The sequence below is a fragment of the Chionomys nivalis genome, chromosome 9 (assembly GCF_950005125.1).
Source record: "Chionomys nivalis chromosome 9, mChiNiv1.1, whole genome shotgun sequence".
Classification (NCBI taxonomy): Eukaryota; Metazoa; Chordata; class Mammalia; order Rodentia; family Cricetidae; genus Chionomys; species Chionomys nivalis.
The window spans coordinates 1,324,346-1,392,627 of NC_080094.1; the positions used below are offsets into that span (position 1 = coordinate 1,324,346).

General features: G+C 50.5%; 4 protein-coding genes across 9 annotated transcripts in view; 1 reads left to right on the top strand and 3 right to left on the bottom strand.

Moving 5' to 3' along the window:
• Window positions 1–2,497, top strand: part of Tcfl5 (transcription factor like 5) — a 24,323-nt gene extending 21,826 nt beyond the window's left edge. For both annotated transcript variants that reach the window (XM_057781792.1, XM_057781793.1), the window contains exon 6: window positions 2,375–2,497. In XM_057781792.1, the coding sequence (XP_057637775.1) occupies window positions 2,375–2,497 (123 nt within the window). The remainder of the gene's footprint in view (window positions 1–2,374) is intronic.
• A 789-nt stretch (window positions 2,498–3,286) lies between these two features.
• Window positions 3,287–28,453, bottom strand: Col9a3 (collagen type IX alpha 3 chain). Its single transcript, XM_057781625.1, has 32 exons — window positions 28,371–28,453; window positions 27,767–27,835; window positions 26,648–26,683; window positions 26,059–26,130; window positions 25,288–25,341; window positions 24,242–24,277; window positions 23,992–24,015; window positions 23,705–23,758; window positions 22,890–22,943; window positions 22,588–22,629; window positions 21,529–21,585; window positions 21,041–21,094; window positions 19,170–19,223; window positions 18,809–18,862; window positions 18,531–18,584; window positions 18,008–18,061; window positions 17,243–17,296; window positions 16,065–16,118; window positions 15,901–15,954; window positions 15,457–15,501; window positions 15,306–15,359; window positions 14,891–14,944; window positions 14,290–14,343; window positions 14,097–14,168; window positions 12,315–12,350; window positions 11,690–11,734; window positions 10,590–10,622; window positions 10,267–10,413; window positions 10,051–10,105; window positions 9,387–9,569; window positions 5,275–5,352; window positions 3,287–3,863 (listed from the first exon to the last, which is right to left on the bottom strand). The coding sequence occupies exons 1-32, from the start codon at window positions 28,434–28,436 to the stop codon at window positions 3,673–3,675; spliced, it is 2,043 nt and encodes a 680-aa protein (XP_057637608.1). The 5' UTR covers window positions 28,437–28,453; the 3' UTR covers window positions 3,287–3,672.
• A 2,639-nt stretch (window positions 28,454–31,092) lies between these two features.
• Window positions 31,093–37,752, bottom strand: Ogfr (opioid growth factor receptor). Of its 2 annotated transcripts, none has more exons than XM_057781973.1 (7): window positions 37,545–37,752; window positions 35,982–36,050; window positions 35,446–35,524; window positions 34,303–34,381; window positions 33,646–33,712; window positions 33,162–33,310; window positions 31,093–32,576 (listed from the first exon to the last, which is right to left on the bottom strand). In XM_057781973.1, the coding sequence occupies exons 1-7, from the start codon at window positions 37,683–37,685 to the stop codon at window positions 31,406–31,408; spliced, it is 1,755 nt and encodes a 584-aa protein (XP_057637956.1). In that variant the 5' UTR covers window positions 37,686–37,752; the 3' UTR covers window positions 31,093–31,405. The 2 variants fall into 2 exon arrangements, with proteins under 2 accessions (XP_057637956.1, XP_057637957.1); XM_057781974.1 differs by lacking the exon at window positions 37,545–37,752 and adding an exon at window positions 37,264–37,382.
• Window positions 37,753–41,802: 4,050 nt separating this feature from the next.
• Window positions 41,803–45,371, bottom strand: Mrgbp (MRG domain binding protein). Of its 4 annotated transcripts, none has more exons than XM_057780938.1 (5): window positions 45,160–45,371; window positions 44,622–44,743; window positions 43,544–43,625; window positions 43,160–43,234; window positions 41,803–42,647 (listed from the first exon to the last, which is right to left on the bottom strand). In XM_057780938.1, exons 1-5 carry the CDS (start codon window positions 45,305–45,307, stop codon window positions 42,502–42,504), a joined length of 573 nt encoding a protein of 190 aa, XP_057636921.1. In that variant the 5' UTR covers window positions 45,308–45,371; the 3' UTR covers window positions 41,803–42,501. The 4 variants fall into 4 exon arrangements, 2 of the variants coding, with proteins under 2 accessions (XP_057636921.1, XP_057636920.1); XM_057780937.1 differs by having other exon boundaries at window positions 41,803–42,792; XR_009057726.1 differs by having other exon boundaries at window positions 42,594–42,647; window positions 43,160–43,625.
• Between the last annotated feature and the right edge of the window lie 22,911 nt (window positions 45,372–68,282).

Consider the following 68,282-nt stretch of genomic DNA (forward strand, 5'->3'; position numbering starts at 1 on the left):
TATAGGTCCATTTGCTACAGCATAGCCTATGATCATGGGCCTCAGGGTTGGAACTTGTAGCTTGATGACTGCAAGTTTCTAAATGTCCTCATGAGAGCATGGTTGGCACAGATGGAACAGTAGGAAGCCAAGAGGTAGAGTCACACCTCTCAAATACTCTCAGATTCCAGGGAAGCTGCTGTTGTAGAGGTTCTTTCCCTGTTTAGAACATGCCGCCAGAAGTACCTGTCAGCCACCCAGCAAGTACCTATGACTTGTGTGTCACTGAGTGGCCAAAACTGTGCAATGCTCTGTTCTAAAAATAAAGTGTCTTGCACAAAATAACTGTATTCCTTGTTCTGCTCTATGCTTGCCTTGCCCATTGGCCATTCTGGGTCCCTCCTTGTTGAAGGCCGTGCTCCAGCTTCCTTTATTATTCTGTATGCATTAGTATTTTTTGGTCATGTTTGCTTTTTATTAATTGAATACCCATCCTTCCTCTGTCCTCAAATTAAAATTTTATATCTCTCAGTCTCTTCCTAATGAGTGCATTTAAAGCAAATTTTTCTTTGTATTAGGATTAGGAAATAAGTCCTCATAGCTCATGTAGCTAGCCCAGGCTGGCCTCAGACTCTGTATAGCTCAGGTTGACCTTGAACTTTTGGTCTTCCTGCCTTTCCTCCTCAAGTGCCCAGTGTATACTGGGGATTGAACCCAGGGCATGAGTACCCTCTCAACTCCACCCTCTCAGGTCTCCCAGAAGCATATAGTTGCCGTTCCCATACTGCTCAACCAGAGATGGGCCCATGTGGGCCCTCAAGACATCCCTTGGCTTTCTGCACTGGGTTCTAGGACATCACCCTCCTGGGACCAAGGATGTGACTCATTGGTAGAGTACTTTCAAGGTCCTTGGTTTGATTTCCAGTGCTGCAAAACAAAAACAGAACAGTGAGGTACCACTTCAGTATCAATCAGGAAAACAAAAAATGAAAATAGCCAGAGTTAGGAAAGATCTGGAGAAATTTTAACACTTGTTTGTGCCCTGATGGTGAAATGTGAAGTGGTGTAGCCCCTGGAGAACAGTACGGTAGTTCTCAGAACATTCCCAGAATTACCCTATGACCCAGCAGTTCCACAAAACTAGAATCAAACTGACATTTGGCTGAGCAGTCCCAGTGCTCATCAGTAGAGAGTGGACAAGCAGAATGTTTTGTGGACACACATAGCAATGTTCAGCATTCTGGCACCTGCAGTATGGACACTCCTTGACAAGCTGAGTAAGATAGGCCAGTCACCAATGTGAGGTCCCTGAATAGATCAAACTCAAAGATGGAAACTTACTGGTGTGTGTCAGAGCAGGCAGTGGGATCCCATGGTTAATGAGGACAGAGTTGCTCTTTGGAATGATAAAAGACATTTGGAAGAAGCTTCTGGTGACAGACACAGTATTTAATGTCATGGAATTGTAAACTTGCAAGTGATGAAAACACCAAATTTTACTATACATATTTACCAAAGCAGGGACTTACAAACCTGGATTTATGAATCTAGAACACTATATTTTTTAAATTTCTAAATATGAACAAAAACAATAGAACAGTGAAAGCCCTGAGCCTAGCTAGCCTCCTCCCACTTTAGTGAGAGCACTTCCAGCTATTTTCTTTCATTTGTAGACAGCCATTCCAATGTCTCTCTGCACTCACGGGTCTCTAAGCTTGTGTATTTGAATTGAAAACCAAATACTGGTCCCTTTCCTCTCAAGGTCACTTATCTTGTAGGAATTTCCACATTCTGAATCTCACAAATTCATAGAAATAGTTAACTACTTGTTTCCTACATCTTCTAGACTAGCCTTCCTTGAGTGGCTCTCCCTCACACAATGCTTGGCCATCAGACTTGGTAGCTATCTGATGACATTGGTGCCAACTCTGTGTTTAGGGGGCCAGCATTGTCTAGACTTTAGTCCTATGGCCTTTTACAGGGCAGGGAAAGCTGGGTGAATAAGCAGAGACTAGCCACCTTCAGGGAGTTGCTCTTGATCTCACTGTGTGCAGAGCAACCTCAGGGACTGTACCTAGTCCTTGACTAACCAAGGATCCTCACCAGTGTGTGTGAAGGGACAGCACTGACCTGGACATTTAACAAATGATGAAAATGGTATATTTTGTTTTTTAACCATAAAAATGCCATTTTGGGCACATAGATTTTTTTTTGGAAAATCTAAAAAAAAAAAATCACAGTATAACTGATATTGGGACATTTTTTTTCCTGTTTTCTCACATACCTCGTACTTTGAGAAACCACATGGCTCCTAATTTCAGCCTCTTGTGCTTTTGAAACTAGCAGCATTCACATCTTTGAACTCAGTGCATTAATGATCACTTCTTGACTTTAGGAATTTGAGAGCGTGTTTTGCGGTAAGACTGGCAGAAGGCTAAAGCTGACCAGACCCGAATCCCTGGTGACCTGCCCTGCACAGGGCAGTCTGCAGAGCAGCCCCGCCATGGAGATCAAGTGACTGGACTGACCCAGGACCTGGGAGAGAACTGCCGTTCTTTCGGCATCGTACACATGCCTGCCATCCCAGAGCTCAGCTCTGAGTCCTCGAGAGGGATGTGGCTCCAGTTGGTGGGACTCCAGTAAGGACTTTGAGAGCACATTTTGTGAAAGTATTATCTAAACAAAATACCCACTATGTCCGGATGAACATTTGAGGATGAAGACATCTTGATAATTAGTAATTTTTCAATTACCTTTCCAACACCATCATGTGTTCTTAACATGATAACATAAAAAAAAATTAACATCCTTGGTAATTTCTTGAGTCTCAAGACTAAAGAAACCATTGCCGTTCACTTATTTTGTTTACATTTTAAATATGCCCCTTTAGCAATTGGAAGAAGGTAAATTGTTCTTAACTAGACGAGGTTTGGAAACTTTATTTCATTTGTTCTGTCCCCCCCCCTTTCCAGTCTCATGGTACTCTGTATTGGAAGATGCAGTGCCATTTTAAAACTTTTTGCTAAGAATTTTCCAGGGACTTCTTTTAAAGCTCCTTTTGCCCATAAACATTTTCTCGGTAGATTGCTTCAATGCCCACATTTCCATATTGTGAGTCATTGCTTTTCGTGTAATAAACTGCATGTTTGGAACACAGGTTTCCAGTGAGTAGCTTTATTTATTGTACAGACGGTGCAGTGTAGTTCCTTCAATAAATACTGGGAGTCAGAGATGTTCCGTTTGCAATAGAAGGCAGGTGAAACAGACATCGGGTTCCTCACCTTCATTACTGTAGCCAGTGCTGATCTGAAGGTTAGCAGGTTGCTTTATTGGTACTCTGTCATAGGCTTTATATAAATGTTATGTAAACAAGTCTCTTGAGTGTGTTTATCTCATGGAATTGTACAAAAAACAAAACAAAACCTCTTAGGTACACCATCCCTTCCAGATGCTTGATTTAAAGTCCCCATCCCTAGGGCCTGTGCCTGAGGTATGCTGTCACAGATGAATGGGCTGCCATTAATCCTGCAGACGCGACAGCAACAGTGGTGCCAGTAGATGCTCTTGGGGGTCCAGGCAGCAGGCCGGGGAGGACTAGCTGGCTGTAGCTAGCCATACTGTCCATTTCTAGTAACCACATGACTGATACCTGCTGCCTGCTGGAGTGCATTATCAGTCAGTTCCTAAAGTTGTTTATGAGCTCCGAGGACCTGACTTTTCCCCACCCCCTCCTAACACAGCTCCTTGGCAGGCTGAGGTGTCACAGATCCCTGGGGTTCCCTGAGCACCAGCAGCTCCAGGAAGGCCAGGATCACCAGGAAGGCCAGGCTCGCCATGAGCACCATCTTGACCATCTTTGCTGATGCCAGGCACACCTTGAGGCCCTAGAAACCAGGAGAGTGTAGTTAGAGGCCATGAGAACTCCAAAGCAGCAGCCACTCACAATCTACTTGGAAGATTCTCTACTGGCTTACTTCTGAACCCTTCAAAAGGTCAGAGATGGGACACTTGGGCAAAGTCTAGAAGAACAGAGGCAAGGACTGGTGGCTGGGCAGGAGGTGGGCAGATACAGCCAAGGCCAGGCTAGCCACAGATAATCTCGTGTCCTGAAGACATGGTGCACTTGGTCTCAGAAGGGCTTTTAGTGTGTATGTCAAGAACATTTGGAGGGGCTGGAGAGATGGCTCAGAGGTTAAGAACATTGACTGTTCTTCCGGAGGTCCTGAGTTCAATTCCCAGCACTCACATGGTGGCTCACAACAGTCTATAACTATAGTGTCAGGAAATTTGATGCCTTTTTTCTGGTGTGAAGATATACATGCAGACAAAAACACCTCCATACATAAAATAAATCTTAAAAAGAAAAAAGAGCATATTTGGGGTTGGCAGGCAGCCTACGAGGAAGTTGGGGAGCTTTAACTAGAGGTGGTAGACCATAGCCATTTGACAACATGATATGGCCCAAATGTGAGGGCAGAGCTGGGAGTGGCAGCTGAGAGCTAATACTTAAGACCACATAGGAGGAACTGTAGCCTGGGGTTGCCAACAGGCTAGTCAGGACAGGGGTCCCACGAAGAGAAGGGAGGTTGTGCCTCAGGGAGGAGGGTAAGGAGCCTTCTGAGGTGGGGGCACCCTATAAGGGAGAGGGGTTGTGCCTCATAGAGGAGGCAGGGAGGGTCACCCAAGCGGAGGTCTGGTAGAGGAACCCAGAGTGGATACACAGTTGCAGATGAAATTCCTCAGGGGGGCCTGCAGATGGATGAATTCATCCTCCTACCTCAGCCACCTCCACGCTGAGACCACAAGTGTATGCACCCACACCTAGCCCCAGCATTCAGTTTTTTACATCAAGACACTGAAGCATGACAGTCAGGATGACTCAGCAGGTAGAAGTATTTGCCTATAAACTGGTAACTTGAAATTAATGTCCAGAACTCATGTAAAAGTAGAGGAGAATGGACTCTGGTATCTACGCGTGTGCTGTGGTACCTGTTTATGCATGCATATATGTGCATCTGTATGCACACAGGCACATCACTCACACAAAGTAAAAAGAAAAAATCAAGGTATATGTGGTCAATTAAGAGATGATTTTCTGGAATAGACATATATTTGGTAAGATAGAAGTTAACCAAACCTACTTAGATACAGAAAAATTATTGATCATTGATTATTCATTATTTCTATATACTAAAGAGATTATAAAAAGCAGTCACTAGCCAGGTCCTTAATGCTTTGCCTTTGAAAAACATTTCTAGTCCTCCCCCCCAGAACTGTGAAATGACAGCGGCCTACCTTGGGGCCCCTGGTCCCCAGCAGGCCCATCTAGCCCTGCGCCGGTTGAACCCTTGTCTCCTCTGTCACCCTGGCTTCCTGCAGTGAGGAAAAGACACAGGCAGTTAGAACAGCTTCCTATCCACAGTGATGGCCTTTTCCATCATGTTTCCACAGAGCTTGCTGCTTTTAAGTACTTCCTGAAGTGAGGTTGTTCACCAAGGTGCAGCTTAGGGCAAGTCTGACCAGAGAAGCACACCTGCATCCCCAGCACATCAGCTGACACCATCCTTCCCTCCAAATCATTAGTGGAATTAGTTTTGTTTGAGATATATATGCCTCTGAAATGTTTGTGTTATTTCGTGTTCATGTTTTCAATATCAGTTTTGGTCCACGGTTTATCAACAGACACTTTGTTTTTATTTTATTTTATTTTAATTGAAACAAGGTTTTAGTCTGTGATCCAGGTCTGAAACTCACTGTGCCTCCCATTCTGGCTTCCAGCTCACAGTGATCCTCCTGCCTCAGGGCTGGGATGACATCTGGTGTTCAAGTGTTAAAATATCACCTAAGTGTTCCTCAAATCTTTCATTGCTGTTTTGGTCTGGTCATGGTCACAGGGCTGGGGAAACAGTGCCATAGTAAACCACTTACCCAACATGCACAGGTCCCATTAGCACCTCAGGAACAACAAAAGGCAAAAAGCCTCCCAGGACACAGATACAGCACTGGCTTTCTTGCTTGATTCCAGGACCAGACACCCGTGCAGGTGAGATTATGGTGCAGGTTTAAAGCTATGGCTGCTTGCTGGACTATTTTATACTACAGCAGTTAGAGTGGTGCTGTGGTTGCAGTCGCTAGTGACCTGGAAGGGCTTTAATGCCTTGGGACACCCTGGTGTCCATATGATGAACCTCAACAGAGGACTCGGTAGTGTTTTCAGGGAGGGAAGAAGAGGTACAGCAGTGACCATGGGCTCATGGGTCTGATGCACACTCAGGATTAAAGGTGCCCAGTGCCTCACACAGAGTGGGCAGTGTGACATGTTCACGTTCAAATAGAAAACAGGTTTGTGTGGCCATCCCAGCAGGCTTCCTGGGACCTTTGTGTCTCAGTCATGGCCTTTAACGTCCAACTGTTTTACTCAGATCATCTATACAGGCACATAATGCTCTAAATTTTATTTTCGGTCTAGAAGGAATTCAGATCCCTGTTTGGAGGAAATCCTATGTGCTTTTAAAGATGGCAGTCACATGGCACCAGATGGCATAGACTGCCTGAGAAGGCCACACTCTGGAGGCATGACCAAGACAACAGTCATTTGAAAGTTGATTTGGAACAGACACTGCACTGAGACAAGATGAATTCTCCATGTTTGCTCTCCAGTGTTGAAATTCCTCAATCTCCAAGAATTTTAAAACAGGTAAAAATGATATGCAAATTATACCGAGTCCATCCACCTACCAAAGTTTTAAGCGTAACCTTGGAGATGACGAGGAACCCAGACTTATTTTCCATACAGATTATTAAACTTCTTTTGGGGCCCATCAAAGTCCCAGCAAAATTATTCAAAGATCTCGAAAGAACGGTACTCAACTTCATTTGGAAAAGCAAAAAACTCAGGATGGCCAAAACAATCCTGGGCAATAAAAGAACTTCTGGAGGCATCACAATCCCTGGCTTCAAACTCTACTACAGAGCTACAGTACTGAAAACAGCCTGGTATTGGCATAAAAACAGACAGGAGGACCAATGGAACCGAATAGAAGACCCGGATATCAATCCACACATCTTCGAACACCTGATATTTGATAAAGAAGCAAAAAATATCAAATGGAAAAAAGAAAGCATATTTAACAAGTAATGCTGGCATAACTGGATATCAACATGTAGAAAACTGAAAATAGACCCATATCTATCACCATGCACAAAACTCAAGTCCAAATAGATCAAAGACCTCAAAATAAAGCCAGCCACACTGAACCTTATAGAAGAGAAAGTGGGAAGTACACTTGAACACACTGGCACAGGGAACCACTTCCTAAATAGAACCCCAGCAGCACAGATACTGAGAGAAACAATAAATGGGACTTCCTGAAACTGAAAAGCTGCTGTAAAGCAAAGGACACGGTCAACAAGACAAAACGACAGCCAACAGAATGGGAAAAGATCTTCACTAACCCCACATCAGACAGAGGTCTGATCTCCAAAATATACAAAGAACTCAAGAAATTGGACAACAAAAGATCACTTAAACCAATAAAAAAATGGAGTACAGACCTAAACAGAGAACTTTCAACAGACAAATCTAAAATGGCTGAAAGAAACTTAAGGAAATGTTCGACATCCTTAGTCATCAGAGAAATGCAAATCAAAACAACTCTGAGATTCCATCTTACACCTGTAAGAATGGCCAAAATCAAAAGCATTGATGACAACTTATGCTGGAGAGGTTGTGGGATAAAGGGAACACTCCTGCATTGCTGGTGGGAATGCAAGCTGGTACAACCCCTTTGGATGTCAGTGTGGCGATTTCTCAGAAAATTAGGAAACAACCTTCCTCAAGACTCAATCATACCACTTTTGGGTATATATCTAAAGGATGCTCAATTGTGCCACAAGGACATGTGCTCAACTATATTCATAGCAGCATTGTTTGTCATAGCCAGAACCTGGAAACAACCTAAATGCCCCTTGACCAAAGAATGGATAAGGAAAATATGGTACATTTACACAATGGAGTACTACACAGCAGAAAAAATGACAGCTTGAATTTTGCAGGAAAATGGATGGAACTAGAAAACATTATTTTGAGTGAGGTAACCCAGACACAGAAAGACAATTATCACATGTACTCACTCATGGGTGATTTTTAAACATAAAGCAAAGAAAGCCAGCCTACAAACCACAATCCCAGAGAACTTAGACAACAGTGCAGACACTAAGAGAGACTCACATAGAAGTAGAAAGTATAAAAAGACAAGATCTCCTGAGTAAATTGGGAGCATGGGGACCTTGGGGGAACGATTGAAGGAGGAAGGGGAGAGGCAGGGAGGGAAGCAGAGAAAAATGTAGAGATCAGTAAATATCAATTAAAAAAAAAACTTCTTTTGGGAAGCAGGAGGCTATTGACCAATCAGTCAGAACCAGGTGGAATCGGGCTTCAAATTTGTCACCAGGGTGATGTGAGGCTTGAGAGGTCTTCATTTTAAAATACACAAATCCCAAAGGGTTTTGGGAAAGGCTGGTGTCCATCAGTTCAATGTGTCATCACAACCCCCAGTTTGCCTCTGGTGCCCCAGCTTTCTTCAAGCAAGATGTCTACAGTGTGTTCTAGTAGCTGTGACACCGGTGGACAAGCAGTGAGGACTGACCTGTCTCTTCCTTTCAAAGGGTCCCTGATTCATATCATCTTAAATACAGTGAATGAGTTTTTTTAACTTTTGCAACTGACATTGTTATGTCCTGCCAGTCAGTCTTCATTAAAGTCTGAACCCGCCGGGCGGTGGTGGCGCACGCCTTTAATCCCAGCACTCGGGAGGCAGAGGCAGGCGGATCTCTGTGAGTTCGAGACCAGCCTGGTCTACAGAGCTAGTTCCAGGACAGGCTCCAAAGCCACAGAGAAACCCTGTCTCGAAAAACCAAAAAAAAAAAAAAAAAAAAAAAAAAATAAAGTCTGAACCCGTGAGTGAAAATGGATTCCTATTATTTATTGCTCACATCCCCATCACATTTTGTCCTGGTGGTGTTTGAGAAAAATATCACATTTCAGATTACTGTGCTTCCCACAGAATAGTAAGAAATTAGCTGTGGCGGCCTCAAAAGCACAAAGGCCCAGCCCTCTCAGAGTCTCCATGAATGAGTCCTGGTGTCTTCATAGCATTTTTAGGTGAGCCATGTAGACTGGGGAACACTAGGCCAGCCTAAATGTGTGTTGCTCTAGGGTCTCACGACCGTGAGACCAATCAAGGGCAGAAATGGCAGTCTCTCATTCAGGTGACAGTGGACCTCTCCTCCCTGGACCCCAGGAGAAAGACATCACAACATGGGAAGGCAGGGCTGTGCTGTTCAGTGCTGTAGGAAGCTGGGTTTCCTCAAGTGGCTGAGGCAGGGCCATGTCTTGCTCTACTTACCTCTAGGTCCAGGATCTCCCAGCTCCCCAGTGGGACCCCGGTATCCAGGGGGACCCCGAGCACCAGGGTGGCCGATGGATCCTGGAGGGCCTGGGGGCCCTGGGGGACCAGCTGGACCAGGCCTGCCGATGGAGCCTGGTGCTAATGGCTTCCTCAGGTGTGCAGCCAACTGTGCGATTTGCTCTTTCGGAAAACAGAGTGCCAAGTAAGTACTTCAGAGAGGATTATCAAAATATCTTCATGAGAGCCCCTTTCTCTCGGAACACCTCATATGCTGGGATGAGAAGTTCAAAGCCAGTCAGGGAAGGGAGCGTACCTCCCAGCCAAAGGGCACAGTGGTTTGTTTCTTCCTTGTTTTTTGGTTCTTGCTTTTAAGACAGGGTTTCTCTGTATTCTCTGTGTGTCTTGGAACTCTCTTAGACCAGGCTGGCCTTGAGCTCAGAGATCTACCTGCCTCTGCCTCCCGAGTGCTGGGATTAAAGGTGTGCACCACCACCACCACCCAACTTCTTCCTTGTAACTGTTGCTCTCAATAGTTAGTTGGGGCTTTTCTGAGCACCCTACGTCGTGTTAAGCCCTGGGAAGTGGGTAGCCCTCCCTGAGGTGGGAGGACAGCAGCCAAGGGCAGAAGCTGTGAGGGGTGGAGGAATGGCAGGAGACTCACCACTGATCATCCCCCCACAGAGCTCCCTGATGTGCTGTTCGCTGGCTTCCTTGCCCTGAAATTCACCCAGGTTTATCAGCAGGTGGGGCAGTGCACCTGTAGCTCTGACATACCCAACACCTCATCCCCAAAATAACTGATAGTTCACAAAGAACATGATCTAAACCCAGCACAAGTCCAACACCCATAACACAAGAGAAAGGAAAAGCCACAAACCGGAACTCCGGGTTTTCCTGTGATGCCTGGGACACCCTGCAGGCCTTGGAGGCCCAGTGGACCTGGGGGACCAGGTACGCCCTGGACTCCACTGGTGCCATTGGGGCCCTGGATACCTTTGGGGCCCAGTTCCCCTCGGCTGCCAGACTGCAGGAAAACAAGAGGAAGGGGGTCAGAGTGAGCCCTCCTTGGGAAGGCCTGAACCTCAGGAGTGAGTGGCCACCAGATCTCAGATGTAGGCAGCACCTTACATGCAACTACCCACCCGGAGGTGGATGGGAGCCTGTGGCTCCTTGGATTCGTTATATCTGCCAGGTACTCACCTCTCCTTTTTGTCCAATGGGGCCACTGGGACCCTGTAAAGAGGAAGTAAGTGTATGCCTGAACTGTGGGGTATCTGGGAGTGGCTCTAAAAACTGACCTAATCATGGTCAGTGGAGGACAGCACTCAAACTAACACTCGCCCCCCCCATGAACACACCACACTACGTCCCCTTCACCCACCGACGCTACTTTAACACCTCTTTCCCCTGACATTTGATTTTAGTGGCTGCGTGGTATCTGCTCTTAGTCTGGCTTGCTTCCTCCATCTCTTTACTACAGTCTTAAAATGTTGAGCGGAACATCTCCTCCCTGGAACTCTGGGCCTTTCCCTAGCTGGGGCCTCAGAAACGACTGGCCTCCATGGTGTAAGCGGACTGACTGGGTCCATATATTGACTCTGCTCACAGCTGTGAGCTGACTGTCCACAGCTGAAGCAGGGAAAGGCAGAGGGTGAGGTCCCCACCTGGCTGCCAGGGGCTCTGCGTACCACTCCATCAGTTTAAGAGTGATCAGGTGGGGCTGACTCTAAGGCTCTGTCAAGAATTTGCCAAAATAAAGGACAATCAACTGTGACTGTTTGTAAAGGCGTAAGAGGTTCGCAGTGGCCAGTGACTGTGATCTGAAGGCAGGATCCCCGGAGCTAGGCTTTCTGTGTGTCACTTGGACCACAAGGAAAGACGTCACTTCAGAGCTGAAATCCCTGACCACCTTGAAGCCAGAAAGGCCTTTCCATTTGAGTTCCAAGGCAGTTCTATTCCTGGTGCCTCCAGGAGAGCTGTGAGTGACTTGGTCAAAGCTGGTCCAAGTTCCAGCTATCACAGTGGGGTTTTCTCACTTAGACCTTAGCAGTGGCTGATTCCGGCAAGGGTGACTTTCCTAGGCAGAATGTAACAAGGCCCCTGGAGAGTCCCGACCTCAGCAGGGAATCTCTCTGCCTGTGCCTGGACTCCTCTCCCCCACCACATATACTCTAATGGGATGGCGAGGCCTGGGCTATTCGGACCTTATCTACCCTCTTCAGATACCTCATCCACGGCACAGTTCCCACCCAAACTGATCAGGTGGCTCTCAGGTGGCAGTAGGGTTCAGACATACTCACCAGCTCTCCTTTGTCCCCTGGAAGGCCATCAGAACCTGCGATGCCCTGAGGACGACACACTAAAGTTACTGTTGGCTCCTCCCCACCTGAAGCCACTGATCCTAAGACTGAGGCTGGAGTCCAGGCCGGAATCCTGTAGTCGAAGGAGCTCCCAAAGCAACAGAGAGAGGCTTCCTGCTAGGTAGCACTTCCAGGGTGTTGTATGGAGAAGCCCTGGATCACCCAGAGAAGAGTAAGCAGTTGCCGCAAGGATGGATTGCAGCAGCCACCACAGCCCCCTCTCTGAGCTGTTTCAGGGAGGAAAAGGGCTTCAGAGAGAAGCCACACAGCTCTAGCCTGCTTTTGCAACACAAGTCTTAGAGCCCAGACTTCACTTCTCTTCACCCCTTTTAAGAAGTCAGTTTCCCTAATCAGAGGTAACTTTTTTTTCCCACCCAGGGTTCTATAGTGATCATCTAGACAACTACTTGTACCAGTAAAGCAGCTGACTTTGTCCTTTCTCATGCCCAGGGCTGTGCTAAGCAGGGATGGAAAGAGAAAGAACTCAAGGAGCATTTCAAGGGTTTGGAAAGTAAATCCACAGCCAGATGGCTTAGAGATGTCCTGACACAGGTCTTCTGCTCACCTGGTCTCCTTTAGGGCCTGTGGCACCTCCTGGACCCTGGGCAGAGAGAAGGTTCTAGATTAGAGGAATCCTGGGGATGCCTACAGGGTGTCACTGCCCTGCAGAGCAGAGGCAGCAATCTCACCTCGAGTAGGCATAAAAATTTCTCCTCAGGCAGGGGGCTGAGAACCAGACCCCAACCCCAGCTGCCAAGCCCAAGTCCTCAGGTAACAGCAGCACACAGACCCCCATGCCCCACAGGTCCTTCAAAGGGCCAGTTTTCTCAGGATAGCAGCTGCCTGTCACTCCCAGTAGACAGTGAATCCTTTAAATCAGCTATTAATGTCTGACTTGTACAGGTATTCTCTCACCATAGCTATTTGCTTAAATGGTGGAGTATGTGCTCAGTGGGCAAAAAGCATGAGGCTTCCTCAAGATCTAAAGGTAAAGAATAGAACAATGGCTCAGCTGTTAAGAGCACTGGCTGCTCTTGTAGGAAGCCTGGGTTTAGTCCCCAGAACCACATCGGGTAGCTCTGTGGCATGGAAGTTTCTGTCCTGCCTGGTCCCGCAGCTGTTCACTCCCAAAGAAGCACACAGAGGCTTATATTAATTATAAACTGGCCTACTAGCTCAGGCTTATTATTAACTGGCTCTTACAACTAAATTAACCCATAATTCTTGTCTGTGTGTAGCCACATGGCTTGGTACCTTTTCTCAGTGTAGCACTCTCATCTTGCTTCCTGAGTCTAGCTGGTGACTGTGTTTCTGCTTTTCCTCTTCCCAGAATTTTCTTAGTCTGGTTGCCCCACCTATACTTCCTGCCTGGTGACTGGCCAATCAGTGTCTTATTAAACTAATATGAGTGACAAATCTTTACAGTGTTCAAAGCACCATCCCACAGCACAGCTCCAGGGAATCAGACACCCACCTCTGATCTCTTCGGGCTCCTGCACTCACACAATACACATATGTGGGCAGACACCCATACACATAAAATAAAAATAAAACTTTTTTTAAAAAGAGAATTCAAACGTGAAAGGCAAGAGCTATCCAAGGAAGAGGAAGTCAGAAAGATGCACCCCCAGCCTCCCAGGACTAGGCAGGCATTAGCACTGCTATCACTTAGCATCAGCTTAGGGTCCTTGGAGTTGCTGGCAAGCTCCCTAAGCCCTGGAATTTCCTGTCTGGATGTTAACAAAGCACCTCTTGTGCCTGTTGTATGGTGGTGGTTTCTGTGACTCCCTGTGTCTGTATAGGTGCCGGGAACCTCCAATGCCTGAATATATACGTACTCAGACCAAGAAAGCAATCGTTCCTAAGGACTTGGTGTATGGCCCCAGCCCAGACTCCTAACCTCCTCCCAGGAGATCCCAGTCCTTACCTACTAACCAATGAGGACCTGAGTAAGCCACAACTCCCCTGGGCCCTGACCCTGTAGAACACTGAGGTTACTCACTGGTGCCTTTAGAACCAGCAGCACAGAGTCTTGGAGAGTTACATGTTTGAAACACTGGGGTCATTCAGGTCTCCGCTCTTACCCAACAGATAGGCTGGGACCTAGAGTCACAAGTCGCCACCTCTACCCTTGCCCCAATTATTAGTTCTTCTAAGTCTGCATGTGGAGCTTGCAATAGAGCAGTGAGTGTTCTAGATCCCCTCTTGCCCAAGAAGAACACCAAAAGAATGAGCAATAAAAGGACCAAGGGCACCTCTTCACAGAGTTGATGGTACTGTCCCTGCCACCCGTGTGGAAGGGGTAGAGACTGGTTAAAGCAGGGAGGCACAAGACAAAGACACTTACCCGATCACCCACATCTCCCCGTAGACCTTGAGGGCCTGGAAGGCCAGGGTCTCCTACGCTGCCCTTCTGGCCCTGTGGATTGGATAACAGCCCAGCTGGTCAGCACCTGTTAGAACCCAGTCAGGATCCCGCCTCTGCCCAGTCAACCAGGGCTCACTGCCCTGGCTCAAACCCTTACTCCAGCTTTACCCACCTGGAAGCCACGGATGCCAGGGGCCCCAGGAGGACCTTGTGGGCCAAGGGGTCCCTAAAAGATCAAGTATAAATGGATATTGTGAGGTCCGTGGAGGCCCCAGCAGCCTTTGCGGCCCTGAAAACCAAGCTATGCCTCCCTAGGGTGTTGTGTGGACAGCGAATGAGTCTTGAGCCATGTCACTGAGTTACGAGGTTTGAAGGCACAAGCACAGCCGCCTTCTGGGGCAATCAAGTGTGGGCAGCAGATCTCAGGGCTTACATACAGTCTCTACCCAAATTGTCAGGCTGGCTCAGTGTCAGGTACCAATGCCCAGTGCCTTCCACAGGGCCCAAGAGAAGGTCGAGTCCACAGGTTATAGTACAAGGCTTGGGAATTTCCATCTAAACTTGCCAGGGTCTCACCTGCACTGTGGCTTGGAGAATCTGAGGCTAAGTAGCCCAGCAACACACCATTATTCCAAACGGTGAGGGAAAAAGAAAGTAAGAGTGCCCCCTCTCCAACCGTTCTCAGCTTTCATGGACTTGGCCATTTAAATATCCAAAACACTACCCTACCCCTTCTTGCCCATAAACTACGTCTCTCTGTGCTCGTCACTCACCACTGAGCCCCTGTGACCAGCCTCACCACGCTCCCCCGGAACACCAACATCTCCCTGCCAGGAAAGAAAAGGTTAGGGCAGGATCCTTTGACATGTGTGAGAAGAGACAAGACCCCTGTGTCCACATGGAGAGAGGAGCAGAGTCCCCAGGTACATATAGAAAAATGGCAAAGTTCCTGTGTACACGTGGAAGGAAGGACAGGTCTCCAGCGTGCACAGACAAGGCAGAATCTCCATATACACAGGGCCCCTGTGTACACATGGTGGAAAGAGCAAGGTCCCCTGCACAAACATAGAGGGGGCAGTGTTTCACTGTGCACACACCGAAGGGGTAGAGTTCTTGTGTCAACATAGGAAGGGGAGGGGAGGGGTCATGGTCCTCCTATGTACACAGGGAAGGGCTATGGATACTCACGGGGATTCCTGGCTCTCCAGAGGGGCCAGCTTCACCCAGCTCCCCAGCTCTACCCTGTAGAAGTGAGGAGTCAGAGAATGCTATGTCCCCTCCATCCATCACCACCGGAGCACTGCCTGCTGTTCCTTCTCTGGGGAAAGGAGCCACTCACCGGTTCTCCCTTCTCGCCTTTGGACCCAGCTCGGCCAGGGAGCCCCTACAGGACAGAGATCAGGGTCAGGCTCAGGGTTGAAGTTAACAGTCTAGGTCAAGGCTGGAGTTTGGATTAGGGATAGGGATAGCTCTAGGGATAGGGTCAGAGCCAAGACTGCTGAGCCCAGGGAGGGCATGTGTGCAGAGGGTGTTTACAGTGTGCACACAGGCAGTGTGCACAGGCCAGACAAGGTGCCCCAAAAGGTAAAGTCTGATGCACTCCCAGGGGTCCACAAGGCTGGCCCCACAGTATCCAGGATGAATACAGGCTTGTTTGCACTTGTCCCCCACACAAGAGTACAGATAAGCTCAAGTGGCCCCTGTCCTCCTGAACCAGCGTTGTGCCAGACCCCCAACAGGAGCTAATCCCAGAGCAGCTAAGCTCCCTAGCTTGGGCACTCACCGGAAGCCCATTGGGACCCTTCTCTCCTGGGGCACCGTTGCGACCAGCCTCTCCCTGCAATGACAGTGATTGGGGTATGAGAGAAAACAATAATGATGCTGAGGCCTGGGGAAGCTGACCTCCTCTCCCACCTCCTCCCAGCAAGCATCCCACCAGGCACCAACCTTCTCGCCATCAAGCCCTGGCACGCCATCCTGGCCATCCTTGCCTGGCATGCCCTAAGGATGACAGTGTTAGGCCCTTCAGACAGAACCACCTTGTCCCACGGAGAAACCCCTTCCTTACCCTCTAAACTAAAAATGTCTCTTGAGCCCCCAAGAGTGGCTTTGTTTTCCTGGCTATCCTCAGAGACCTTGCAAGGGAGTGGGTAGATGGTGTGCCCAGGGCCCTCAACATACCCACCTGTGTTTACTGGCCCTGGTCTACCATCCTTCCTTCCTGGGTGTCAGGTAAGCCTGACCCTAGACTACTACCTTCTGTAGGGTTACGGCAGCTGCAGAGCTACAGGCTGGAGCAAGAGGAAGACGTGGGCTGTTGTGGGGAGGTGTTTCAGGCTGCCGGGAGCTGTGAGGTGCTGCTGTAGGTTTCTGGGAGCTGTTAGGTCTACTGGAAATGTTGGGGGGTCTTCTGGGGGAGGTTACAGGTTTCTAGGGCTGCTAGAGTAGTGATGTGGGAGTCCCCTCCCCTCTGTGTGCTGTGATTACCATTAGTGAATAGAGAAACTGCCTTGGCCTGTTGATAGGGCAGAACTTAGGTAGGCAGGGAAGACAACCAAATGCTGGGAGAAAGAAGGGCGGAGTCAGGGAGAAATCATGGATCCACTGCGGAGACAGGCGTGCTGAAACTGTGCTGGTAGGCCACGACCTCGTGGTGATGCACGGATTAATGGAGATGGGTTAAACTAAGATGTAAGGGTTAGTCAATAAGAAGCTAGAGCTAATGGGCCAAGCAATGATTTAATGAATACAGTTTCTGTGTGATTATTTTGGGGCTGAGCGGCCTGGACAAACAAGTAGCTCCCTTCTCCTGCAGAGTGGTTGGTGGGTGCTAGAGCTGTTGGGGACGGCTAGGTGCTGCTGTGGGTCTCTGGGAGCTTCTGCAGCTGCTGGGAATTGCCGGAGCACAGCAGTTTAAATGGCAAGGAGGTCCTGGCAGGTTAGTCTACATACAGTACAGGTACTCTTGAGTGGGGTCCCTGACCCATCATAGGTCATACACCTGTGAAGCCGGGCCCTGTGTATGGAAGGGACTGTGGAAAGAGAACCTGAGAGGAGTACCAACATTGGGGCAGGTTATGTGGCCATGACACCATCCTGATGCCATGAATACCTGAGATACTCACTGGTTCTCCACCGGGTCCAGCCACTCCAGGGATTCCTTTGGGACCAGGCCTGCCCTAAATTAGGAAACGTGATAGAAACAGCTGGAGTTGGGACCCTGAGGAACATCCCATCCTGCCTCACGATGTCCCCAGAGGCTCGGCCACACACGTCAGCTTTCAGGACGTCAGATAGACTACGCTGCTTCCACTGGCGAGTGCCATGGCTCATCCCAGTCACTGGAGAGAGGCTCCATTACCAGGGCTTCTGGAGACAAGTAGTACCCTTAGAATTTGGGGGTCTTGGGTAGGGAAGAAGAGGTTTGGCGGCTTCCAGAGGCCAATGTGTGCTGATAGCCACTTCTGTTCAGGCGAAGCCTGGGTCTCTCCATAGCTCCTGCCTCACTACAGAATCTCCATTTGTGGCTGGGCAGTCTGAGATTAGTGAAGTGGAGGGAGGAAGCTACCTGCCTAGCTCCTAGGCTGGACTGGAGCCAGTATCTGAGTTCAGTGGCCCATGCCCCAGCCTCTGTCCAGAGCTTCTCACTGCTGGCTGCTCTGGAGTCTCCCATATGGGCTTTGGGTGTTTGTAGGGGGCAGGGGAAGGGCTAGGACCCTTCAGGTCCACGTTTCTAGCATCACACCCCTTTTCAGAAGAGGGTCTAGCATGAGGAGCCCCCGTCCTCCTGGCAGGGGCTCTCTAAGTGTCTTCTACCCCCAACTCTAGTTAGGAACTAGATCGGGCTCTTTCGCAGACAGGTCCAGAGAACCAAGCTCCTTCTCACTTACCAGGTCACCTTTAGGGCCTCGGAACCCTTCTGGACCCCTTTCGCCTCTGTCACCCTAAAAAAATAACAAGGGGATAGGGCCAGTGTTAGCAACACAGAGAAGGCTAGGAAGCTGTCAATAACGACTGAGGCCCCTTCCAGGTTTTGCCTGGTTTAGGCCTCTAGACCTAGGCAGAGGCTGCCTGCTGCTGCAGAAGGTCCCATGGGACAGCGACACACCCCCATCCCCAGCTCACAGGCAGACAGTAAAGGAGGCAGATCTCCCACGAAGGTTGAATGCCCCATGTTCCAGCTGTGCTGGCACTCAGGCATGCCACATGCTACTTCTCACGTGTCCTGGACCTCACAGATACACCCACGCCTTGGTACATCCTGGATGCCCCATGTATCCTGGGACGGGGCTCGGGGAAACCCAGTGGGACAGAGGGTAGCATTTGTGTGAATTAGTAGTAGGATGGTGGGGTCGAGAGTCAAATGGTCTGGGCTGGTGTGAGGTCAACCTTCAAGCCCAGACAGATACATACCACTTTCCCAGGTGCTCCTGGGATCCCAGGGGGGCCCCGGAACCCAATGGGACCCTGTAGAGGAGAGAAGGCATTTGAAGTCCTTCCACAGAAACATACACCCAGAGGGAAGCTCCAGCCCAGCCTCAAGTTGCCAGCCAGGGAGAGCCTGAGATTCTGGCGGTTAGATTCTTTCATCTTGAGCCCTAGTAGAGTTGGGATAGGGACAATCCAGCCACTCAACTACCAGGACTGACCTCAGCTGAGCCACAGTCCTCCATGGAGCCAGCAGCACTTACCCGGTCCCCAGGTGGCCCAAGTGGCCCTGGAAGTCCTTGCAATCCTCGTGGGCCCTGGGAGAACAGAACCAGAGCTACAGGGGCCAGATGGCACACCTACCCCAACAGCCATCATAGGCCTGGCCTCTGAGTCCCCCAAGACCTCAGCGCTGGCCTCTGAGTCCCCCAAGGCCTTGGTGTCTCCCCTAGAAGTATCTGACTTCAACTGAAGCCCCTGGAGGGAGCAACACTAGCCTTGGTGTCAGCCTGGATGGGACCTCTCTCAAGAGCTGGTTTACGGTCCCTGGAGTCTAAACTAACTTCCCTTGGAGACCATCAAAGGGGCTTCCACCTCACCACCCTGCTCCCTTCCTAGCCTCACCTGCAGCCCCACAGTGCCTGGGATGCCAGGAGGCCCAGGGGGGCCGGGATTACCCTACAACAGAGAAAACCGTAGTCAGTTCACCCCAGTTCTTCTAGCATCTTTGATTGTCCACTGGTCCTCTCCCATGAGTGTGAGCCATGAGGTGCACCACTCCTCCTTCACAGCTGAGCCACGGAGATTGAGTGAAGTGTGTGTGGGGGGGTACTTGCTTACAGCTGGAAATAGGCCACATAAGTCATGGTGGCCTCAACACCCCCTGGGAAGGACCAGGGGTCTGTGTTCAAGCAAAGCCCCCAGACCTTCTTAGGTACCTCCTTCCTGGTCAAGTGGGGGAGTGCCCACTGCACACCCAGCAGCCTGCACATTGCACACCCAGCTGTCTGCACACTGCACACCCAGCTGTCTTCACACTGCACACCCAGCTGTCTGCACACTGCACACCCAGCTGTCTTCACACTGCACACCCAGCTGTCTGCCCACTGCACACCCAGCTGTCTGCCCACTGCACACCCAGCTGTCTGCCCACTGCACACCCAGCTGTCTGCACACTGCACACCCAGCAGCTTGCACACTGCACACCCAGCTGTCTTCACACTGCACACCCAGCTATCTGCACACTGCACACCCAGCAGCCTGCACACTGCACACCCAGAAGCCTGCCCACTGCACACCCAGCTGTCTGCACACTGCACACCCAGCAGTCTTCACACTGCACACCCAGCTGTCTGCACACTGCACACCCAGCAGCCTGCACACTGCACACCCAGAAGCCTGCACACTGCACACCCAGAAGCCTGCACACTGCACACCTAGCTGTCTGCACACTGCACACCCAGCTGTCTTCACACTGCACACCCAGCAGTCTTCACACTGCACACCCAGCAGTCTGCACACTGCACACCCAGCTGTCTGCACACTACACACCCAGCTGTCTGCACACTGCACACCCAGCTGTCTGCACACCCAGCTGTCTGCACACTGCACACCCAGCTGTCTGCACACTGCACACCCAGCTGTCTGCACACTGCACACTCAGCAGTCTGCACACTGCACACCCAGCTGTCTGCACACTGCACACTCAGCTGTCTGCACACTGCACACCCAGCTGTCTTCACACTGCACACCCAGCTGTCTGCACACGTCAGCCACTCTGGCCACCAGAAGGGCATCCCAGGCCTCTTCCCAGCATGCAGTAAAAATAGGCAGGGGCCTTCTAGGACAGTGGCTACTGCGTCAGCATGGCAGAAGCTCCTAGAAACACTTTAGGTCCAGAGCCAAGTGTTCTCAGGGACTCTCGCACACCAGGAGTTTCCATGTGAGGGCAGATAGGGAAGGATTTGTTTACGTGAAAGGACTCTGTTCCAGGCCACCCAGTTCTGACTAGTCAGGCCCCATCGAGGATATACCAACTTCCCAAAGGTTCCAGCCCCTTCCCCTACGATTTTCAGGACAAGTCACCAACTCAGCTCCCCTCTTCCTCCTTATGGCTGCCACTTCTAGGTCAGTAAACCTATGTGTGCAGCATCTTACCTTCTCACCGTCTTTGCCACTTCTAGGTCAGTAAACCTATGTGTGCAGCATCTTACCTTCTCACCGACTTTGCCAACTTCTAGGTCAGTAAACCTATGTATGCAGCATCTTACCTTCTCACCGTCTTTGCCACTTCTAGGTCAGTAAACCTATGTGTGCAGCATCTTACCTTCTCACCGTCTTTGCCACTTCTAGGTCAGTAAACCTATGTGTGCAGCATCTTACCTTCTCACCGTCTTTGCCACTTCTAGGTCAGTAAACCTATGTGTGCAGCATCTTACCTTCTCACCGTCTTTGCCAACTTCTAGGTCAGTAAACCTATGTGTGCAGCATCTTACCTTCTCACCGTCTTTGCCAGGTTCTCCTTGTTCCCCTTTGTAACCAGTAGGCCCCTGAAAACAAGCATGGAAGTCACTGTCCCTAGACCCATGGATGCCCCCGATCTGCCTATGCAGAACCAAGGACTATACAGCCAGTCAGGCGTGAGATTCAGAATCCAAGGCCAGAACCAGACAGGGAAACTGAGGCCCGGGAGGGTTTATGACTATGCTTCCCAAGGACCCCCAAGGAGTAGGGTTAGAATTAGCCCTTGTTCATCTCTCTCTTTCCCTCTTCTGACCCCTCAGACCAGGCCTAGCCTGGTCACACCAGCTTCCAGTGTGTCATTTGGGTAGAGAAGACAGGATGAGCTGATGAGTATATTCCCCCCACAACAAGGCTGAGTCTAGGCTCAGACTTCCTAAAACCCCAAACTCCACAGCATGAGGGGACCCAATGGCCTCTCTGTCAGTGGAGAAGTGGGCTCAGCCTACAGCTTCCCACTCACCTTGAACCCTGGCATTCCTGGGGGTCCAGGAGGGCCTGGAGGGCAGATGGCAGGACACTGTTGAAAAACAGAAGGGTTAGACCCAAGACAACTGGGGCCGGATACCAGTGGCAGGGGGTGGGATAGCTGAAAAGGACCATTTCACCAGTGAAGGGGACCATGGACGAGCCTCAACAGGGCCCCATTCAGTGCTGGGCATGAGGTGTGGTGAGTGCCTGTGGAGGGCTGGATGGCAGCCAGTCACCTTCCCTCACTCCCTACAGACAGACTCTCGGATTCAAAGCAGCTATTTACATCCTGGCTGTAGGCTCCACAAAGGGGCCTTCATGTGACCAGGCACCTGGAGGCTGTTAGGAGGGATGCTGTGTGAACCCAACCAGTAGCACCACCGCTCTGGTTTGACAGCAAATCCTGCGCCAGATACCAAGACACCGTTGGAGGTTTCTAGCTCACTTCACGCTGAACTGGCCAGGGCAAGCCTGGGTATACAGTGGTACTGACTCCCAGCCCATCTCAGAGGATCAACACTGCACTCATCTGGAAGAACCCTCCTTTCCCCTTCTAGGGGATGCTGAGTGAGGGCGAAGAACAGAGGGCAGGTGACCATCAGGGTCAAGCGAAACTGCATCCGGATGGGGATGAAACCAGACACAAACACCTCCTAGGAACTAGAAACGCCTTGCAGCCGACGAGACCTGTTAGCTCCCCAGCGCAGTGGCTACTTACCACATATAACTGAGAGGAGCTGAGAGGACGCAGAGCTGCCACCTGATGGAATTGTATTGCCTAGGTGTCACCTCCCGTGACTATTAGCTTTGTGGCGGACCACACAGGTGCAGATGGTAAGCAGAGAAGATGAGGCCAGGCTTGTGCCTGGAGCCATCTGCAGAGAGTCCCAGGGAACTCTCTCTGGGGCTTTACTGATAGGGAGGGAAGCAGGTCCTTTCTGGGTAGGAAAGCTGTCTTGGAACTCTGCCCTCTAGCAGTGGCCTCCAGCAAGACTCCTCCTCCAAAGCAGGACCATCCCTCACAACCCCCCATAATCACCCCAGAGCTTACTTGAAGATCAGTAGCACCTTCAGGGAGGACTCCAGGGTTTCCCTTGAACATATAAAGAAGCAGTCGGTGTCCATCCACCCCCACCCACTCTGTCTCCCCAGTGCAATGCACTGCTGACCCCGCTGCAGAGTAGGTGACAACAGAAACCATCTGTCCTTGGGGCAAGGTGACTTTGAATGCTGTACAGCCCACCTCTCACTTGCTTCTGGGGAGTGGCACAGACCCTGGGCAGGGATGAAGGTGGGGTCCAGCCTAGTTAGTCTAGGCTGCCTGACAGAGGCCCACCCCTCCTCAGTACTTACAGGAGGTCCAGGAGGTCCTGGGGGACCAGGCAGGCCTGGGAGTCCAGAGGGTCCCTGCAGAGGATTCATGGCTCAGAGCAGAGCCTGCCCCACTGAGGGTACCAGCTTCACCCAAAGTAGAGGATACTACAGCTCCCCCCCCCTTTTTTTTTTAAAGATTTATTGATTTATTTATCATGTATACAACATTCTGCCTGCATATATGCCTGCACGCCAGAAGAGGGCACCAGATCTCATTACAGATGGTTGTGAGCCACCATATGGTTGCTGGAAATTGAACTCAGGACCTCTGGAAGAGCAGCCAGTGCTCTTAACCGCCGAGCCATCTCTCCAGCCCTGTCCCCCCACCCCTATTTTTTTTTAAAGATTTTATTTATTTATTTATTTATTTATTATGTATACAGTGTTCTGCCTGCATGTATCACTGCAGGCCAGAAGAGGGCACCAGATCTCATTACAGATGATTGTGAGCCACCACATGGTTGCTGGGAATTGAACTCAGGACCTCTGGAAGAGCAGCCAGTGCCCTTAACCATTGAACCAACTCTCCAGCCCAAGCTCCCTTTATCCTCCATGGATGAAGCCTGTGTTGGTATCCGTCTGTCTGTTTGGGTGCCTCTTTGCCTGAGCTTCAGCCAGTGCCCACCAAGTACGGGGGGTGAGGGGTGGGGAAGGTAACAGAGAGGAGAGAGTGTACAGGAAAAATGGAGGGGACAGGGTGAAGGTAAGTAGGGGTAACAGGGAGCCTCTGGTTAAGTGTGGGCACTAAGGCTACATGCATTCATGCAGTGACCACATGGGGAACAGTCACTCACCGGGGGACCTCGCAGACCAGCTCCACCTGGGAGGCCACTCACTCCTGCCTCTCCCTGGAGGAGGTAAAGAAAAGAGAGATGGGCAGCCTGTGACCCTGACGGAGAGAATCCCACCAGGGCTGTATGCCCTTTGAAAGACCAGGACTCCAAGTGTGAAGTGGTCAGGTCGCGCCCTAAGAAGACCACTGTGCTGTGCGTGATCTGGGATATCCCAAGGTGGGCTTCAGCAAGAGCTGCTCTGGGAACTTACATTCTTGGGAGGGGCCAAGGGGGCAATGAATACTCACAGGAGGTCCAGGGAGGCCTTTGCCCTGCAAAGCCAAGAATGCACAGGTTGGCCCTGCCACCCCCAAGGCAATTTTGAGGTCTAGAGAGAGGGAGGTACCTGATTTGGGAGGACCACACCCACTAATGCAGAGGCCATAGCCTAGATAAAGCCCAGGGGAGGCTGCAAGAGACCCCCAAAGATGCCACCTCACAATGACTATATAAAGATGCCACCTCACAATGACTATATACAGAGGAGTTGGTACTTACCCCAAGTCCTGGTGGCCCCGGGGGTCCTAGACTTCCCTGAAGAGGAAAATAGGGGTCTGAATACACAGGGAAGAAACTCTGGCCTTTGTTTGCAAACCCATTTTTCCCTCTCTGGAGCCTAAGTCATAACTCTCACGAGGTGGGGAGCAGGGATGGAAACCTGTATAGAAAGAAAGGTTCTGCTGTCCTAGAACCCGGGTGAGTGTGGAGGAAAAGCACGGCCAAGAAAGTTGCTAGTGGGTGGGCAGAACCAACAGGAGGGTAAGACACAAAGGTAGGTGTGAGTCCCAGTTAGGTCCCCGGACTGTCTTCTGGGAAGCTGAACCAACATTAGCTTGCAAAAGCTGCTGAGATCACCAGCTGGGCAGACAGGGTCTAAAATGACTGGTTTGTCAAGAGTGGGGTACACTCTGGTTCTCACATTGCAGTCAAAGTGCCCCCCGCAGACAGCCTGGGCCCAGCCCACCCCCGCTGGCCACTAACCACTACTTTCATTCGGGTACCCACACATCTGAGTACCCCATGCTAGCTACGGGCGTGTGTCCCACCCACGCCTCAAGTTCTCTGAGGAGCTCCGTGCCCATGGCTCTCTCTCCAGAGGTGAAGAACTTGGGAACAGATCTGCCCTCAGAAGCACTGGGAAAAGAGAGCCAATTTGCTAGTAAATGGGGGATTCAGCGAAGGCGGTCAGACTCAGGGGATGTGTAGCGGCTCCTCTTGGGCTGATTCACCCAGGGTCCTGGCATCCAGAGACACTGAGAGGAGGGATATCTGGTGCTCATCCCCACCTGTGCCCCCAACACCACACCAGCTCTCCCTGCCAGGATCTGAATGCCATGATGACTCTACCCAGGGGCTGTGGAATTGCTGGAGAGGAGGAGCTAGGGGCTGTCCACTCGGCATCCTCCCCTGAAGTGGAGTTAATGGGATAGGGGCCAGCCAGTGCAGTCATGGACTTCATCCGCAGAACCTTCATCCTGATGGCCCTTGTGGACCACCTGGGAACCTTACCTCTGGGCTGCAGCCATTGGAACTCAAACACTTACCCGTTCTCCAGGGGCACCTTTGGGTCCTGGGGGTCCATCCCTCCCAGTCAGGCCCTGGAGAGGTAGGGAGGAGGTGGGCTCAAGAAACCACCAAATGAGAAGCACATGCCATGCCCAGGAAGAGTGAGCCACAGACACTTTTTTTTTTAAAGATATGATTTCTGTGTATCCCTGGCTGTCCCAGAACTCACTCTGTAGACCAGGTTGACCATGAACTCACAGAGATCCACCTGCCTTTGCCTCTGGAGTGCTGGATTCTTAACTATGAATCCAGAAGGCAGAGACCACTTTTAATGGTCCCCGGTGCACATGATGCACCCAGGGTGCGAGGAGGGCGTGGGGCCAGCACTGCTACCAAATCCCAAGATGACAGAACAAATAGGTCCAGCAGGCCAGCCCTCAGATCCTGCTTGGCTAGTCCCAGAGCCAGGGCCTTGAGTACACCACTATCCATCAAGACGTCAGGGGGGCTTGGAGGAACACCCGTGCGGTCAGCATGGAGCAGGAAGCCTGACAATGGGCGCTTGTTCTTGGATCAGTAAGACCTGATGCGACTTCCAGTCACTGGAAGCTGGGTCTGTCCAAGCCAGGAGCTGGCAGCGTCTGGGATGAAGGCCAGGGACCCCTATTGGGAACTACCGCAGCTTCTGTCAGGACAAGGTTTCCTGCTTGAATAAGCCCAGCTGCAGGACAGCAAGGAAAGCCTAACCCTTGTTTGGGCTGTGACAGGGGTGAGGTGAGGTAGGGATGCAGTAGGAGGGTAACACTCACATCCACACCAGGCAGTCCTGGCAGTCCTGCCTCTCCTGGCTTCCCCGGCTTCCCTGAGGTCCCTTTGGGTCCCTGGTAGGAGGAAAGGACAGAGTTATGCAGGAAGTACCTGGCTCTAAGCTCTAGCCTCCATCAAGGAAGTCAAGTCCTCTCCATGTCAGCTGCTACCCAGCCACGGTGATGGGCTCCTCGCTCTGCTGTTCCACTGGGCCCTGGAAGGTTGCCCCACTCCCATAGCATCTACTGAATATTCACCGAATGGATCCAGCCTCCCCAGCAAAAGACCAGCAGGTCACCATGTAGGAACGCCAGTGGGCTCAGAATCTTCAACCTACCCAGACACAGTGGGGCTGTACTATCTCCTTTCTCTGGTTTATCTGGACACTGGCACAAAGAAAGCTTCCAGCCAGACCCAGCACAGAGTCCCCTATGCTCCCTTCCCACACTGCCAGGCTCTGCCCTCAGGTCTCTCCTGGGGCAACACAGGCTTATAGCAATGAGGACAGGGCATCAATGCCCTTCTGTTTTCTGTGTTCATCTCTTCCTTGCAAACTGAAAAAGCCTCCCTTTTCCAACCAGGGACACTTACTGGAGGGCCAGGTAGACCTGGGGGGCCAGCTTCTCCCTGCAAAAATGAAAAAGACCACATGTAACCCCCGAGAATAGGAAACCCACCTAGAGCTGGGCCATTCTCCAATCCAGTACTGGAAGCTGGACCCCTGGAGACATTATGGGGAGGGGATCCCCAGACCCTCTCATTTATATCTGGAGGCCTCTCCTTTGCAGGCAGGCAAGGATGGGATGAGCTAGAAACAGGCTCAGCCACACAGCATTTGAGAGTCACTTGGGAGCACTCCATAGGGCTCCTCTGCACTGACCTAATGGCTTTGGAGATAAAGTAGCTGTGGCTAGCTAAGCATCTTGACCCCATCTGTCTGGGAGATGGCAGTTCCTCCCCCATTTTCCAGAAAGGTGTCCCAGGAGCCTCATCACCTGTGGATACCTACTAGGGTGGCTGAATCTTTCAAATGAGACTTTATGACTATTTTAAGTAGGAGCCTTAAAGCCTGGATGCTCAGCTACAACAGAGGGGGTTCAGAGGGTACGGTCCTAGGCAACCCAGGTCCAACATGGCGGGCCAGGAAGGGTGTGAGGGAGCCCATGGTCATTTTGGCTCAGCTAGATACTGGGACTCTTGGGGATACTGAGAAGAGCTCAGGGCACTCATGGTGAAGCTTCCTATACCCCTCTATGGCGTCCCCAGGAGAATAACATGAATGACCGACCAGAGGCTGCCCTTCCTGGAGAAGACCTTATGAGAAGCTTTTCATGCCAGATGATGGGAGGATGTGGGGTGGACGATTTCAGTTGTCTCCCAAACTGTTTGGGCCATAACTGGAACCATCTCGGAGCCTAAGCTGGCTCCCAGCCCCATCCAAGACTAGCTCTATTCTCAGTCCCAATAACAACCCCAGGTCCCCAGAGAATTCCCCTAGAATACAGGAGCACATACACCTTAGGGCCCATACTTTTAGCCAAGGACCACCCTGCTATCTGTACCCCAGGATCTACTCCAAAGACAAATGAGGTCTTTTTAGCCCCACTAGGGGCACCCTGTTATCACCCTAGCTCTCAGAGGAGGGGCTTGCATTTGTGGTCACAAGGCCATGAGTCTCAGGGTACCTTCCCCATTCCTCTTCCAACTCACATCGATGCCATCCTTGCCGGGCTTCCCAGGAGGCCCTTGTGGACCAGGGGGGCCTCGAGGTCCCACTTTCTGAAATTAAGATAAGTTATTAGGTAGCCCTTTCTACCATGTCAGCCTCCCCACTCCCCGCCCCCGTCTCATCTTCCCCAGCCCAAGTAATTCTAGGGCCTGTGACAGTGGCCCTTGACCCCCATTCCTGCCCGCTAGAAAATCCCAAAGTCTCCAAAGTCGCCTGGCGCGGAGGTACAGTTTATCCCCGCTAGCGCCAGGAGTGGCTGCGGGCCCGCAGAGAGTCTCCAGAAACAAAGGCAACATTGTCCTGAGCTTGGTGGTAGCGCCGGGAGCGATCTGACCCGGTTGGGCGAAGACAGTGGGAGTCCAGGTTCACGGTCGTCTTGTTCTGATGTCCATGAGGCTCAGCTGCATCACTAGAACTCGCCCGACAGAGCGAGGCGGCGAGGAGGCTGCCATAGATGTCCTTGAAGGTCCGTGGCAGCGGAATTCAGGGTTTGGCCCAGGAGGGTCGAGCTGGCCCAGGTTATGACGTTCGACGTACAGCCCTATCTATCCCCGACCCGGTCGGCACCCGTGGGCTCGCGCTCACCTGCGCGGAGGGGGCCGTCAGAAGCTGCCCCAACAGCAGCAGGGCTAGGACGGGAGCTCCGATCATGGCTGGCTGGCGGGCGCTCTGAGCGGCTGGCGCCAGGCAGCAGGGTGGGGAGAGGGGCTGGGGGCGGCGCGAGGCCGTGCGCCCCGCCCTGCCCCGCCCCGCCCTCGCACAAGCCCCCCATTCAACTGGGCCCACCTGGGCCGGCGGGGCGCCACATGGGCTGGAAAGAAAAAAAAACCCAGAAACATTTCCCGGCTCTCCTCTGAGTTAAAATTATCCAAGGACAGCGCGTTACACACACGCACCTTTCAGCGCTCAAGAAAGACTCTTTTCTCTTCCACTCCTCTGCCAGATCGTGGCCAGGAAGAAGCGCCACAGTAAAGGGCATCTTTTGAGAACTGCGAAGGGCACGCCCAAGCTGCCCAAATCCCAAGAGGATCACGGTGGGTAAATCTCCCTTGAGGATGCCTACCACGACAGACAGCCCAGCACTTCTGGCTAGCCATCCCTGCCCTCTCTCTTAAGCTTGGATCCAGGCTCTAGTTGGGGTAGGGGTGGACCGGTTCATTTCAGCCACCACTGGAAAGCCTCATAATTATGCTGCACCCCGTTCCCCAGGAGGGAGCAAGAAGGAAGAGGAAAGCGGCAGCCTTAAGATCAAGGCGATCAAGGCTGCGGTGCGGAGAGAAGGACCCAGTGTTAGGGCACGCCTGGAAGCAGGTCTCCACATTGGTGGTCTGTCCTTTAACCTAACTTCAGATTATTTTACTAAATTATGTATGAGTGTTTTGCCTGCATGTATGGTGTATGCATGTGTGTTATGTGCGTGTCTGGTGTCCAGAGGTAGGAAGATACAGATGTTTGTGAACCTCCATGTGGATGGGGGGGGAATGGAACCTGAGTCCTCTACAAAAGTAGCAAGTGCTCTTAACTGCTGGGCTAACTCTCCAGCCCCTTCCTTCATCTTTCAGACATCTAAATCACCTATGGGGTTTGCCAAAGCTGCAGGATTCCAGCCTACCTGTCCTTTTCTGGGAATCTGAATTTTCTGAGTAACACTGCCCTGGGTTTACAGGACATGGCAGAAGCTCCAGCTGCAGGCAGGGATCACATGACAGAAATGAACAAAGCAGATAAGGGAGAAAGAGAGAGAGAGAGATGGGGTGGGGGGGGGTGAGGGAGGAATGGCCCCAACAGAAGCTGTGGCTTTCACCTGCCAAGTGAGGTAGCAGGAGATTCTCCTTCCAGTATCAGGCACCCCACTGCCTTCTCAGCCCTGCAGCGGGAGTTTGTGAATGAACACAAACTGAGGAAGCCTTGACCCGGGGAGAGAGCAACTCAGGCAGCAGAAGCTGCAGTTGGGGACCGTGCACGCCCACCCACATGGTCTGGGACTAGGGTGTCATGGCTCCTGTAAAGGACCTCCTACCTGACCCAGGTTCCTCGGGGCACCAGTCCAGGTCTTCCTGCCCCCTCAGCTTCCAGCATGTGGCACAGCTGGCCTTTGGGTTGGGTCTGGGGAGCATTTCTGGCACTTGAAACAGGGTTTGTCTTCAGCACCCTCACACCCCCAGCCTCACATCCTAGACCTCTCAGGTCCAGGCCGCCCAGCGCTTGCCTTGGAGCTGCGCAGAGCTGAAGCTTTATCTACCTGTTTTGGAACACTATTGTCCTGAAAGTCAAGTGAGTCAAAACGGCCAGCCACTCCTAGAGCCTCTCCTCACTTTTTTTTTTTTTTAAAGATTTTATTTATTACATATACAATACAGTGTTCTGCCTCCATGTATGCCTGCATGCCAGAAAAGGGCACCGGATCTCATTTTAGATGGTTGTGAGCCACCATGTGGTTGCTGGGAATTGAACTCAGGACCTCTGGAAGAACAGTCAGTGTCCTTAACCTCTGAGCCATCTCTCCAGCCCCCCTCTCCTCACTTTCAAGTGTTGATATTCCCCATCTGACCTGAGTCTCAGCCATTTAGTCAAAGATGCCTGGACACTCCGAGAGGGACCCCAGCTGGAGTAACGAGATGCCTTATCTCCATCTCAGAACATCTATTTCCATTTCATGATGGAAGCCTCACCAATGAGCCAAACCACAGCTGAGGGTCCGGAGGCCCACAGCCTGGAGCTAACCTTGGGAGGGCACTGTCCACAGCATCATACAGTGACCTTGTCAAGAAATGGCACCTGACTCCTATGTCCAACTCAGGGAGAACTGTGATTCTCTCCCCCAGAACACCCAGGACTGGACTTGGTTGCCAACTCATTTGCACTGAGACATGTGTGGCCCTCTCCTCAAGGTCCACAAAACTCCTCACGTGACAGATAGGCACCGGGGAGCTAGAAGGGGGAAAAGCCCCAGCAGAGAGAAGCTGCAGTGGAATGCCAGTCTGATAGGCCACATCCAGCCCCTAAAGATCAGCGGAGAGGGGCATGACACCCGCACGGTCCCCAGCCCACCCAAGAGAGCGATGTACCAGGTGACAAGCCGCAGGAAAAGTGCTGCTGATCAAACGCTGTATTCAGGAAGGCTGTATGCAATTTTAGGATAGGTCTCTTTACGGCACCTGTGCCCAGAAAGAGCTGTGCAACCAGTATCTGCCAGGCTCTGTACGGGCAAAGCAGCATGTGTGTGGCACTGGCCAGGCTGCTCTCAACTTGGGGGAAGAGGACAGTCTAGAGGAAAAACTCACAGAACCCACAGGCAACCAAAAAACAAAGTCTAAAGAGTTTATTCAGAAAAGGCCTCACTTGGCACCAGATTAAGAAAAGAGAGGCCCCTCCCCCGAGACCCTTAGGATCTGTTCACAAACACTGGGCTCAGAGGGCAGTGGGGGAGGACACAGCGAGGTAAGGAGGGTTCTGAAGGCCATGGCCTTCCCTGAGGGCAGGGCCTCAGTCCCCCTGGTGGCTGCTTCAGTGGCCACCAGGGAGAGGCCAGCACTGTGGGGCACCAAGAAGAGCCAACAACAGGGCTCTGGGACTCAAGACAACCCCTGCAGTGGGTAGAGTAGGACTGAGATGCACCTCTAAGGCTTTGGGGGTTCAGCAGAGGTCCCCATCCCTGCCAGCTTCTCTGACTCACCCACTGAGACTTCTGTGGTGTCAGGGTGTTCCACCAAGTTCCCAAAGGTACCTTGCTCTATCCCCACCTGGCTTTCTGGGTCCTCTGACCCCACCTGGCTTTCTGGGTCCTCTGACCCCACCTGGCTTTCTGGGTCCTCTGACCCCACCTGGCTTTCTGGGTCCTCTGTCCCCACCTGGCTTTCTGGGTCCTCTGTCCCCACCTGGCTTTCTGGGTCCTCTGACCCCACCTGACTTTCTGGGTCCTCTGTCCCCACCTGGCTTTCTGGGTCCTCTGTCCCCACCTGGCTTTCTGGGTCCTCTGGCCCATTCTCATCTTTTTGGGCCTCAGGACACTCTGAAGGTGTAGGAGGCAGGGTAGGGCATAACGTATCGGTGCTATGGTTACTGGCTACTCCATCACCTTCAGTCCCTTCCTCCACCTTCCTACGTTTTCTTACCTCATCAGTCACCCTGGCCCCGCGGATAACAGGACAGGGCTGTTCAGCCTCCCTAGGTTCCTGGCTGCTAGGGCTGAGGGCACACCCCTCAAGGTTGTGGACAATTTTCTCTACCTGAGGATCTGCCTCCCGTGGGATCTGCTCCTGCCTGTTTCCCTCCAACTTTCTCTTCTTGCTCTCTTTGGGGCTCAGTGACTCAGCCTCACCCCTCTGGTCCCCATCCAAGGTTCCCACATCATCTTGGGGCTTTGTGCTCAGCAGTGAGGGATCCTCAGTTGTTTCCCTGTCCCCACCCAGGTTCCTTCCAGATCCATAGGTCCGACCCCGTGTGCCAGCCTCTTGGAAGGGGTTTCTGGAGCCCTCATCCTTATCTGTCTGCCCTAGTGCCGTGAGTGGCCGGGGCCTGAATCTCCGCAGCTTGTCATGGGGCCCCCAGACAAACTGACAGCGTGGCTTGAAGTGCTTCCAAGCAAAGTGCACCAGCTCGCGGCGCTGGCGCCGGCAGCGCACAGCGAACAGGAAGTAGTCCAGGGCACTCTGGCGCACGCTGGGTAATTTGTTCTCCACCAGTGTCTCCTCCAGGAAGAAGCGGACCAGCGGTGCCTGGTAGTGCGCTAGGCCCAGCTCACCCAGTGACTTGAGGATGCGCGTAATACGCAGGTTGTTGTGGCTGTGGCTGTCAAAGTGGGTAACAAAAGGTTTTTGTCTTTGTTTTGTTTTGTTTTTGAGACAGGGTTTCTCTGTATTTTTGGAGCTTATCCTGGAACTAACTCTTGTAGACCAGGCTGGCCTCGAACTCACAGAGATCCGCCTGCCTCTGCCTCCTGAGTGCTGGGATTAAACATGTGCACCACCACCTCTGGTGGTGACTGGAGGTTGGATGGAACTGGCCCTGGGATACAGATCTGGTCAAGGCATCCCCAGATGGCTTCATCTCAAATTTCAGGGTCTTCTCAGGCCCCCACCTGGGAAAATGGCCTGTGTACCCCGGACCTATGGACAGGATCTGCACATCCTGTCTGGGAAACACAGCTGAAAGCTAGAAGGGGCTGATGGCAGACCAGAGTGACTGGGATGTCTGCATGGATGGAGGGATGAAAACTCCCAAGCCAAGGGACTGGTTCCTTATAATCCCACAACCCCCGCCACATGGCGGACCTGTACACTGTGGCTGTATTAAGCTTCTCTGCTGGAAGCCCAGTCCCAGATACTAAAGGGGAGCAGCAGGGATGAGAGGATGCCAGCAGGGCCCCGTGCTCACCTGTTCAGGTTGTGAAAGCGTGACACGAAGTTCTGTGCACGGCAGACTGCACCCGTGTCCCGGTCCTTAAGTTGGATCCCATAAAAGCCCAGCATGAGCTCATAGGCCTGGACAAGACGCTCTTTGACCTCCATGGAGCTTTTGAATGCCTAGAAAACAACCCCCTGGGGGCTCAGTTGACCCTCACTGGTCACTAGGCCATGGGCCTTCCCTTAGGCTGACTCAGCCTCCAAAGACGAGGTGACATCAGGAAAGCTGTCACCTGGCACAAGGCATTCCTTGCTGTCCCTGTCCAGGGCCTCCCGACCCTTCTTTCTGCTACTCAGCCTCTAAGGGATGCCCCCTTTCTGTGATGTCCCCAACGGGCGGCATCATTCCTATCAGGCAGACTTCTATATGACAAAGGGGCACCTTTGTCAGTGACCTCTCTGCAGGCAGGGGTAGCTCTCCTAACGCTCCAGCTGGGCCCAGGAAGGGAACTTACGTCAATCTCCTTGAGTGTGAGGGGCTTGGCGTGCCAGTTCACTCCCGGTTCCCTCAGAGGAAACAGCCTGTGAAGACAGTGAGGATACAGGTACTTTAGTATCAGGCAGCAACTCCTTGTCCTGAATTCAGTGCCTCCCTCTCATCCCTGGGGGGCACTGGCTGGCATCTGTCTTATCCAAGTAACTGGGTAAGGATGGCAGTCAGCCGAGAGCAGTTAAGGTGGCCGCTTGGTGTGTAGTGTAAAGTCAAAATGGGCAAGACCAGTGTGTCTGTCACTTCTGGGGAGCAGCGTTTTCTTTCCTATGCCTTCCTCGTCCTCAATCCTGTAGAGTTACTGCCACAGTGTGCGCCATGCCAAGAGGACATTGGGAGCGGTCATGGGAGCGACCCTCAGGCAAGGGATGTGTACTTGGCAGGAAAGGCTGCTGTGTGGCACCTCACTCGAGCCTTGCTGAAACCAAGGCAGGTCGCTCCAGCTGCCCACAGGCCTGCACACCGCCCCAGAGCCCAACAACAGGGACACTGACTAGGGTCCCTGTCACATACATATAGGCTCCCGGAAGGAAGGAGTGCTTCAGACACACCTAAGCCTAGACACCACACGGCAGCTCCCATCCAGGAGACCAGGCGCCCCCTCTCCCTAGGTTCCACTCACCACTGGATGTAGGAGTGATTCTCTTCAAGGAGCTCATAGTTGTCTTTCCAGTTCTGAAGAATTTCCTCAATGAAAGAACCTGGAAGTCCCATGGGGAAAAGTCAGCTACAGAGGCCTCTGTGACACAGCTCAGGGGACAGAGTTATGTCAAAAATCACTGCCTACCCTCTATTGCTTTAGGGTTCACAGGACTCAGCAGAGCTACCCATAGCTCATCAAATACAAAATGTGCTAGTTTTAGGTAACTTGGCCCACTTCTGTATGTGAGGGGTACAATATTTCCTCTCTGGGGTGGGCATCTATGTGTGTGTGTGTGTATATGTGTATGTATGTGTATATGTGTGTATGTATGTGCATATATCTGTATATGTATGTGTGTATATATGTGCACATATATAGGTGTGCATGTATTTACGTGTGTATGTGTATATATGTATGTGTACGTGTGTATGTATGCATGTGTGTGTGTATATATTTACTATCAGCTAGGAAGCTAGGAAGAAATCCCCATAGAAACCGAGCCTGGAACAGGGTCTAGGGAAGGTGTCTTTGAAGGCCAGACAGCAAACACCTCAGCTATGTAGCTGCATGGCCTTTTCCATGCTACAGCGAAAGAGTAACTGTGTAAATGGATGGGTGTGAGCAGGCACCACAAAACTTTACTTATACCATTTAGTTTCAAATAACGCTTATGTCACAAAACAGATATGGCACCTCAGGTCTATAATTTCAGTACTTGGGAGGCTGAAATGGGAAAATCTTGAGTTTGAGACCAGCCTGGCATACACAGAAAGACCATTTTAAAACCTCGAAAGCTTACTCTCTGGCCCCTCAACCTAAGCTCCAATCCCCTTGGCAGCTTCAAGGGGGCACTGCAGAGACATTTGAAAGCCAAAATTGGCTGGGCGGTGGTAGCGACGGTCTTTAATCCCAACACTCAGGAGGCAAAGGCAGGCGGATCTCCGTGAGTTCGAGGCCAGTCTGGTCTACAAGAGCTAGTTCCAGGACAGGCTCCAAAGCTACAAAGAAATCCTGTTTTAAAAATGTAAAAAAAAAGCCAAAATTGGACTGAGGACAACAGACAGCCTAACAGAATGGACAACTGGCCAAGGGCAGAAGGGCTGGAGCTGAGTGAGGAGGTACCGTTTGGCTGGAAGCAGATCTCATTCTTGTAGAAACTCAGGTTGGACATGTCGCCATTACAGTCTTGATCTGCCAAATCCTGAAGAGCCAGAGAAAGGATGGGTGAGGATTCATTAGAAACGAGCTGTCTCTGGGGGCTCCCAACTTACGCAGACCCCAAAGGTCAGCTTGGGGTCTTCTCTGTGAGCAAGGGTAGGTTTAGAGGACAGTACTACCTTCAGCCCCCTACTCCCCTTCTGTACCTCAAAAATACCACAGGGGTTGCCAGTACTCATGGGTTCAGAGGAGAGATTGAGGTGATCCCCTGTACCAGCCAGGGAGCCCGTGTGAGCACTGAGTCACGTGTTCTGTCAGAACACGGTCCCTCATTTTAAAGCTACTCTCTGAGGCTCAGGTAAGACAACATGCTCTATCACCCATGACTGGGGGAAGGGCATGGATCTGTACAGACAATGAAGAACACACCCCAGAACCCAAAGCTGGAGTTTCAGCAGGCCAGGGGTTACTCTACTTGGGTAGGAGCCATGTGTACCTACCGGATAGTTGTGTCGGTACCTTTGCATGTCCTGCATAGCTCGCCAGTTTCGGTACCCTGTCATCTTGAGCTGAAGAGAGAATAAAAGGAATAAGTGACCTGGAAAGTGTCCAGGATGAAGGCAGCAGGGCTTGGGCCAACCACCATTGAGCTCTAGGCAAGAGGAATGGGTACTTCTGGTTTTTTCTTCTGGTCTCCACCCACCCGTGTCAGGGGTTCTGAGAAGGCTGATCCAGACAGTAGAGAAACACACCATGTCAACACAGAGGAACTGGAGTAGCCTCAACTACCACTCCTGCCTCTCTCAGGACTCCCCTTTTCTCCTTAGGGTGCTTTGGCCCAGGCTAGCCTGCATACTTCCAAGGTGTGCATGGCTGGTGCTTTTCTGTCCCCAGGCCCCAGCTGCATGTCCTTTCTGGTCTGCTGGCCAACCTTGTTTGGGTCTAAGTCCTGTGTGTCCCCCTTCCCTGAGTACTACAGTATTTTCCCCCACACTATGCTATGAGTGGTCACTGGGCTGTATCCCCAAGGGCAGCTACTTTGCCAGCCACAGTCTCAAGAGAAAACCCAGATGCCTCTGGACGGGTCTGATGGGTGGGGATGAATGAGGCCCCTTCCTTGCACACCCATGCTCCTCCCTGGCTTAATGTGATGAAAGACACTATGCCTCCAAGCTAGGGCTGGCTGTTTTGTTTTGTTCGGTTGGTTGGTTTTTGGAGACAGGATTTCTCTGTGTAACAGTCCTAGCTGTCCTGGAACTAGCTCTTGTAGACCAGGCTGGTCTTGAACTCACAGAGATCCACCTGCCTCTGCCTCCCAATTGTTGCTGGGATTAAAGGCGTGCGCCACCACCGCCTGGTGGGCCTGGCTTTTAGTGACTACCCCTTCAGATATGATCCAAGAGCTTTCAAGGGGAAACAATTCCTATCAGGGCCTTTGGACTTTATCCAGCCTCAGCTTCGTTCCATTGTAGTCAGGCAGAGGCCTGCGCTGGCCTGCCTGGAAGGCCGGCCTGAGAGCCTGCCTCTCCAGATTCTGGGCCACCTTCCCAAAATAGCAGACACCCAGAGATTGTAGCAGCGGAGAGAATGGTCATAGTCCTTACTCTCATTTTCTAGGCTTACCACTAAACCCGAAACCACAGTTATTTATAACCAGCACAGCGCATCTTACAGAATGACACTGCGACTTATTTGCTGGTTGCTACAAAAGTATACCCGGAGACGAGCTCTTGATGGCAACAAAAGTTACCAGAGCTAGAGGCAGACAAGACAGTCCCCTACCCCAGGTCTCCTAGGCCGGGGTCGCTTCCGAGCCCGTGGAGTCCGTCTGCAGTTGGGGGGGCCGAACGTGGGGCGGAGGAAGGACAATCAGAGGAAAGGCCACCCACGCAGGACGGGGACCTGGGGCGCTCTCTGACGTCACCCACGCACGACCCCCCCATCAGTCGCTGCCCTGACGTCACCGGCGCTCGGTCCGACACGGCCTGGGCCCGGCGCCCCCTCGAGACAGCGGCCAGGGCCAGGCGCTGCCGGCCTGGTGTCGCCCTGTCGCCCTCCTGCACCTGGAACACGCCTGGCCGTGTCTCCTCCGCGTCGCCGTCCTCGTCGCCCGTGTCCGCATCGCCCGTATCATCCGCCTGGCCGTCCTCGCCATCCTCCTCGCTCTCGTCCTCCCAGGTGGAATCGCAGTTCAGGTCGTCCATGCTCGAGAGGCACGACCCGCTTTCCGCGGAAAGGAAAGTGAAAGAGGAGGAAGCGCGGAGGCGGGGCGGCTCCAGGTCCCGCCCACCGCTCAGTTTCCGCCGTTACGCGAGGTACCCAGACACCCTGGGAGCTGGGCGCGAAGAGGAGGCAATCCCGGCGAAGGGCAACCCCTGGAGGCTGTGCACCGGGGATCCCTGCCCCCCACCGTCTCCCGGAGGATAGAGGGAGGCTTCTCCCCAGCCCTGCGGGAAGTGCCTCTCTGCCTGCTGTGAGGGCTGCTGGGTGCTGGTCTCTAATCTTGGTTGAGCTATCTAACTGCGGTATCCTCTGTCTGGATTCTGTGTCCATAATAATAGCTCACTCTGTACGTATTTGTGTGTAGCTGTTTGGATGCACATAGACACCAGACATCGGTGTTGAGAATAGCTCCTCAGTAGCGTTGTCCACCCTATTGTTTTGAGACAGGGGCTCTTTCACTTGGAGCTTACAGATTCCGTGAGGCTTGCTTGCTATCCAGCAAATTCCAGGGATCCTACTGTCTCTGCCTCCCCAGCACTGGAATTACAGGTATAAGCCACCAACTCCAGCTTCTAGGCTGTGCTCAATCGCAGGTAATCTTATGCTTGTAAGGCAAGGCATTTAAAACAATAACAACAACAAAACATTTGAGCCACGTCTGTACACCCCTCTGCTTTCTGAAAGAACAATAGTGAACGCCTGAAGCTATGGGAGTTCTGGAAACCCGCTAATGTCCACTGCAAATTTCCTGGGATCATGTGGATAGGTAGCCCTTGGGTGTTGGAATTCCACTGCCGACTGTGGCCACAAGTCTGACCTCGTTAAGTGACATACTGTTTGAGACGAGATAGGGAAAGTTAAGGAGACATGAATGGGATGCAGGAGAAAGGACCCTCATTCCAGTATGGTTGAAGTTTCTCACCAGTTGAGAGGAATTCTAGGACAGTTAATAAAATTTTTTGAAGACTACCTACATAGAGAAAATATTCCTTTTATATAACCATACCCCAAATAATATATTATATATATTTAAAGCCAGGTGTTGTGGCACACTGTTTATTATGTATAGTGTTCTGCCTGCATGTATGCCTGCAGGCCAGAAGAGGGCGCCAGATACCATTAAAGTTGGTTGTGAGCCACCACGTGGGGGCTGGGAATTGAACTCAGGACCCCTGGAAGAGCAGCCAGTGTTGAGCCATCTCTCCAGCCCACCCCCCAATATTAAAATAGTAATGATTGTACTTCAGGCTTATGTTATATAACCTTCAAGTGTGGCCTTACTCCTTGACCAGATGTGAATCTGTAATTCTCTGGGAATCTCACAGTAAAAATACATTGTCTCTAGTGACTGTCCAGTACACAATAGAGACTATGGAATGATCTGTTAAGTTCTCTAGCAACTCCTTGAGTTAAACTTCAGAAACCACCACAATTGGACTGATTGACAACTGTAGAGACACATATGCCATTTTCTCTTGAGAAGCTCGTCCACTTGGATGTGCTCTGCTTTTCCCAAACACCTCTATCAACCCATGTGCCTCACACCGACTCACCCTGTGAAGTCAAGAATCCTGGCTTTATCTGAGTGATCTCTGAAAGAACTCATGGACCAGCAGAACGATCAGTGGGTAAAGGCACTTGCCATCAAACCTGGGAACCTGAACTCATTCCAAGGGACCCACATGGTCAAAGACAAGAACTGACTGCTAAAAGTTGTCCTTGACCTCCTCATGTACTCCTACACAAATACAAACGCACATTAAGTAAATAAAAATGTAATAAAAAAAAAACCCACATTTCCAGTGCTGTAGGTGCAGCATGGAACTGTCTGACCTCCGCCCCACTGCTTCTGATACCAGCCCTGCTCAGGCTGGACCTGGTTAAACGCTTTGTTGGCTTTGATGGCTTTAATCTCAGCACTCGGAAGGCAGAGGCAGGCGGATCTCTGAGAATTCAAGGCCAGCCTGGTCTACAGAGCGAGTTCCAGGACAGGCTCCAAAGCTACACAGGGAATCCTGTCTCGAAAAACCAAACTGAAACAACAAAAACAAAACACGTTTTTAGATAGGGAAGCTAAAGGTGGGGTGTTAGTGGGTGCTGGGGACATCTCCTCAAGGTTTGGCCATCCCTTGGATGGACAACATCCACCCCTAACTGCCCCAGAAAGTTCAAAGATCGACATGCCATGGGCTGATAACAATATCTGCACAAGGCAGTGGCTGCCTGCACAAGGCAGGTGCCAGTGCAGCAGCTGCAGACCCATGCTGTCAGTGTTAAAGATACCGACACCGGTGTCTGTTGCAGACACGTTGAATTGCCTGTTAGCTGCTTTTGAGAGTCTGCCACATGCTGCTCTTTCCTTGAGTCTTTGGTCTGAAAATGCCCAGGGTGGCTCAGTGCTGCCTTACCTACAAGGAGAGTCAAAATATTTCCCCGAGTCATGAAGAAAAGGAGAGTTCTGTCCACATAGGAGGTAGTACTACTTGCCTTGAGCTTCACAGGTGTCTGGCTGGGGTGAACTCAGGTTAGAAGTCCTTTGGGAATAACAAGTTACAGCCCTGTTATTTTGCCTTTTCTGATTCCCCCACTACCATAAACACTTTGTAGCCTGCTGTTGCTACTCAGTATTCTTGTTTTCTGTGCAGAATCCACTCCTGGTTCCCTTCTCCACCACCTCTGAGCCAGACTGGGAGAGGTAGGACCACACCTACCTGAAGGATCCATCCTGAATTATCTCCCTATGCTTTACAGAATAGGTGTCCTTGTGGTCCCGTGCGTCCTTAACAAAGGATGCCATCTATGGTGCAGGTCATCAGTCTCAGCACCAGTGTGGCTTTTCAGTTATTAAGTCTGAACTTTTGTTCAGCCATTTCCTTTTGTTTTGCAGCTAGTAGCACTCTTGTATCTGTACATGGCACCCTTGCCTCCTTTGCACTCTGGTTTCCTTCTCAGCTCTTGTTGGTAGCTTATTCTTGGTTAGGGGTGCACAGATCCCAGCCTAGGCCAGGGGAGGGTAAGCAGAACTCCAGGTTATACTGCCAGGCTGTGACATACTTCATGCCAGCAGCATGACCTAGACCCCCCCTCGTGTGTGTGTGTCTGTTTTTTCAAAACAGGGTTTCTCTGTGTAACAGCTCTGGCTGTCCTGGAATTCACTTTGTAAACTAGGCTGGCCTCAAACTCACAAGAGATCTGCCTCCCTCTGCCTCCTGGGTGCTGGGATTAAAGGTGTGTGTCACCACTGCCCAGCTACCTAGATCTCTCTTAATGGACACAGGGACTCAGGAGGGCAGCAGGTTTGAGACAATATGGCCAGAATGGGACATTGAGTCATTGGGTGAAGTCTGCTGTCGGAACAAACTGCTCAGGACAAATGTCTTGACCTGACCCTCCTGCTGCTCTCGTGCCCCTAGATTGTTCTCAGGTGGTTTTAGAAGAATGAACCTGACGGGAGAGAAGACTGTCTTCTTGATCAAAACCCATTGCTCCTCAGGGGCACTGTCTGCTCCCCATTTGTCCGGCTAGTGGTGGATTCAATAGCAAGGCTTCTCCCACCAAATAAGACTCCAGTAGTGAACACTGGGCATAGAGTGGCCCCAAGCCAGTTCCCCAAACATGCTGTAACACTGCTTTCCCTGTCTCTTGCACTGGGACATATATGTCACCGTTCCAGGTCCGAGCAGTCTATAGTATCAGGGTGTCATCTCAGTAGGCTCCTCTTCCGCCCTATCCCAGGAGGCAGGAAACTGTTATGACCTTGTCCAGGCCCTACAGAAGAGAGGACAAGACAGGAGCCTAGATGAACTCATCTGTATCCACTCAAGATGCTTTCAGCGCCAGGGAGGGACTAGTGGTTTATTCCTGGTGACCCACCTGTCCTGACTAGGAGTGGCAGTGGGCTGGTACAGGCAGCAGCCTTGGGTCTAACGCCAGACAGCAGCTGGGCAGGTAGTGGTGAGGGCTGGGGCTAGTCTGTGATGCCGGGAAGCTGTCTAAGTGCATTCTACCGCTATGAATCTTGTGAGGAGTCCTTTCCTCTGTAGAAAACATCTATTTTAGCAGCAAATCACACAACTGCCAAGATGATTTTTTTTTAATGATTTAATGTTTTGCAAATGAAAGTGTACTTCAACCATCAGGCCAGTGGCTCTTCAGTCTGATGGCTATGCCTTTATTCCATGTCCTTAATTGGTCTTTTCCAAGTTACTAAAATTACAAAAATAACCGCTAAAAATTCTGTATCTGGCATATAAAAATGGGGCCAGAGGTATCTCAGTAGTTACCTTAAAACATCTCAGAAAAAACACATCACAAGTTTAACTTCTGCAGTATTTTTCTTCATACAAAACACTAGTAAAATAGGCTTCTTAAAAATTAAATAGTGAAATACCAACCAAATTATATACATTGTTACAGTACAAGTGAATGAGGCAAAATATCCAGTTCTGTTTCCCAGATGGGGGAGGCCTTCTGTGCACAGTGTGCTGGGTGAACTCCAAAGACACCTTTTTCTGATGCTGGTGCACACTGGAGCCGCACAGGACAAGCAGATGCAGAGTGGGCATCCAGGGAAGATGGGTGGCTCCCTCGTCTAAGGGCAGTGAGGGTGGCCGCTTATTGCTTGCTGACTCTCGGTCCTCTGGTCCGATGCATCTGCTCCTCTCCACACATTGTGGGCACAGAGGGAACCAACCAGGAGAAAGCAAGAGGCTGGCTCAGAGGCTTCACCATCCAAGCAGAGTGGACGCTGGACCCATCAGGTGCTCTGAAGGTCTGCTGACACAGGAGAAGCCCCCACTAGCATCTCTGCGGGATGGTCACATTCACCCAGGGCCCTGAGAACAGGCAGTGAGGGCTTGCAGCATTGGAGAATCGCTGTGGCCGCCTGGGGCTGAGGTGTCTATGTTCGGCGCCTCTTGGCAGCACTGGGGCTGGAAGGATTGCTGTTGGCAGTCAGGACCTTGTCAGTGACCCGGCTGCGTTTCCGCTTGTCTGCCCCTTCTTTGCACCCCAAGTCTGAGGAGTTCCTCTCCTTGTCTTTGCTGGATTTTTCTAATGCTCTCCCCAAGCTCCCTGAAGATGAAAAAACTGAGAAACAAAATCATTTGGCTGAAAACAATATACAAAAACTCCTTCCGTTTTCCTGTTCAGCTAGGGGATCAGATGCTCATCAGGCTCTTTGCCCCTAATGTCCCCTAGGGAGGAGGCCTGCACAGCGGGGCTGCAAGAGAAACCTAGTCTTTCTAGGGGTCTCCTGAGCACACCCTGATGCTACCAGGTTTGGCCTTAGTCTGAACACTTGGTCCCTCCTGCCTAAGGGGATCCGCACTGAGTTCATCTTTAAGTGGATCCTCCGTCCCTCAGATCCCACGGCTTCCTGATCTCACTCTGCCTGAGGCAGGTTTCAGGAGTGAGGAGATAGGGGTCTGTGCTCCAAAGGGCATTCCACACTTACCATCATCAGCCCCACTGTGGGGGTCCACATCCTCCTTCATCTCCTCCTTCATTTCCTCTTCAATGACCACTTTTCCTGTGGAGGAGACAGCTGCCGTTCACTGGAAACCCACGGTGGTGGCCAGCGCTGGGGGACGGTCTGGCCATGACTGCTTCCGATTCTCGCTGCCCACACAGGCCTCGGCGTCCATCACGAGATGGCATCCATCAGGAGACTGCCTTTGAGCACCGCTCTCCCCAGCCCTGGGCTCCCAAAACCTCCCAGGTGCCACTGGAGGCGGGGTCTGAGCAGGATCCTTCCACCTCCCTGGAGGCCCCAGACCTCCCCACCTTTGGCCTGGTCCGGCTTTTTTTATTCCCAGCCCTGATGGTGGCCGCGTCTCACCTTCTCGGACCTCCTGAATGATCTCATCGGGAAGGACAAAGTTCCTCTCTGGGTTTGGGAATGGAAGAATCTCAGACTCGTGCTGCCGGCACAAAGCATTTTGTATTTTCAAGAAACAGAAAACAGGATGTCAGCGCACTAAGACGCACGGGAGGAGCAGGCTGGAGGCTGGTTGCTGAGGGGCTCCTTCCTTCGGTTTGCAGAGTCTACCTCAGCTGGGCTTTTCGAATGATTAGGGAGGCCCGGGCTAGCATCAGCCCAGTGAAACCAGGACAGGATCAGGTTCATGCAGCCAAGAGGACCCTGAAGACACGGCAGCCCTGCTGATACGCACACCAGGACCTGACCTGGCTCACTATGGTAGCATCGCACCAGGACAGTGTTCTCCAGGGGCACTGTGACCACAGGCGCCTCCAGCTCCACCCATCCTGGTACCTAGTTAACCGCCTGTCAGACACTATAGACAAATCTAACCAGCGCGGTTACCAGTTACCCTGCATACCTGTCACACATTGCCAGCTCTCTGGTTACCTAGGTTCCCACAGTCACAGCTACCGATAAGCTCTATGGGGAGGACTGTGTCTGGCCCCCAGAGAGGAAGCACCTAGGTTCCCACCAGACACAGCTACCTCTACGCTCTATGAGGAGGACTGTGTCTGGCCCCCACAGAGGTAGCACCTAGGTTCCCACAGACACAGCTACCTCTAAGCTCTATGAAGAGGGCTGTGTCTGGCCCCCACAGAGATATCAAATTCACCTCCGTGGGACTCAGGAACGGTCACCCTCCACCTAAAGCACTTAGTATTTTTTCACTATGGCTGATGCTTCTCTCTGCACCTACCTATCTCCCTGGACCACCCCAAATCTAAAGCAGGTTCCTAGTTAGTGCTTTTCACAGCAGGGCCTGAGCTTTCCTGAAGGAGGGACCTCGGCTACTGAGGTCGCATCTGCTCTGCATAGCAAGCCCCCAAGTGAGCAGTGGGCTCTGTCCTGTACCGCAGCTGATCCTAGGAAGACAGGAATGCGAGGTTTGTCTTCACCTTCAGCCCCCAAATGGGTGGGCCACGGTCCAACTCACCAGTGCCTGCATGTCGTACATAGTGCTCAGATGGTCCCAGATGACCTTGGATGGCACCTGGCGCCCAATGTTCTGGCTGAACTTGTCTCGAATACAAATCATGTGGAAGTGCCGATTCACCCCTGCCAGGCAGGACAGTGGGTTAAGGGACGGGGCGGCACCTCTGTGCAGAGAGCATGGATGCCGGAGGGGCAATAGGAGATGGCAGGTGGTGGTGGGGGGGGAGTTGCAGGAGTCAGGTGTCAAAGGGGATAGAGGTGTCACAAGGCAAGTGGGTGTTCCAGGGACAAGGGTGTACAGCAGGCGGGTCCAGGTCAAGGGGTTGCAGAAGCGGGGAGAGTGGAGGCATTCCCTGGGGAAGGAGTGTCTCAAGGACAGGAGTGTCCCCAGGGCGAGGGCTTCTCGGGCAGGAAAGTCATGGGGTCTCGGATTAGCAGGGCACCCCGAAATGGGAGGTCCCATCCCGGGAGAGGTCGCAGGCTCCGCCCGCCCGCCCGCCCCACCCCCACGCGGGTGCGCGGCGCCGCGCGGCGCTCACCGACAGGCTTGTGGCCCAGCATGGCGTGGAAGAGGCACACCTCCACCTCAGGGCTCCACACTACCGTTTCTTCGGCAGGGCTCGGGGCTGCCTCGCCTGGGCCCTTGTCACCTGGGGCGCCCGTGCCGCCCACCTCGGCCTCCCCCATGGCCGCCGGCGAGCAACGAGCTCCCGGCGAAAGGAGGCTTGCTACAGGCTCCGCGCAGGCGCACTCGATGCCGAGGGCGCGCACTCGCCGGGCTCGGGAACGCCGGGCACCCGCGTCCGCGCAGGCGCAACAGAGGCTGGCTTCCGGTGTCGGCACCGCCCTCTGATGTCCAATCCTTTCCCTGCCTTCGACTCATCTAGCGAGGGAGAGGGCACCAGCTGGGCATGGTGGCACAGTCCCTTAATCCCAGCACTCGGGAGGCAGAGACAGGAGGGTCTCTGAGAGTTCCAAGCCAGCCAGATCTGCAAAGTTAAATATGTTAAAAGATGAAAAAGATCCCGCTTCACCTGAGATGATGTCTTGGAAAAGAACTCGGGTTGGTTGCATAGCCAAAAGTAACACGTGCCAAAAGTGAGAGGCTGTGTCTCCCCCGCCAGTGATAAATTATACAGTATGTAAATTACATCTCAATTAAACAGTTTAAAGAAAAAAAACAAAAATCAAGTTAGAGGCTAGTGAAGTGGCTCATTCAATAGAGATGCTTATAACCCAGGACTGATATCTGGAGCTCCACCCCTGGATCCTGGAGGGGCAGGAGAGAACCAACTCCCGAGAGCTGTACACTAACCTCTATATCTATACCATGGTATGTGCACACTTGCGCACACCCCCACACACCCACCTCCACACACACCATAAATAAAAATAAAAGCCCAACAACCAAACCTTGTAGAAGTGAGGCTCTGCTTATCTTTGGCCTGGGTGCGCGTGACAACCCAGGAGTTCAGTGCTTCCTGGCATCGGAAATCTGGGTCCTGCCAGCGTTGCTATCTACTTCTGCAGAGATGGGTTGGTTGATTAATTCAGACTGTCAGATTTCAGGCAGGCATTAGTTGCTGGTCTGGTCACAGGATTGGGCGGGGCCAAGGGCTGGGCCGAGTAGCCTTAAGAATGTGGTCCCTCCTTGCAGTCTGAGTCACCCCAGTCAGCTGTGCATGGGCCTTCCCTGACACCCGTAGGGTGTCTCTCATCCCTCGGCTATACCCTCCACGTTCAGGCTTCAGGCTGCTGCCTCTCAGCAGTGTGAGTGAGACACTGAGATCTTTGTAAGACCGTTTCCTTTGTGCCAGGAGCCGCTGTATTCCTAGACTCTCGTACTGATAAGAATCGTCTCCTGGGTGCCACTGGCCTTGGAATCCAGTCCTGGCCCTGTACCTGCCCTTCATTCAGGCCTGAAACTAGACAATGCTCATGATAGTGAGCAGGGTACCGTGGAGGGTGCAGGCTCTGACCAGCCTCATTGTCTGGGACAGCTCAGGACTCAGAGCCAACCAGCAGTCTGTAGCCAGGTCTCAGCTTTCCCACTGTGGAGGTGTGGCTGGGAGAAGAGCCCCCACAATGCCATGGGGGAATATGGCCCAATGAAACTTCGTTAGGGGCCTGGGGTCACTGCTGCCATGTGGAGCTGTAATGCACCTGGGAGTCTAAGACCACACAGAGCCTGCACCCTTGCCTCTGTCTGCCTGGCATGCAGAATTTAACTTAATTATTTTAAGGCTTGGGTGAAGCATAGTTATCACTGTGACCTGCCTTAAATAGGTCCCCAGCCTGAGACCCCCCCCCCATTAAATGCCCAGGAGCAGGTGTTCAGAATAACATCCTGGTTATTCTCTGAATACCTAGGGCATGGGGGACCCTGCCGCTGGCTGCTTCTGGCTGTGGTTCGCCATAGTCTCTCCCCCCAGGTAGGATCCTCTTTCAATCTGGAGTGTCTCCTTCCACAGGAAGCTTCCTTTGTGTGACTCTCAGCGTCCTCTATCCTAGCCGGTCCTCCGTTCTGTGTGGCCCGTGTCTACCACTGCGCTCAGACATGGCATCTGCAAACACTTGACTGTCATCCAGCCATACCCTGGAATGTGATCAGACTTGATGCCTGTATACAGGGTGGATGCTGTAGGGGAGAAGAATGTCTTCCTTCTTTTCTTCTGTGAAGCCGCAGTAGGTCTCTGCAGAACAGACTCCATGCCAGGTAATAGGAAGAAGCTGAGTACTGAGGTCAGCCATTAGGACTCTGCCTACTGTCTCATGAGCCATCTGGCTTCCTGTTTTCATGAACAGAAGAGACAGCTGGAGCCAGACACATGTAGGACTTGTATCCAATCCCATAAATTTAAGAGGAAGCCGTACTTGTTCATTTTGTAGCTCTCCTGTGGTTGCTTTCTAACAAGGAGCTGTAGAGAAACTTCTAGCCCTTGGCTGTGTGTGTGCTCCTGCAGCCTGGGTTCCTGGGTGTCCAGCGAGTCATCCCAATACAGTAAGTAACTTCAAGGTAAACTCATACCCGTGGGGAGCTGGGAGGCTCCTCTGAGTCTGTAGACGAGTCCCTTTGGCCCGGAGCAGGTGTCTGAGCTGCACTTCACCCACTGTGGAAATCCCTGGTGTTCTTTGCTTACGTTTGTCTGCTCTGTGAGGTTGTCAGTCACTTCCAGAGGGCCAGGACTGTGACTGGCTTCATAGCATAGCTCTTTACTTCCCAGAGGGGGTCAGCACTTAAAGTGGACAGTGATATCTGCTGATGGGTTCCCTAGCCATCTGGTCAGCCCTTTCCTCATTTGTTGAGGTCTCTGCTGCTCAAGGTGGATATGAGTGCTGGGATTCTTGATCCCAGGGGTGGAGGGTTCAGACTGGGCTCGGATGAGAAACCAAGTCCCTAAGAAGGCTTTCCTTGTTTGATGAGTATGCCAGCCTTACAGTTTATACACCAGTCTTGTATAAGCTTGACCAGTGTGGACTACTCCCCAGACTACCTTTGGGTTTCAACCAAGTATCATCTCTTTCTATTTATTCATTCAAGTTCTTACGTATCCCAGATTGACCTCGAACTCACTAAATGGCCAGAGATTGCCATGCACTTAGACCCTCATTCTTTCACTTCCTTGTTGTGATCCAGCTTCCCTCACTCCCCTGACCGGCAGGGGAACTTCCTTGTGGTCTGTAATTGACAAGGATGTTTGTGTTCTTTCTGGCTGGTGAGTCTCCACAGAAGGAGTAGAGGTATAAAAGGTTGCTGGGCAAAATAAAGGTTGCTGTTCTTCCACCTGAAAAGAAGCCTCCGTGTCTCAATCCCGGCACCACCCCCCAACCCTCCAGTCCCCCAACCCCCCACCCCCACCCCTGCCAGTCTTGGCTATCCAGGCTGCGCTGGCCGCAGCACTTCCTAAGTGGAGGCTAACAGGTGTGTACTGATACATATGTTGGGGATCGAGTTCGGGGATTCATGCAGTCTACCAACGAATGTCATCTCCCCCGAATGACATTTCTGGTCTGAGGATCTGATGGTGGTGGTCATTGCTAACAAGAAGGAGCCTGCCCCCACTCCCAAAGGAACATTTAGCTCTCGGGCACAAAAACTGGATCCAGTGGGAGGAATATTTGTAAAAGCTCGGGGCAGATGAAGCCTTTTGTTCACCTGCCTTTGGCCACACTATCTCCCTGCAGACTGCATTTCTGCAGTAGTGAAATTTCCCACAGCATAGCTGGCCCCATTCTGCTCCCTTACAGAATTCTGGAGATTCAGGACTCTGGAGGACAGTTGTGCGTTGGAGTCAATCTACCTGTAGATCCTGTTCACATGTGTTCATCTGATGACCATGGACTGTTCTCTGGGCCTAGCCTGAACATATGCACACTGAGAACAGCAGTGCTATTTTCTGCAGGCTGTGGAGCACTGGAAGCAGGGAGCCTAGAGCTAAGCGGCCATCAGCTAGGACCTGGACTCTCCAGTTCAGTCCCAGTCCTTTCCTTTTGGGATTGCAACCAGGAAGGAAACCCATGGTCTGATTAGCACAGCTCAGCTCCATCTCCGCTATCTTCCTGTTCATGGTAAGTTGATGTGATTAAGGACCTATGTGATTACTTCCATTCTTCTCAAAGCTGTTTGTGGTCTTTGAAAGTCATGGCTTCCCTGGACCTACAAAGGCCATCAGGTGAGGAGGACCTGCTGCAGTCAGGCTGCCGAGTCTTGCCTGTAGAGGGCGCTGTCCACCAACTCTTTGGATGCAAACCTCCGTTCTAGCTTTGAAATCTGCCAGCAGAGCCCAAGGGAGGGGGCTCGCCTGAGTCAGTTGGGCGTTTTAACAGAACCCAGCTCTTCAGAAGGGGCCCATGAGGGATTTCCACAGGGTATGGCTTGTTTTAGGGGGTGAAAATTCAGGACCACTTTGGGACATGCTACCCCTTGGCAGTGTTGTTCTGAAGGTCAAGTGGGGTTGTAGTTGAGGCTCAGCTGATCCTCATCTTTGTTTTCTGATATTGGGAAAAATGAGAGCTTCCTGTCTGTCTGTTGTCCCCGTGAGTGCCAACCAACACCTCTGCCACAATTCTTCGTTATCATGAACCACGCCTGGCTGGCAGAACCTTTGTCTAGATGGTGAGGAGCAATTTAGAGAGCCAAGCAGCTTTGTCCAGGCCCTGACCTGCCCAGCTGAGGGATGGGGAAGAGGTCTTTGCTCACGTGGCCAGTGGTGGCATCTGCCAATGAATATTATATCACTAAACTTTATAGGAAATCTTAAAAGTGGTGCCCTTACTGGTTTCTGGAAGATGGGGAAACTGAGGCACAGGAATGTTGGGTAAATGGGTAAGGGAGGCAGGTTTCACAATGTGCCTGAACACCAGCTGTTCTCTGTTCTTGAGGAGGTGAAGCCAGACTTGTTCTCCATGTTTGCTGTCTGGATGACTCGCCCTTCTTTCTGTCTCCAGTAAGCCCTGCTGGTTTCCCGTGGATGGAGAGGTACAGGCTGGCCAAAGGCAATGGGAGCAGGATTGAGGTTTGCAGCCTGCCCTGGGGGGAGACTGCACAGGAAGATGCTCTGCCTGGGATGGAGCTAGTAGCTCGGGATTTGACCACAGCGTGAAGGCAGCTGTCATGGTCGCAAGGGCCTTCCTCTCGGCCACTCAGGGTCCTTGATCTTAGGATGTTTATTGATGTCAACTTTTAACATTACTCGTGACTCAGCCAAATGTCAGCAATAGCTATGTCCATGAGGCTTCCACCCCCTCCTATGTCGTAACATTAAGGTTTTCCATTGTCTGGTGGGGAGGAGTTCCTTTATTCCCATCTCGGATCCCTGGAGCCCTGAGCAATTATGACTTTCACATTGGAGGACAGTGGTGCCACTGTCACTCCTGTGGGGGCTGTGCCTGTGTTACTAATCATTTCAGTCTCAAGTACTTCCAATGCGACCAAGAAGGGCTGAATGTGTCTTCGAAAGGATTGACATGCCCTCCCATTAATCTGGCTTTCAGAGGTCAGTTCTGCTCTCTATGAACCAACAAAGATAACAATCAGTGTTCTCTTTGCAGAAGCAATTCTTTTTACAGTCATGAGGAATCACTCTGAGATGGTTTAGTCAGTACAGCGCTTGCCATAAAAGTGTGAAGTCCTGAGTTTGACTCTTAGGATCCACATTAAAAAAGGGAGGTGGGCCAGGCGGTGGTGGCGCACGCCTTTAATCCCAGCACTCGGGAGGCAGAGGCAGGCGGATCTCTGTGAGTTCGAGACCAGCCTGGTCTACAAGAGCTAGTTCCAGGACAGGCTCCAAAACCACAGAGAAACCCTGTCTCGAAAAACCAAAAAAAAAAAAAAAATAATAATAATAATAAAATAAAATAAAAAATAAATAAAAAGGGAGGTGGGGCATGCTGGTGCAGGTCTTTAATCCCAGCACTCAGGATGCAGAGGCAGGCGGATCTCTGTAAATTCAAGGCCAGCCTGGTCTACAAAGTGAGTTCCAGGACAGCCAGAACTGTTACACAAAGAAACCTTCTCTCAAAATAAATAACTAACTCCAAAGCCACAGAGAAACCCTGTCTCGAAAAACCAAAAAAATAAAATAAATAACTAAAACTAGCTAACTAAACTAACTAACTAACTAACCTAACCAACTAAGTGACTAACTGAATGGTGGTATTCATCTGTAATCCCGGTGCTAGAGAGGTTGAGTCAGGCAAATTCCTGGGCCTTTGTGGTGGAGCCTCATCTAAGTGGAGGACCTCCAGGCCGGCCAGTGAGAGACCTGCTTCAAGAACAAGTTGGATGGTTTCTGAGGAATAATAGGAGGTTGTCCTCTGGCCTTGACACTTTCTCTCTCTTATAAACAGATATGTGAATACACATGCACACACACACACTGGACATAGCTCCTTTGTGAATCCAGCTTCCAGAGGTTAGCTTTGTTCTTTCCTAGAACCAACCCAGAGAATGGCGGTCTTCTCTTTGCAGAAGGAGCTGTTCTTTTTATAAGAAGGAGCGCTCTGGGTGGATCTCTGGGAGTTCGAGGCCAGCCTGGTCTACAAGAGCTAGTTCTGGGACAGGCACCAAAAGCTACAGAGAAACCCTGCCTTGAAAAACCAAACCAAAAAAAAAAAAAAAAAAAAAAAAAAAAAAAAAAAAAAAAAAGAAGAAGAAGAAGAAGAAGAAATGCTCTGATACAAAGTTTCTTAGTTTCTTCTGCACCAGCACAATCCTCGAGGCAGCTCTAGGACATCACCACTTTACTGTGAGTCTATGAAATCTGAGGATTGGGGCCATGGGTTGACTTGGAGGATACAAACTGCACTCAAGTGAGGACAAATCCGAGATGAGGAAATGTCAATCAGCCTCCCCAAGTGGCACTGTGGTCAAAAGCTGACATTTCAGGCAGGAGAAAGGCATTATGAGTGTTTGGATGAAAGCAAAGTGGCCAACAGTCCCCAAAGAACTTGAAGCCAGCTCTGGTTTACTCTGCCCCTTTTCTTCTTCCTAAGGGTCTCCCTCTTGCCTCTTGTGCTGGCTGGTTTTTTATGTCAACTTGACACAAGTTAGAATCATCAGAGGAAGGAACCTCAGGATTTGAGAAAATGCCTCCATGAGATCCAGCTGTAAGGCAACTTTTCATTAAGTCATCAGTCAGGGAGGGCCCAACCCATGGTAGGTGATGCTGTCCCTGAGCTGTTGGTCCTGGATTCTCTAAGAAGGTGGGCTGAGCAAGCCATGGGGAGCAAGCCAGTAAGCAGCACCGCCCATAGGCTCTGTTTCAGCTCCTGTCTCTGGGATCCTGCCCTGTTCAAATAGAGTTCCTGTCCTGACTTCCTTCAGTGATAAATGGCAATGCCGAAATGTAAACCAAATAAACCCTTTCTTCCCCAATTTGCTTTTTGGTCATGGTGTTTCATTGCAGCAATAGAAACCCTAACTAAGCCTAAATGGGCCCAAGAGCCAGCCAGTAAAGACCGATAGTAAGAACATGCACAGTAGATATTTTACAAAAGCCTGGGTCTACCAGAGGGCCTTGACAACAGCTGTTGAGCCTAATAAGAGGCGACATAGATCTATGGACAGCGACCACATCACCTCAGCAGATGCCGATCCTCCCTCCAGGGCAGGGTGGGGGATATATAAGGCATACCCCTTCCTAAAATAAACTGAGCTTGTGACTGCATCGTTGGTTCCATGACTACTTTTCCCTCTCCCCCAAGGGACAACTGCTGGGACCCTGCAGCACTGACTGAGACACCCCTAAAGCCCTGGCCCCTCTTCAACCCTCGTTCTCAAAATTAAGAAATGAATTTGAAAGCTGGACAGTGGTAGTGCACACCTTTAATCCCATAACTCAGGAGGCAGAGGCAGGCGGATCTCGGTGAGTTCGAGGCCAGTCTGGTTTATAGAGCAAGTTCCAGGGCAGTCAGGGCTACAAAGAAAAATGCTGTCTTGAAAAACCAAAACCACCACCATCAGCAATAACAACAAAAAGAAATGAATTTGAACAATGTCAGAAGGATATCCAAAATCCTCCTTTCCCAACAAAAGAACTTATTCAATTTATGTTTCCAGTCAGAGACATTTCTCTAGGTAGGGAGGGATAGGATCTGTCAACCACATCCTTCCAAGTCAGAGGTCCAAAATTTTAACTGGGATCTGAGGCCTCTGAGAGAAGATCCACATAGAGAGACTCATCAGTTGGCTATGTGCATGTCTGCGCAAGGGTGCCAGATCCTCTGGAACTGGAGTTACAGAGAATTATGAGCTGCCCTGGAGGGGCTGGGAATTGAATCCAGGTCCTCTGGAGGAGCAGCAGATACTCAATCTCTTAGCTGTCTCTTCAGCCCTGAGTCTGACCGGTTGGATCAGTTTCTTAGATCACAACTCTATTCTTGCTCCAAGGTGAAGCCTATATTGAGTACTTTTTTCCTCTGGTAGGGAGGAGGAGAAAGAATACCTGACAGCAGATGAAAAACTCTCCAACCCCCAGCCCATATGAATGACAATGAAGCAGGTCTCATGGAGGCTACATGCAGGATCTTTGAGGCTCGACCATGGGGGTGGGGATTAGAGAATCAGTACCGCTGTCCCAGAATATGAATAGAGCCTTTGGTGTACAATAAGGACAGGAAGAAGGGCCTGCAGGCTTCCTAGAATGGTTGAAGGAACAGATGAGAAAGTGCCCTGGAAGAAGAAGGACCCTTGCTTGAGAGGAGGGAAGCTAAAATTATGTTTTATAACTAACAGCTGGACAGACACAGTGAGAAATAATCTTATGACTGAAGGCTGGAGGAACAGAAAGAAGAGTTATTGAGAGAGGCCCAGAAGGTCTACATAAAAAGAGATGAAGAAAAAGAAGAACAAAGAGGCCGGAGGGATGGCTCAGTGGTTAAGAGAACACGCTGCCTGTCCAAGGGACCTGAATTCAGTTCCCAGCACCAGGGATGGCTCCGTGGTTAAGAGAACACGCTGCTTGTCCAAAGGACCTGAATTCAGTTTCCAGCGCCAGGTCATGCAGCTCCCAACTGCCTGTAACTCCTGTTCTAGGGGGATCTGGTGCCTCTGGCAAAGACAATATTGGTGACTCTAAACCAAGCAGTGAGGGTAAACCAAAGACTCAGGAATTTAAGGTCCAGGTCATCAGGGGACTCTCAATGGGACCAATGGAGGAGAAAGATTCCAGAGAGAAAGGAGAGGGCAAATGTTATAAAAGTGGGGGAAAGGAGCATTTAAAAGGGAATATTTTCATGGAAAAGGGAACAGAAAACAAAATAGTACCTCTCATGTCTTTTGACAAAGACTCAGGGAATCAAGTGTTTCTTTTTAATGGGTCCCACTGGGAACCCTCGGTATATTTGAGGTTGGGATCAGAGAGAAAACAAATTGCTTTTCTGGGTCAATTTTGAGCCTGCATGCTCCTCTCTATCCTAGTAAATGTCTTTTGTCATCTGAAACTGTAGTTACAGGGTTAATATGTAAAATAATTTAAATACTGTTTAAAATGGTTTTCTTTCTTTACTGTTTTTAATTGTACTATACATTTCCCTCTGCTCCCTGTCCTTTCTCCCCTCACCTCTTCTACCCTCTCCTGTGACCCCCATGCTCCCGATTTCTTGCAGTGAATTTTGATCATATTCTTTACCTTTCCTCAGCTCTTCTCAGATTTCCCACCCCTCCCAACTTCATGTTCTCTGTCTATAAAAAAATGAAAACAAAGGAAGCACACATGCAACAAAGACAATGCACGCACACACACTCACACACATACCAAACATGGAGTCTATCTTGTGTTGGCCAACAACACTGAGCATTAGGCCTGCTCTGGAGTGTGCTTGATGCACCCAACATCGCCCCAGTGCAAAAAAAAAAAAAAAAAAAAAAAAAAAAAAAAGCTGATTTTCCCTCTCCAAGCAGCTGTCAATCAAAAGCAGTGGCTTCGTGCTCACTTCCCATTCTCCGTGCTGGGATTTGTCCAGCTCTGTGTGTGCTCTCCCAGGCTCTGTGAGTTCATGTGTGTATCTGTCTTGTTGTGCCCGGCTGGCACTGTTTTCCTCCCAGACTCTTGCTGAAATGTTGGTGGTGCTGTTTGGTAGAGGTTACAGAAACCTTTAGATGGTGTGACCTTGTTGGAGGGATTACACCTTCAGAATTGGCCTTTAAGAATTTACAGCCTTGGGCTTTAAATATTTATTTATTTATTATGTATACAATGTTCTGTCTGTGTGTATGCCTGCAGGCCAGAAGAGGGCACCAGACCCCATTACAGATGGTTGTGAGCCACCATGTGGGTGCTGGGAATTGAACTCAGGACCTTTGGAAGAGCAGGCAATGCTCTTAACCACTGAGCCATCTCTCCAGAGAGCCTTGGGCTTTAGAGATGGCTCAGAGGTTAAGAGCATTGCCTGCTCTACCAAAGGTCCTGAGTTCAATTCCCAGCACCCACATGGTGGCTCACAACCATCTGTAATGGGGTCTGGTGCCCTCTTCTGGCCTGCAGGCATACACACAGACAGAATATTGCATACATAATAAATAAATATTAAAAAAAGAAAAAAAAAGAATTTACAGCCTTGAACGGGTGGTGGAGGCACACTGTTTATTATGTATAGTGTTCTGCCTGCATTCCCCACCCCAAGTCATAGTCTCTGCCTCATTAGTGGCTCAAAGTAAGAAGAAACTATTTCATTTAAGAAGCACTAGGAGACACTGGTTTCATCAGAAATTCCGCTGGCTCAGGCCAGTGACCTTGTGCATGTGCCTTGTGACTTAAGAAGGCAGCACCGCCACCCTGGGAGGCTTCCATCAATAATATCTCCTCTGCTTCCCACACTGCACTGCATGTTTTCAGTCTGTGTGTGGGGGCATGGTACACACGTGTGAGGACTGCTCTCGGGTGCACGTGCTTGATGAGCGAGTGTGTACGCACCCGTGTGTGGAGCCAGCCGACAGCCTCAGTGTCTTTCTGCAGGCGCTGTATGGTTACTTTTCCCTGCTGCAATAAAACACAACAGTCGAGGAAGAGTTCGGGCTTATGGTTACAGAAAGACTCTCTGTCTCTCTCTCTCTGTCTCTCTCTCTGTCTCTCTCTCTCTCTCTCTCTCTCTCTCTCTCTCTCTCTCTCGTAGGCAAACTGGAAGTATTCCAAGGTCCTGGAACTCCTTTGCCCTTGACTTTGCACAGGAATTGTGACTCCACGCTCTGGAGGTTAGGGTCCTGTTTAGTCACTGTGCTCTATCTTCCCATCCCATCTTGACCCATATGGACCTGGGGCAGACACTCTGCCACCTGCTAGGATAAGCACCCCATTAGTTCATCTTTCTAGGGTCTATGTGGTCAGGCTATGGTGACCCCTGCACAGCAGGCTGAGAGAGGACAGAGAGACAAACTCTAAGCCAGGGATGTAGGCTAGTGCTATCTCAGAGTGAGAGACCTCTTGTCCTTGATCAATCCAGTTACACTCAGCCTTATAAACCCTTCCCTCCCTCCTGGGCTGAGAGCCAGGGGCTCAGGGCTCTACTCTCAAAACCACAGATCATCCAGGTCTCAGAGTGGTGTGTGTGTGTGTGTGTATGTGTGTGTGAGTGTGTGTATGTATGTGTGTGAATGTGTGTATGTGTATGCGTGTGTGTATGTGTGTGAGTGTGTGTATATATGTGTATGCATGTGTGTGTGAGTGTGTATGTAAATGCGTGTGTGTATGTGTGTGTGTATAAACAATCCCTGGCACCTGGGCTCCTACAGGGAGGAGGAGCCCTCCTCATCTGTCCAACCCACTGTAACACAGGCTAATCATCTGTGTCTTGGTAACTGGAGCAAAGATATGTCTGATAAAGCTCAAATATGCCTGTTACCCAACATGCCTGTTACTGCACCTGCCTAGGCTGTGGCCAAACTGATTCCAAGAGCCACAAGGTTCTCACAGCTTCCAGCCGTAAGACAGAGAACAGAGCTTGCTGTGAGCTTTGAGAAAAGCACTGTCTTGGTCTGTCTTGTCTAGGGACTCGACGCCAGTCCCCTTAGTGGGCTTTTCTTTCTTTGAAGTCACTTGAGGCTGCTGTAGGCAGAGGCTGCTTGTTTGTTTTCTGGTTGCCCAGACCCGAAATAATCACACAGAAACTGTATTATTTAAAACACTGCTCGGCTTATTAGTTCAGGCTTCTTATTAACTAACTCTTACATCTTAAATTAACCCATTAACCAATAGTAACAAAACACATTCACGGCGTACAGAGGGGAATGCTACACGAGGCTGCTGTTGCTTGGTTTCCTCAGGGCTGTCGTGAAGATGGGAAATGGGGCTGACTAGCTGGCTCACTGATAGGCCTCAGGAATTTCTTTTGTTCTTGGCAGTGAGCTGTCCCAGGTTTCTCTGCTTGGCTGATTGTAACTAGCTGGCTGCCTTGTTAGGGCTTGGCCTTTTGCCAGCTTTGGGGTCTTGGGCAAGAGGCTCTCTCATGCTCTCTAGATTCCCAAGCTTGTGGAGTATGGGTGCAGGGGACTTGAGGCCCTTCTTTTTCTTCCTTGGGTGTGTGCTTTCTCTCTTTGACTGAGGAAAATTGCAAGTATTTATCATGTTTTCCCTCAAAGCTTGACACATTGCAATTGCTTATGAAATTTCAACAGACAGCTGACATATTCTCAGCTCCCTGAGGCTGAGCAGGCTGGGGGTGGGGAAAGGCTGGCAAACATGGATTTCAGGGCAGTGTCAGCAGCAAGTGTGAGCGTGGGGCCAGCCTGAGCCCCAGGGGAGAGTAAGCCACCCTGGAAGGCAGCCGCTGGCTCCTGCCTCCTGTCTCCTTACCCTGCTTAGGGTAAGGCTGCTGCCCACTCTTTCCCATTCTCACCCCAAAGGCCACCAAACCTGTTCCCACACGTATGTCCATGGCTTTCTAGGCTGCAAACACCAGACTCTTCCTGTGGAGACCACATGTGCGCTGATAAAGCCTCAGGGATCCTTTGGACAGAGTTCCTGTGAACTCTGACTAGGAGGAAGCCCACCTCCAGTTCCCAGCATCTTCCATTTCCAGCCCTTTGTTGGTCACTGAGCAGAAACCCTCCAGACATGGAAGGTCAGGAACAAAGTTCAACCCCAGGGACAGCCTGGGGTCACAGCTCAGATGTAGGTAAAGGTCCTTTGATATGGGTTCAAGAGGATGCTGGGATGGATTGTTGGGGGCAAGGAGTTTATTAGCAGAGTTATGTCTCTCATGGACAGTCTGACAGACAACAGCACGGCAGAGGTTCTGAGGGGTTCAGGCCCCAGCACCAGAGACAGACGGCATAGCGGGGGCTCTGAAAAGAGGAAATCAGGGCTTTTATGGCAGAAGTGGGGTCTCTATTTATACCTTTTTGAAGATGAGGGAGTCCACAGCACAAGCCTGTAGCTAGGCTCTCTGATTCTCAGGCAGGAATCAGAGGGTGGGAAGCAGGGTGTGTGGCCACAAATACCTTCTTTGATGTGAACCCTCTTGTCTCCATGAGAAATCCTGGCTCTGAGAAGTCTGTTAGAGATGCAGATAAGGTCCCAGTAGGGAACCCATTAAGAGGGGAAGAAGTTTAGTTTTTGTGTGTGAGCCACAGAGGCCAGAAGAGGCTGTTGGATCCTCTGGTCCTGCAACCACAGGTAGTTTTGACATCACCTGTTTTGGGTACCACACCCCTAGGCCATTGTTGACTTAACCACTTTCACTGCTCTGGGAGCTCCAGAGATCAGTAGTGGCTCATCAGTAACTACTGGGGATTCAGACCCCAAAATCTCAAAGTCAGATCTTCAACATCCAAGTCAAGGAGGTCTCAGCCGAAGACAGCATCATGGTGGGCATCACTAACAAACTCATAGCGACCCGTTCAGGTCTTTGCTGATCCCAAGGCCAGCTTCCTTAAGTCCTGGGTGATGGGGGTGTGATCCCTGGTGCTGCTTCCCGAAACTTTTCTGTCTCCACAATATGACTGCATGGTTACAAACATCATCTACGCTACAGACAGCATCACCTTTGACTGTTCGGAGTGTTTCTTCAGTAAAAACCCGAGACCAGGCAACATCCCACCATCATCCAGATAGTTTTTAGATCTCAAAATTGGGGTACTAGGTAGGCTAAGTAGCAAGCCTGAAGATCTGAATTTGGAACCAAAATGTATTTTATAAAGCCAGAAAATGCCGGGAGGTCGTACATGCCTTTAATCCTAGCACCTGAGAGGCAGAGGTAGGTAGATCTCTGAGTTGGAGGCCAGCCTGGGCTACAGAGCTAGTTTCAGGACAACCAGGACTGCTACACAGAGAAACCCTATCTTAAAAAACAACAACCAGATGTGGAGGGCTGGAGAGATGGCTCAGTAGTTAAGAACACTGGCTGCTCTTCCAGATGGCCCAGGTTCATTCCCAGCACCCACATGGCAGCTCCATGTGCCAGGGACTCTCCAGTGCCTTCTTCTGCCCTCCTGGGGCACCATCATATGTAGTACACAGTTATACATACAAGCCAAGCACCTATACAAATACAAATTTAAAAATCCAGATACAGTAACACCCATAAGCTGTTCCAGCCTGCCTACAGGGAGAGGGGAGGTAGACACAGGAGTTTTGGGCTACTTAGCCTGGAGTATGCAACATGACAGAACGACAGAGGGTACTGGCATATTGGGAGGCCTGCTTCACAGGACTGCCTTCCAGAGTCTGGGTCAGAAGCCACAGAGCAGTGAAGGGAACCTAGGATGGTTCTAGTCTGAGGGCAAAGGCTCACACGTGTGCTGTTCCAGCCAGGTGTCTTCATTGTTCTGCCTCTGTTCTAATTCTCCTGTCCTAATTCTTATTCCTCCTAGCTTCTCCTATAGCCTAAAAATTCTCTCTCTCTTTTGTTTTTTTTTTTGTTTTTTGTTTTTTTGGTTTTTCGAGACAGGGTTTCTCTGTGGCTTTGGAGCCTGTCCTGGAACTAGCTCTTGTAGACCAGGCTGGTCTCGAACTCACAGAGATCCGCCTGCCTCTGCCTCCCGAGTGCTGGGATTAAAGGCGTGCGCCACCATCGCCCGGCTAAAAATTCTCTTCTTATAGGAGGCTTGAAGCAATGAAAAAAATCACAAAAGCACATTCCTAGGGTGATAAGGAGCTGAGCCATTTGCCGTGGTTACACGGATTTCAAGGTTTCGGTAGTAAGACAGTAATCAGAGTCCAATGGCACAGTACTCAGTGGTAAACTTTGAGACAAAGGTCTTTTGTCAGCTAGGCTTGGCAAGCAAAGAGCTGGCATGTTTTTCTTAGGGTGCTTTGTGTAGCGACCTTGGTTGGACTCCTGTGACTCTGACCTTGTGCCTAGCTGTAAGGTTTTAAACTTATGATCTATTTACAAAAAGCCTTTAGTCCAGTTTGAACTTGCTCTGAGGTAAAAGTGAGCTGTGTGCAGTCAGCCTGACCAAAAGGAACAAAGCAGCTTTTAAGTGTCCATAGTCCTCACGGGACAATAGATCTAGTTATGAAGCATGTCCTGGTATATTTTCTATATTTCAAAATTATACATCTCAATGAAAAGTCATCTTCCTGACCACCTACAAATATACATGCCTATAAGACTGAGATGTAATCGTAAGATTATATATACACATCACTGATGTGGGAAGTCCTTATACATATGTGTTGCTTTTATTGGTTAATGAATAAAGAAACTGCTTTGAGCCTATAGCAGGGCAGAAAATAGGAAAACTAAAGTGAATGCTGGGAGAAAGAATGCAGTGAGATGCCATGGAGCCTCCAGAAGAGAAAGACACAAGCAGCCAGCTGGAACCTTGCCAGTAGGCCATGAGCCTCCTAGTAAAATATAAAATAATAGCTGGGCGGTGGTGGTGCACGCCTTTAATTCCAGCACTCAGGAGGAAGAGGCAGGCGGATCTCTGTGAGTTCGAGACCAGCCTGGTCTACAAGAGCTAGTTCCAGGACAGGCTCCAAAGCCACAGAGAAACCCTGTCTCGAAAAACCATTAAATAAATAAATAAATAAATGAATGAATGAATAAAATATATATTTATTATTTATGTATATATAAAATAATAGAAATGGGTTAATTTAAGAGATAAGAGTGAGCTAGAAATATGCAAAAGCTAATAGGCCAAACAGTGCTGTAATTAATGCAGCTTCTGTGTGATTATTTCAGTTCTGGGCATCAGGGAACAAACAAGAGGCTGCCTACTACACATCGCATGAGATTACACGCTACAGCGAAGGTATTGGGGAGACCCCAGGCTGCTTTAGCAAGTGTGAGCAGCAGTTTCCAGAGTCGGCAGGCTTTTCCTGGACAGGACTGACCTCCATCAGAGAGCCACTCCTCTGGCGGGCAGACATCTGAGCACGAGTTGCCACCGGATGTAACTCTCACGGCATCCAACAAGAGATATCCTGACTCAACAGAATCAGAAAGCAAGTTGTCATCTGAGCTCCACACACATGCAGTGGCATGCACATACCACCCTCACCCTGCAGCGCGAGTACACACACCCAGAATAAAAATAAATAGGTGATTGGGGTGCTGACTCAGCACAAAATAAGTCAAGGATTCAAAATGGCCAGGAGACTAAGACATTGCCCCATGGTATGGTTAAGGGAAAGTTTTTAGTGAGTATGTGTGTGTGTGTGTGTGTGTGTGTGTGAGAGAGAGAGAGAGAGAGAGAGAGAGAGAGAGAGAGAGATGCCTAGAGGCATCTAGAAGGGGTCCAGAGCAGAGAGAAAAGAAAGCAGACTGGATGGACAATGGCCAGGGCTACCTGTAAGAGAAGGGAGACTATTCAGAGTAGGGAGATAGCAAGAGATAATGGGGGCAGGGAAAAACCTTGCCGTTGTAAACAACACACACACACACACAGAGTATGTGGGAGGAGGAGGGAAGCTTGGGGAGGGTAGCATGGACTTTGAAATGTATAACAAGTACCGAGGGAGCCTGGAGACTGTCATGGGCTTTGACACGCAGCCACAGGTACATGTCAATGGAACCATATGTCCCTTCTGCCAGAAGTAAGGGAAATGACTCTTTTGGCAGATGGGAACTGGTTTCACAAGTTCCTGAGCAATGCTGGCTTTTATCTAACTGCCAGGAATCCTCCTGTAGTCCAGTTTGAGCCCATTTCTGAATATATGGACTCCCTTTTGGAGTTTGGGGAACTAGAGTTTCCTTTGGACCTGACATCCAACATGGGTGCTGGGAACTGAACTCAGAATCTCTAGAAGAGCACTGTCTGCTCTTAATCACAGAATCCAGCAGTTGCCCCTTAAATTATGGATCAATCTGGTCTTCTGATTGGAAGGGAGCAGAATCACAGACACATTTAGCTGGTGGGTAGAAGCCAGCGTGTCTGGCTGCTGGGATGGGTGTGGACACTAGAAGGGCCAAGTGCCTTTTTGACAAGCACAGTACTTTGGGATCCAGCATGCTCCCCTTGCTCAGTGGTGCTTGAAGGTGCCTTATCTATGGTGCAAAAGTCACGTAAAAGCTAGAAAATCTGTCGGGAGGGACATCCGATAGTATCCAATAGTCTCTACAGGGCTTCCCTGCTCTCTTCCAAGTCACATGGAGTTGAGGGGGCTTGTGCATGTTGAATATAATTAAAAAAAGACAAAACCTCCAGTTCCACAGAGACCCCTGCACATGAAGGCCGAAGGAAGAAACCAGTTACAGCAGGCGATGACTGAGGACCATTAGTCCAGTCTGCAAAGTGCATCCCAGGCGACGGCTGACAGCCTGCAATGACAGAGCAGCTCTCTGCCTTCATCGCAGACAAGGCATCACAAACGTCTTCAGAGTAAACAGTTACCAGCTCCTCTAGTGGGAGGACTTGACAGCACCATTTGTCATGGGCATGTCATCCCAAACCCACCTGGAGATTGTGGGGCCCATCTGTGCTTGCTAATTGGGAAGCAAAACTTCCGGGTGTTTCTCAGACAGGAGGCAGTCAGGCTCCCCCTCCTCAGGCAGGGACTGTGGGGCAGGCGCCACAGTCTTCCCTGGTGTTAATTTCAAAGAGATTGATGGCTCCCCACTCTCCCGAAAGACTCCCAGCTTGAATGCCCGCTAGAGGCTTAGTTAGCTTTTAAGAAGGTCTACACACATGTCAAGTACATCTCAATTACAAATTCAAAGTAAAAGCTGAAGAAAGCAAGCCTCTCCCTTTTTGAAGCAGAGAAGTTAATCTCTCTCTTTTCTGACTTCTGTTGTGCTTTTATCATACTTCCTGGTTACACTTGCAGAATACCAACACCAGATCTCCCTCGAGCCTACAGAAGTTGGCGCATTAGGTGAGTGACCTGGGGTATAGTGAGTGGGACTTCAGATAGAGGCAGGCTATAGGTGCAGAAGAGCATACAAGACAAGGCCAGGGTCAAAATAAAAAACTTCACGATGTGACTATGTGTGATCATTTCTCCTGGCCACAGACACTGCCTCACAAAAGGTCAGGTCTCTTGTGACCCCAGATGCTCTGTCTGGGTGGGAGACCCTGGCTGAGTCTCCTTCCTTCTGCACCAGTTGGGTCCTGGGGAACAAGAGCTCAGGGGATGGGAGTCCTCCCTTTCGTTTACAAAGGGATGACGGAGACACAGCCCCTAGGGCTGCCAGAGCCTCTGGTGTAATGAGGGCTGCTAGGCTACCTCCCAGAGAGACATTCTGACACACGGCACTACCCACACTGAGGGTTCCTGCTGCCTCCCCGCACCCTGCCCCCATGACCTCTTCATTTGTCCAGTGCCTGACTTTGCGCACGTGGTAGGAACTCATTAAATGTGTGCTGAGTAATGTGAGCAGATCTGCAGATATAGAGCTGTGGGCACAGGTAGGGAGACCCAGGAGGATATAGTCAGGAACAGTGTGTATGAATTCATGGTGGCCAGAGGAAGGACATCCTGCTCCCTTCAGCACCGTGGTCTCCTCTGGCAGGCTGTGTACACACCATCGGACATGCTAGAATCCACACTATCCGGGAGCTCAGGGTCTGTGCTATCATAGGTCTGTCAGACTGGCCAGGTCTGATCTACATCATCAGACAGACCAGACAGGCTAGGGACCACACCACGGGACAGCACCGGCTGTCCACTCTGTATCCCAGTTAGAAGTGTGGCCGTGCAGAACCGGCGAGCTGATGAATGGGTGCTTTTCTCTGCTCTCTTGCGCTGCTGGAAGCGTGGTTCTCTAATGCAGATGAATGACCGGGCCACTTGGAGGAGCCAGACTGCCGGACAGAGAATGAGGTGATTAAAGGCAATTTGAGCTTAAGAGAAATGACCGGCTTGGACAAACAGCCAGTGACACGGGCTGCCACACTGACCGGCTCCGTGTGTAACGTCAGAATCCCATCTGTTGGGCCGGGGTAACTGGGGATAGAGGTGACTCTTGGGGTAAGGGGCTGCACGGTGTGTGTTCATCCCCCTGTCTACATGTGCCTAGTGTAAAAACTGACGTGATCACTCTGTGGTATGGCTAAGGGGAAGGGAAAGTGTTGTTGTTGATGATGTTTGCTTGTTTTTTCGAGACATCGTCTCACTGTGTAGTGGCTGTCCACTGTGTAGACCAGGCTGGCCTTGAACTCACAGAAATCCACACCCCTCTGCCTCCTGAGGGCTGGGATTGAAGGTGTGAGACACCATGCCTGGCAAGGGAAAGCTTTTATTGTAGATAGGAGACGTCCAGAGGCACCCGGAAGAGTCCAGAGAGAGAAGTAGATTGAGCATGGCCAGTGAACTGGACCGCAGCGAGAAGCAGCAGGCTTCCTGTGCAGCGCTAGAAATGCCCCAGGAGGGAGCTGCTCTGCTCTGTGGGGCTTTGCTCCTCTTCAGGAGGCTTCAAGTCATCCATAATCTGCTTGTTTGTTTGTTTGTTTCCAAGGCATGGTTTCTCTGTGTATCCCTGGCCGCCCTAGAACTCACTCTGTAGACCAGTCCAGCCTTAAATTTCAGAGACCTGCCTGGGTCTGCCTCCCAAATGCTGGGATTAAACACAACCTATTTGGTCATGGGTTTTTTTGTTGTCATTGTTTATTTGTTTGTCTTATTTTGATTTTCTGTGGCAGTCTTGGGAATCAAAACCAGGGCTTTACGAAGGCCAGGCTGAGACTGTTACACTGATCTATATCCCCCATCTTCTTTTTCACTTTTTGACAAATTGCTTTGGTTTCTTTGTTTATTTTGAGATAGGAACTTGCTAAATTGCCCAGGCTGACCTTGGCCTTGCAATTCCCCTGCCTCAGCATCCCAAGAAGCTAGGATGACTGGCCTCCTCCTCAGGCCAGCTCCTAATCCACAACCAGCCTCATGAAGATCCTTTGAAAGGGGGCCTGTGCAGCTGAGGGGCTAGACTTTAACATTTTATTTTGTTCTTTAAAATTTTTTATTTAACTTAATGTTTTAATTGATTATTTGAAAATTTTACTGAATGCACTTTGATCCCATTCACTTCCCAGTCCTTTCAGTCCACCCCCCCCAACCCTTACGATCTCCCCACAAACAAAAGACGAATAGAAAAGAATATCAAGTCCAATTTGTGTTGCCCATATACTCACTGTAGCATGGTCAAACTCGCAGTGGCCAGCACTTTAAAAATAACTGTGTCCTCCCTCCAACACCCCCCCCCCCACCGCCTAGACTGGTTCTTTTGTGGGGGGTTGGAGGGTAGCGGTTGTCACAGAAGCCTTCTGCATCTCTCGTTCTCAACTGTGAGTCTGCCGTCAACCACACCACGCTAAGGAAGCTTACTTGCCCCCGGTAGTCAGCGGCTGCGCGGATCGTGGACTTCTGTAAGTTTCTGGCTACGGTCTGGATCGCTGGCATCACCGTCTGTAGTTTCGCCATTCTCCCCTGTGCATCTGCTCTGTTCCGCCATCTTTCCTTCCAGTTTCATGAGTCCAGTTTTTAAAAGCATCTTCCCATGGACCTGCCCTTCTCTAGGGCTTCCGGGGACAGTGTGGGCTCTGCAGTCTCCTCTGCCGCCCCCTCACCTCCATTCGGAGCCTCCAGGTGTCCCAGGCTCCTCGGAGGTGCTCTGCGGTGGTGGTGGTGGTGGTTTCATTAGCAGCCATGCTCAGGTTTTCCTCCTTGATGGTGATAACTTGTTCCTGGGTCTGGTTCTGTAGCACCAGGTCTTCTGCTTGTTCCATCAGTAGTGGATGGAGATGTTGGGTACACTGACTCAAAGCGCTGGATCTGGGCCCAGATAATAGCCAAACTGGTCAGCCTGAGAGCAGTGGGTCTCTTATTCTTTAAATTTTAAAATTCATTTGTATTTATGTATATGTGTGTGTGCTTGCTTGTCTGTATGTGCACCACATATATACAGTTCCTGCAGAGGCTAAAAGAGGGTACTAGATCCCCTGGAACTGCAGTTACAGGCAACTGTGAACCCCTTGAAACTAAATCTGAGTCCTCTTTAGAACAGAAAGTGCTCTTAATCTTTGAACCATCTCTCCAGATTTTATTCTTTTTTGAGACAAGAGTCTCTCTGTGTAACCTGTCTGGCCTGGAACTCACAGAGATGTACCTGCCTCTGTCTCCCAAGTGCTAAGATTAAAGGTGTGTATCGCCATGCCTGGCCCTAAACTATTATTTTAAATAAATTAACTTAAAAGAAAAACAAAGCTGGGCAGTCTTAACACACGCCTTTAATCCCAGCACTTGCGAGGCAGAGGCAGGAGGATCTCTGTGAATTTGAGGTCAGCCTGGTTTACAGAGCGAATTCCGGGGTAGCCAAGGCTACAGATTAAATCCCTGTGTCAAGAACCAAAATGAACAAACAAACAAATAAATAAAAACAAACAAAAAGCCAGGACTGGAGAGATGATGACTCAGTGGTTAAGTGTACTGACTGCTCTTCCAGAGGACCAAGGTTTGTTTCTCAGCAGCTCACGACCATCTGTAACCCTAGTCTCAGGGGTCCAATACCATCTTCTTACCTCTGTGGACAGTGCATTAACATGGTACATGGCGTATATACAGGTGTCTTAGTTAGGGTTTCTATTGCTGTGAAGAGACACCATGACCACAAGTTTTATAAAGGAAGATACTTAATTGGGCTGGCTTGCTTACAGTTTCAGAAGTTTGTCTATTACCATGGTGGCATGCAGGCAGACATGGTTCTGGAGTAGTAGTTGAGAGTCCTACATCTTACAGGCAACAGGAAGCTAACTAGGACAATGGGCAGACTCCTGAGCACAGGAAACCACAAAGTTCATCCCCACAATGACACACTTCCTCTAACAAGGCCATATCCACCCCAACAAAGCAACACCTCCTAATAGTGCCACTCCCTAGGAGATTATGGGGCCATTTACATTCAAACTACCACAACAGGCAAAACAGCAATACACATAAAATGCCAAATTGTAAAAGGAGATTACTTTTCTGTTTCCCATCTGCCCAGACCCAAATAATCACACAGAAACTATATTAATTGCAACATTGTTTGGCCAATAGCTTAGGCATATTCCTAGCTAACTCTTATATCTTAAATTAACCCATTTCTATTAATCTGTGTATCACCATGAAGCTATGGCTTACCAGATAATGTTCTGGTATCTTTTTCCTTAGGCAGCTGCATGGCATTTCTCTGACTCCTCCTACTCTCTCTACAGATCTCTGTTTTGATTTCTCGCCTGGCTTTACTCTGCTAAGCCGTTGGTCAAAACAGCTTTATTCATCAACCAATAAAACAATACATATACAGCTGGACATCTCACATCACTAAATAATAGTAAACATTTAAATAAAGAATTCATACTTCATCCAGTAATTGGAAAACTTAAGTAAACTACTGTTGTTTGGAACAACATATGTGAGTTTATCTTCTGAGCTATGCAGTTTATAAAATCTAAATATGGATCGAGTATTACCAATGCAAATTTCATGTCTAAATTGAATGTGTGGGAGCATAAAATACATGATGGATTTCAGACTCTGTAGGAAAATTGACATTTCTTATTCCTAGTCTATGTCAAAGGACTAACACTTTGGATGCATCAGGCTAGATAAAATATATTATCAAATGTGTGTATGAAGCTGCCATACTGAAGCCAGGCCATGGTGGCACACACTTTTAATCTCAAACAAATAAAAATACCATAATGTGGAGGCTAGAGTGATGGTTCAGTGGATTAGAGGACCTGAGCTCAGCTTCTAGCCCCATATTGGATGGCTCACAACCTACTGCAACTCCA

Coding starts and splice junctions, on each gene's coding strand:
- Col9a3 (XM_057781625.1), bottom strand. CDS start 28,436: ATGATCGGAGCTCCCGTCCTAGCCCTGCTGCTGTTGGGGCAGCTTCTG. Junction 24,278..25,287: donor AAGGTGCCCCTGGAGAACGG/GTAAGTGTTTGA, acceptor TTTCCTCTTCAG/GGAAGTCTAGGACCCCCGGG. Junction 21,586..22,587: donor AAGGTGCTACTGATCTTCAA/GTAAGCTCTGGG, acceptor GTTTTTCAACAG/TGTCCTGCCATCTGCCCTCC.
- Ogfr (XM_057781973.1), bottom strand. CDS start 37,685: ATGGACGACCTGAACTGCGATTCCACCTGGGAGGACGAGAGCGAGGAG. Junction 33,713..34,302: donor AATCACTCCTACATCCAGTG/GTGAGTGGAACC, acceptor CTGTCTTCACAG/GCTGTTTCCTCTGAGGGAAC. Junction 33,311..33,645: donor TCACACTCAAGGAGATTGAC/GTAAGTTCCCTT, acceptor GTTGTTTTCTAG/GCATTCAAAAGCTCCATGGA.
- Mrgbp (XM_057780937.1), bottom strand. CDS start 45,307: ATGGGGGAGGCCGAGGTGGGCGGCACGGGCGCCCCAGGTGACAAGGGC. Junction 43,626..44,621: donor TGTACGACATGCAGGCACTG/GTGAGTTGGACC, acceptor TTGTGCCGGCAG/CACGAGTCTGAGATTCTTCC. Junction 42,793..43,159: donor CCACAGTGGGGCTGATGATG/GTAAGTGTGGAA, acceptor TTTGTTTCTCAG/TTTTTTCATCTTCAGGGAGC.